The following is a 72089-nucleotide window of genomic DNA, read 5'->3' as shown; positions in this document are numbered from 1 at the left end:
TAGAGATTTCCTATTCTATTTTTGAAGATTTTATTTATTTATTTGAGAGAGTGAGTGAGTGAGCAAGAGAGAGAATATAAGCCAGGGGAGGGGCAGTGGGAGAGGGAGTAGCAAACTTCCTGCTGAGCAGGGAGCCCGATGTGGGACTCCATCCCAGGACCCTGATATCGTGACCTGAGCTGAAGACAGATGCTTAACCAACTGAGCCACCCACTTGCCCCTAGAAATTTCCTATTTTATAAACAGGGATTTCAAACATAAATATATTTCTCAAACTGCGAGAAATGTTTGATTAAAATTTGAGAAATGCCCTTATTTCACTCTGGGGAGTAAAAAAGAAAGAAAGAGATGATCTCAGTCGTGATGGCAACAAAGCTGTTTCTCATTAGTGAATGTAACATAATATGAAGACACCGACTTTCAAGCCTGTCCCTCAGGCAACACTTTGCAGTTTATTGATTGTAGCAATATATGCTTAACTCTGCATGGCAGTAAAGTATATTAAATTAAATTCCATTAGCCTATGGTTTGAGATGCCTACATCAAAAGATTGCCAGTCTAACCACTTGAGCATTTCGCATTTCCCCAGCATTGGATGTTTTATGGGTGTCTGTGTTTACAGCAGTCATTTGCACCTATGTTTTATTTATGATAACTCACTCAGGATGGATGGTCACTTGGTAAGCTTATCTCATTGAAAAAAAAACACTGATATTAATAACCTGATGCAATGCAGAGGGAAACAGTGTCATTGTAAACAAATATTGGCAGTCCTTTTTGTCACTGAGTTTTGAATTCCTAACTCTCTATATGGCTCGGACCCCAGATTTAAAAAGGAGAAAAACTCTCACGTATGACAGTTTTTTCAAAAACTAATTTCCAGCATTTCTTTCTTCAAACCAGCCTAAAATATTTTCATCATTTTGAAGAAGATTTAAATTCCTACTCACATAGAAAATTCTATACTCTGTTCTTTTTCTTCCCAGAGGTTTGACCTCTTATATTAATAAAATGACAAAATGCAGTATTTTGTCATAGGAAAATAATGATAGCAGTAGTAATGGAATAAGGGAAGAATCTGAAATGTTCAATTTCAAATAACCGACTCTAATCTTCTCTATGACAGTTTTTCTTACAAGAATTTCGTTACCCCTAAGACAGAGATAGTGTGTGTGTGTGTGTGTGTGTGTGTCTGTGTATGTTTAGATTAATTTTGAGTTTTTGATGTTTAATCTGCAGCTTTGATCTTTTTTTTTTTTAATCTGACAGGGTAATAATAGAACTGTTTGATGTCCACAGTATAAATTCAGACCATAAACATTATGCTAATATATGAATGATTAAATAAACATACTGTTTGTATTAGATTTTACACTAATTAAAATAATTGAGTGTTAGATCAAAATTAACTTTTTCCTCGTTTAAATTCCTGCAGCATTTAGATGTCCGTCTAGAATATATGACAGATGGTATCATTTCCTGGTAACCTGGAGAGTCATGGGAAAGATGGGGAACTTTGCTGGTAAGTAAGCCAACTTGAACAACCTCTCAGACCAGACAGAGCTATGCTGGATGGAGGTTTGATGAGAACTAGGTTAAAATCTGTCTTAATAAAGAAAAGGAGAAGACATAGTGGAGAGAAATTTTAACCCAGCCCCAGTAGCTGACAGGGACTGTGCCAACCAGATCATGTAAGTAAAGGGAAAGACCAGAGGAGGGGCGCCAATGTTCACCAGAAAGTTCAGCGAAGATATTACGAAGAGAATGGGTAGAGGACAGACAATGAGAAGAGGACCCAGAGAAGGCCGTTCTTTGCACTTATGTGCAAAGGGTGTGCATTAACTTTGCCAGGGCCAAGTGATACATGAATCAGCTCATGTCAGTTTTATCAATAAGATGCAAATGATTAAAGAATGAAAAAAGAATTCCTGAGCAGTTATGAGTACCTTTGGCCATTTAGATCTTTTTAATTTTGTGTGATTTTAAACTTCCATGTAGGCATACATTTGTAGTCTTAGGAGAACCAAATAAGAAAACTCCTGTGTTTAACCCATGTAAAACCTGATCTTTATGGTCCTGGCTGAGTGCAGCTGAGAACCCTTAATTCATAAGATTGTTATTTGATGTCCTCAGTGGAAAGTATTGTTGTGGAAGTATTCACCACAGCCTGGGGTGAATCTGCTGTTAAGTATCAAGGTTTTCGATCTTCTAAATTACTATGCCTGGGTTTCATCTATTTTGTCTACTTAGGGAGAGTCCCACAGGGCCCCCATTACTGATCTTTGTTCTCCCACCTAAACTTAATTAATAGAGCGAACACCTTCTGCCTAGTAAACTCTATATTCCTCATAGCAAAAACCTAATTCAGTTTCTCCTAATGAAAGTTTCATGTATATTCTGCTACATCCTGTGACCCAATGGGACAGAAAAACTAAGAGTAGCAGATGGGATAGAATGAGAGATACTGCTAGATGGAAATTCAGGAGTCAAGCTGCAAAAAGGGAAGCAGATCCAACTTCAAGTGGCAGGAAACTCAGCCATGTGCCAGGGCACTGTAGCCAGAGAATACAGTCCTGGCAGGCACTAGTTATCATCAGGAAAAAGAAGAAATGGGGAAGAAAGAGGGGGAGGTCATCAACTGAATCTAGAACATTTAATTTCTTACTAAAAAAAGGAGAGAGAGGGAGATCTAAAGAAAACACAGCAAAATAAGAACATTTGTCAAATCTGGGTGTTGGATGCCTGTGTATATAATAAACCAGTGGTTCTTAAAGTATGGTCCCCAGACCAGCAGCTTTGACATCACCTGGAAATGTATTAGAAATGCAAATTCTTGGGCTCCACCCAAGACCTACTGAACCAGAACCTCTAGAAACAAAACTCAACAATATATGTTTCAATAAGTCCTCAGGTGATCCTGGGTGACCACTAAGGTCTGAGAATCATTGTGTTAAGAGTATTCTCTGTGCTTGTCTGTATGTTGTTTTAAAATGTCACAGAGGTGACAGGGAAGCCCTGACAAGGACATTGGTGGAGGGCAGCTCTGGGGAAAGGTCGAATTATTCTGGTCTTACAACAGAGTTTTAGGACTAGGCCCTAGGGCCCTGCAGGGTAAGGGATGGGGTAGGCATGGGCTTGTTTAGAGCAGAAGTGAACGGAAAATTAAGCAAGACAAAGTCCTAGGTGCAGGACAAAAAGACTAGAACCATTGTTAGCAGAGAACATGAATGGAGACTTAGACCAAGAAACACGGCAGGTCTGCCGTGGCTAAGCAAGGCTCACTTCAGTACTGGACTGCTTAGCTACAACAGGGCTGACTTGGGACTGAAATGCCTGGGTTACTGAACGCCCTTTCCTCTCACACCTCCTTTGTTGCTGCTCACCTTCCTACCAAGGGCAGACCACAGGCAGTCCTGCTGGGCGAGGCTGGCTAAGAGTAGGGCCGGTTGATGCCTTTGGGCCCAACTTCTCCCTGGTAACGAAACTCCTTGCCTGTTCCAGATCTGAGCAAAAGGAGCAAAGTTCATTGAAAACAATTTTTAAACTATATTCTCAACTCTATAAAAGGTAACACATTTTAAAATGTACAAAATACAAGTCCGCCAACAATCATGACCCGGAATGAAATATTCACAAGGCTCCAAGTCTTCAGATTTGGCCTGAATTGACCTAGATGTTTTTCTCATCTTTTTCGTTTCTCTTATGTTGCTCCACTCCTACGTACTTTCTCTTTCATCTCAGAAAGTTCTTAAGGCCCCTGGAGTTTAAATGTGCTGACCCGAAGCTCCCTGCCAAGATATTAGTACTAATGGGCCAGTCTGAAGAGGCTGCTGTATTAAGACATCAGTGCTTCACGCTTTGGTCACACTTAACCTTGGTGAAGGACCCCTCATCATTTTACCTCATACAGTGGATGCTGAGAAGGAAAAAAATGCAAGGAGCCTCAATTCTAAACTTTTTAATATTGCTTTTGAATTTAGTATAAATGGCACATCATAGATAACCCATTATTCCAGTACCCACACATACACACTGGAGTTTATAGAAATATGTGTTGAATTCCTTTGCAGAGTTTTATTTAGCACACTTTGGAAATGTTTGTGTTGAGTTCTGTCACTTATCAAAGGGGGTGAATAACATCCTGTTTCCTCACAGGGATGTCTAAAGCTACAAGATCTCCTACAGGCAAACTGCTATCATTATCCTGTTTCAGTTAGAATCAAGAACTGGTATTCATTTCAGCGTCTTCCCTTCCATTCAGTAGTAAAAATTTCCAGGAAGCATGTCACATGAGCTTAGAAGATCCAAAGGAAGTAAAAACTTTCCAAAATGAAAATTCTGATTTTGTAGTAATAAAAATTTTTCTGAACATGAAATTAATGTTCATAGGTGTAGCAGGCAGAATGCCCGGTAAAGACAGACGTCCACATTCTAAATCCCTAGAACTTATGAATATGTTAGTTTGCATGAAAGGGGGAATGAAGGGTCGCCTGGATGGCTCTGTTGTTAAGTGTCTGCCTTCAGCTCGGGTCATGATCTCAGGGTTCTTGGATTGAGCCAGGCATTGGTCTCCCTGCTCTGCTCCCACTCCCCCTGCTGGTGTTCCTGCTCTCACTGTGTCTCTCTCTGTCAAATAAATAATAAATAATAAAATCTTTAAAAAAAAAAAAAAAGAAAGAAAGAGAAAGGGGAAATGAAGGACTTTAAATGGACTTTAAAATAGGGAAAGTACCATAGGTTATCCAGGTGATCCTAATGTAATCACAAGAGTCCTTAAAAGGGGGAAATAGGAGTAGGGAGAGGAAGTGGAGAACCACAGCCAGTGATGGAGCAGCTTGAGGACTTAGACTGAGGTTGCTGGCTTCGAAGTCAGAAAAGAGCCACAAGCCAACAAAAGCAAGTAGTCTCTAGAAGCTAGAAAAGGCAGGGATATGGATCCTCCCTTGAGCTTCCAGAAGGAGCAGTCTTAGGAATACCTTGATTTTAGCCCAGTGAGATGTACTTCAGACTTCTGACCTACAGAACTATGAGGTAATAAACTTGTGTTGTTTTAAGCCAGTGAGTTTATGGGAGTTGGTTATAGCAGCAATAGTTGGTTTCTGGGAGGTATGGTGGAAAAGTCAGAATCCCTATTTTCCAGGACTTACTTGGGAATCTCACACTGCTGACGTGGAGCAGGAGCGGGAAGGTGAGGAGGAGGGAGGAGGTTTCCTGAGGCAGGTTCTCCTCTCCAGTCTCTCTCATCACGAATCTTCTTTTTCAAGAGAATTCTACGAAAGACTAGAGCTGCTTTGTTAGTTGAAGTCTGAATCCTGACTTCTTAATTTGTAAGTGAGGAGATTAGATTGGATCATTTCAAGTCCATCTTAGAGATGCCCTAATTCTGTCAATGAGGAGATAGGAATATGTACTACATGTGTAGAACTATTTCATCACTTCAAGTATTAAAAAGGCTCAAAACTTAAAATTCATGTGTGGTATGACTATAAAGAATGAGGATTTGGGGTAATCTGTTTTATTTTATTACATTTTAAAAGACCCATCTTTTCCATTATTAGAAAACACCTTCTGAGGCGCCTGGGTGGCTCAGTGGGTTAAAGCCTCTACCTTCAGCTCAGGTCATGATCCGAGGGTCCTGGGATCGAGCCCCACATCGGGCTCTCTGCTCAGTGGGAAGTCCGCTTCCCTCTCTCTCCACCTGCCTCTCTGCCTACTTGTGGTCTCTGTCAAATAAATAGATAAAATCTTAAAAAAAGAAAGAAAGAAAGAAAGAAAGAAAGTAAACACCTTCTGAGTTTGGTTTGTAATTCCTCAAGCATGGGATTCAGCTACAACCAAAGAGAAGCTCAGCAGGATGAGATTGTGTGACTATATCATGTGCCAGGGATGAGATAGTTCTCTGCAGATGGAGTACTGCTCTCTAGCTGCCACTCAAGGGATTCTGCATCTGCAAATGTCCCAATGTCACAGCTACTGTTCTTACTGAAAAAAAAAAATGAATGAATATGCGTGCATGAATGAGTATGCCGGCTCCTTGCAGTTTGTCTTCATTTATGCTACTTTTTATACAACCCAGCTGGGAAATGAGAAAATACAGTAGCTGCCTCTGGCCCAGGACACACCTGATTTGCATTCCTCCATCCATACTTTTCCTGTCATATAAAGAAGATCAAGTTGTTATTTTGGAAAAACTTGAATATTGCTTTAACAGGAATCTTTCTCATACTAATGAGATGAAGTAGAAAGAATATATATTCCTTCAGAGTTTTACATCCAAAATACATTGGCATTTCTAAGAAATAATAAGGGTTAACAAATATCAACCAATCAAAAGAAATTGAATTTTTGCCACAGACTGAGTTGTAACAGCATGAAGAACTGGCTTAAATGATCTGCATGCCTCGTCCTTGCATTGTCTCTCTTCTCTCACTAACTCATTTTCCACTTACTCTTCTGTTCATACAATTATCGACATTCTCTATATTGACTTCTGTGTCATGAGTTTTTTACAGTGGTCTTTTGTTTGAATGAATTAGGATTGGCTGTCTAAACAGCACTAACTCCGTAAAGCATGAGTTAATTAATCTGTTTGATTTTATTTTTCCCCCACTACGTGAAATCAATGTTACATCAGAGGTTGACCTTGACAGATAATCAGAAATAGTGAGAGAAGAAAGCAGAGAACTGATTTTCAGATATTTATTACTGTTTAATTTTTCCCCCAACAGAAAAAGGAATCTTAAATTTTCATATAAAACATTTCTTAAACGGAATGTAAGGTATTCGCGGAATATCCCTGACAATATATAGTATAAAAATAATACTTCTTAAGCCAGTTGAAGTTCACTTGACTATCTTACCAAAGTGGCATATCGGCTTAGGAAGAACTTATTCTTTATTTTCCTGTTCTGAAAGTTATAACCACATTGAACAAAGTCCTACATTTCCTCCTTCCCATTTCCCAAGATGCTGGAATATTACCCAGGAAATAAACATGATTGAATCTGTTTGTTTCCTAAAACCATGAGAAAAATGTGAACTGCTTGAAAAGTTACACCCAAGGGAAAAGACTCATGCTGAGATCATTGACGTTGTGAACGTGTTTGGTTACTTTTCTCAAGAGTCCACTTCTCATCACTGGATTGGGAAGCTTGCAGCCCTGGAGAAATAGCCTCTTGTCCAAGGTCAACAGAGTTGGGGAAAAGGACTAAGCTAAATGGACCTCTTGAATGTTCAGTGATGTTGATGGTGGCAGAAATATTGCACTCAGCCTTCCACCTCTGTCAGCATCTTGGCAGGGCATGCATTTGATATTTTAAGTATAATTTACTAGATGCCTTCAAACTGAATCAAAGATTTGGATTCAATTTATTATACTCTCTGAGCTGCCCTTTTTTACATCTGTGGCCTCAGCTCTTGTAGAGTTAATTCTTTGTTTAGCTTGCTTGCAGTCAAATGTATAAATACAGTGGCAGGCTGTAAAGGATTTTTTGGACAACTGCCATTGTGAGAATAGGGAAATGACAAAGAGAAAGAGAGGAGTAAGCAGCTCTGCTGTGTACTGGGCAGAACAGGAAGATATAAGGGGGAGGAGAAAGGAAACAGGAGAGCTCTGTGTTTGAGATGTGTCACGAGAGAGCACACGAGAGCATAGAAGGCACGAGATGGGTAAAGGAAATCAACAACCAGAACAGTCAAATATAGAACTCTTGCAAGGCAAAGCAGAAGAGGAGAACATCTAGTTGGATTATTTTGTTAAAACAAAACAAAACGAAAAAAACCTCTCATAAATAAAGGTTGGGAATTAGCTGAAAAGTTAACTGGCTGAGAGGCAGAATCTATGGAGGATAATGAATATTTAAATGAGACCTTTTTTACCCTATAATTCAGCCTGGAGGCCACATATTTTGAAATAAAAAAATTAGTGACAATAAGAAAGGGCTAAACAGAATACTTGAAATGTCTCAAAAAGAGAACTCTCAAATCTTTTTCCTTCTCTTGAGAAAACTTTCCTGGCTCCTTCATTGCAGTTTCCTTGTTACTGCTTTCTGAGTTTGGTTTTACTTATTAATAGCTTTCTACCTTGTGGCTGATACGGTTTTATTCTCTGGAGTCCATGTCCCTTTCTCTTGAACATTAATAACTCTTCTTCTCTCTGTCTTCTTGATCAGGCATATACTGCCTATCATGGCATGGCTTTTTTATCAATGGAAACTTACATAGAATAAAGGCAGAATCATGGCATGACATGTTCACTTAGCCACTAGTATTGTTGCAACAGCTCTAGAATACAATTTAGAGATCATCTAGTGACTAGTTAACTTTTCATATTAACTGCTGAAAATGTTAAAGCTCTTAGTTTTCTTTTTTTATCATTATCTAGAGGTTTTTTTTTTTTAAACTGTTTTCTTTTTCCTTTTTTTTTTTTTTCAAAGATTTTATTTATTTATTTGACACACAGAGATCACAAGTAGGCAGAGAGGCTGGCAGAGACAGAGAGAGGAGGAAGCAGACCCCCCACTGAGCAGAGAGCCCCATGCGGGGTTTGATCCCGGGACCCTGGGATCATGACCTAAGCCCAAGGCAGAGGCTTTAATCCACTGAGCCACCCAGGCGCCCCTAAAAAATGTTTTCTTCATAAAATGTAAGTGAAGTGGTCTAGAATATGTCATTGTGACATAAAAATTATTTTGTGCAGAAGGTACTTGAAATAGGCTTTTTTTCTCAATTTCTTTACCTGCCTAAAAGCAGAGTTTCCCAAAGGAACACAATTGTTCTAAATCCCCTTCCTAGTAGCTTCCCAGGCTAAGGGAAAACTGACTCTTTAAACTAGAGAGAAGTCACACACCACATCTAAATACACATTACCTTAAAACTATTACTATCTCCTATCTATTCTTCTAATGGTCCATTCATTATTCCTAAATATCATTTGGTTTCTCTTCTCTCTTCTTTCTTCTTACTTGGCCCAACCCTCACTCCTCCTCTCTGACAAGCATCAGTTTGTTCTCTGTATTTATGGATCTATTTTTGCTTTTTGTTTATTTTTTAGATTCTAGATATAAATCAAATCATGTGGTATTTATCTTTCTCTATCTGACCATTTTACTTAACATTATATACTCTAGTTCTATCCAGGTTATTGCAAATGGCAACAGGTCATGATGACCTTTAAGCCCCCAAATTCTAATCATCCCCTTGATACACATTTTTCTGTGAATCTGTGAACTTCCATACATAGGTGATTAAATTTTGTCTTTCATTAATTATTTGCCAGTTTAATTTACATCCCCCCAATATAAACCAAAGAAGGTAAAATAAAATATTTTTCCTAATTGACATGGGTCATTCAATATGAGTTTTTCAGTGTCCTACCACCATATGAGCTCTGATAACCCTGCCTGTTTGCCTACCCACTTCTCCATTCTGCATGGATCCTAGCCTCCTCCTTGCCACTTCATTTTTTTTTGAAGATTTTATTAATTTATTTGCCAGAGAGAGAAAGAGAGAAAGAGAGCATGAGAATATAAGCAAGGAGAGCAGTAGGCAAAGGGAGAAGCATGCTGAGCATGAGGCGGGACTTGATCCAGGACCCTGTGATCATGACCTAGGCTGATGGCAGATGCTTAACTGACTGAGCCACCCATGTGTCCCCTCCTTGTCTCTCTGTCTGTTTGTCAACCTCTATTGTCAAAAAAAAATAACAAGTCTTGGTGAGAATGTGGAGAAAAAGGAACACTTGTACACTGTTGGTGGGAAAGTAAATTGGTGCAGCAACTGTGGAAAACAGTATGGAGTTTCCTCATATGGAGTTATCATATGATCCAATAATTCCACTATTGAGTATTTACCCAAAGAAAAAAAGACACTGATTTGAAAAGATATATGCACCACTATGTTTCTTGTAGTATTAATTATTATAGTCGAGATATGGAAGCAACCAGATGAATGGATAAAGAAGTGGTGTGTGTGTGAGTGTGAGTGTGTGTGTGTGTGTGTGTGTGTGTGTGTGATAGAATATTATCCAGCTATAAAAAGAACAAGACCTTCCCATCAAGCATAATAACATCCACATTATAGGGTTGTCCGAAGAAGAAGAAAGAAATAAGTGGGCAGAAAATGTATTTGAAGAAATAATAGTTGAAACTTCCCTAATCTGGGGCAGGAAACAGATATCCAGATCCAGGCTTCAGAAGTCCCACCAAAATCTCAACCCAAGGAGATCCAAATCAAGATGCATTTTAATTAAAATGGCAAAAGTTACTGATAAAGAAAAAATTTTAAAAGTAGCTAAAGAAGATAGTTACATATAAGGGAAAACGCATAAAGCTATCAGTGGATTTTTCAGAAGAAACTTTGCAGACCAGAAGAGAGTACATGACATATTCAAAGTACAGAAAGGGAAAAAATCTGCAGCCAAGAATACTCTATCCAACAAGCTTATCATTCAGAATAGAAGGAGATACAAGGATTTTCTCAGACAAACAAAATCTGAAGGAGTTCATGATCACTAAACCAGTCCTACAAGAAATGTTAAAGGGTATTCTGTGAGTGGAAAGGAAGGCCAAAAGTGAGAGTATGAAAAGGGAAAAGAAAAACCACACAAGCAGTAAAAATATTTCTGTAAAAATCATTCAAGGAATTCATAAGATGAAAGAATATGCCTAAAACATGGGAGGGAGAAAAGTAAAGAATGGCTTAAACTTAAATCATCAACTTAATGTGTACTGTTACATGCAGAAGATGTTCTATACAAACCTAATGGGAGCCACAAATACAAAACAGATATGCAAAAAATAAAGAGAAAGGGATCCAAGTAAAGGAGGCCAACAATCCATGAAAGAGAGCAAACAAAGCAAGCAAAGGAAAAAGAGAGAGAGACACCAAGAAACAGACTCTTAACTATAGAAAACAAACTGATGGTTTTTAGAAAGGGAACTTTCTAGAAAGGGATAGGTCAGGGGATGGGAAAAATAGGAGATGGAGATTAAAGAGCACACTTATCATAATAAAAATAAAATAAAATATGAAAAAAAATGAGATCTTATCATTTGCAACAACATGGATAGACCTAAAGGATATAATTCTAAGTAAAATGATCCGATAGAGAAAGATATATACTACATGATTTCATTTATATCTAGAATCTAAAAAATAAACAAAAAGCAAAAATAGATCCATAAATACAGAGAACAAACTGATGCTTTTCAGAGGGGAGGGGTGAGGGTTGGGCCAAATGGGTGAAGGAGAGTGGGAAGTACAGGCTTCCAATTATGGAATGAATAAATCATGGTGATAAATGGTACATAGGGAATATAGTAAACAAGAAAAAAATATCCAAGATTCCCTTCCTTGATTTGTGGAACAAACTTTAAAAGTGAGAAGAGCTAATATCTCATTGAGCACTTACTATGAGCCAGGCAAGTGTTCCTAGTACCTTCCCTTAGAAGTTAAATAACAGGGCACCTGGCTGGCTCAGTTAGTAGAGCATGCTACTCTTGATCTCAGAGTCATGAGTTCAAGCTCCACTTTGGGCATGGAGCCTACTTTTAAAATAGGTTAAATAACTTACAGGAGGTCATACTGTTCCTGATGACTGGGTAGAGATTCCAGGGCACATAATCTGGGGCCAGAGCTCACTCTCTTAACCAATACACTTGATTATACTTTCTCCCTTGTTTTCAGAAACCAGTGTTTTAATAGAACCAGGTATAAGATAACCTGTGTCCTGGGACCTACTATAAAGGTCATGTCCTACAAAAACCATTAAAACTCAAAATTCAAAAACACTTTTTAATTTTTTTAAGATTTTATTTATTTATTTGACATACAGAGACCACAAGTAGGCAGAGAGGCAGGCAAAGAGAGAGAGGTAGAAGAGGCTCCCTGCTGAGCAGAGAGCCCAATGCGGGGCTTGATCCCATGACCCTGGGATCATGACCTTTGCCAAAGGTAGAGGCTTTAACCCACTGAGTAACCCAGGCACCCCTATTTTTTAAATTTTTTTAATTTTTAATTTAATTTGATGTTTTTTGCCAAAAAACCCTCCACTGTCCTTTGAATTAAGACTACTGGGGCAAGCTGCTAGTTTGCAGTCTTTGCCCCATAGTCAACTACCACCTTAGTAAATAGCGAAGCTTCATACTCCATTTCTCTCTAGAGACCAAATACCAAAAATGGATGGATGTTCCACTGGCATTTCAAACTCATAATGGTTAAATAAAACTGAAATCCTGCACTACCTCCTCACAGTGAATTGTCTTTTTGGTGTTTCTGATTCTGTTATTCTGTAGTTATCTGTGTTCAAATCACTAACAAATCATTGACTCCTTTCTTTCTATGTATCCAAATCCCAGTATGTGTGAAACCAAATTTCTTTTTAGCATATCTAATCATTTCCTCTCTAAGTCATAATAGGTAAAGACCTAGTTTAGGTCTCAGTCTTCACACCTAAGCTAAACTTTTAAATGGTGTCTACACTTCCAGTCTCTCTGTTATCCAACCCATTCAGTTGGGTATAATGAGTTAATGATAATATAATGATTAATCCCACAAACAACTACTTGTGCTGCTTTGAAGCTTCAGTTGTTCCTCTGCTAAATAATGTACCAATATTTTGGTAATAAAGGCTAAAAGGAATGTGCATATAGGAATCTGGAAAGAGTCCATGAGCTAAGACTCTTAGAAGTGAGTTAAGGTATCTCTCAAATTGAGCTGCTCTCCTATTTTTCTCTCCCTCCTGGTTTCCCTCCTTGTCTTTATGCATCAGCCACAGTGTCTCCCAAACCACCCCCACCACCTGGTTTCCTTTGCTTATTCTATTGCTTGTAACTGTACCATGCCAGGACCAATTCTGCCTGACTTCCCAAGTTCAGGGAACCGCACTGTCTGCAACAGAGTCTCAGTTCCACAATTTCAAAGTCCTTGGAAAAAAAAAAAAAAAAAAAAAAGATTACACAACCTATTCATCATTTGTCACTAACTTTTAGAAAGAATATTTTCCTAAATTTCCCCTTCTTGCATTCTTTAGGATAGGTCTCTATTTATCTCCAGAGGTGGGAGAGTATAGGAATCAAGACTTCTAGTTTTCTCTATTCTTTAGCTGTCTTTTGTTGTTGGGTGGGTGTCCAAAGATGTATGACATCAGTGAGACTATAAAGCACTTGGTTTCTTTGGGCCATCTTATCAGTAGGAAGGATCATTTGCTCCCCAAACACTCTGCACCTTGATTCTTTCTCTCCCATCCCTCTTCATCCCCTCCACATCCACTGTCTTTTCTCTAACCCTCCCCTCTTCTGCCTCTTCTTTCCTCTTCTCCTCCCTTTGTCCTCCCCTTCCTTCTTGCCTCTCTTCTCCTCCTTCTCTCCCAACTGCACTTAAGAATCCAGGCTACCTTATATAGACAATATCCATGAAGTAGGTGTAGGGGAGGAAAATAACCTTTTTCATTTTCCTTTCTAAGATCTTGGGTGGGACTCCTGTAACAAAAGACACCATTCACAAGAGAAAAAACATACAAATTTAATATAAGTTTTATATGACACAGTAGTCTTCATAAGAAAATGAAGACACAGGATGCCTGGGTGGCTATTGGTTACGTGTCTGACTTTGGGTCAGGTCATGATCTCATGGTTCTGGAATCAAGCCCCATGTCAGTCTCCCTGCTCAGTGGGGATTCTGCTTCTCCCTCTCTTTCAACACCATCCCCCACCCCTGGCTTGTACTTTCTCTGTCTCTATCTCAAATAAGTAAGTAAAATATGTAAGAAAATAAAGATTTAAAAAAAGAGAATGAAGACCCAAGGAAGTGGTTGAATCTCAGTATATTTGTGCTGGGTATAATGGAAAGTGAAAGTTGTAGAAAGATGTGATAGGACAAGGGTTTGAACAGTGTCATTAACTGGGGAAAGCAGCAAGCCCTGTTCATTTAGATTCTTCTCTGTGTCCCTCTGTGTCTTCAAACATAAAGATGCCCTTTTTTTCTGGGTATAGGAGGGCACCTCTTACACAAAGTTTTTATGACCCACTTTGGGAGAAGGTCAGAAAGTCTTTCCTATATGTGTTATTTCTCAAATTCATTCAGTTTGAAAAGTATTCAATATGCCAAGGTGCCATATTTCAGGGTAATATGTCCTGAACCTCGTCACAAGCAAACCAATGCACCTGGCTAGACCTACACTTTTTCGTTCCAGTTTTTTGCCTGAATCTGAGATAATCAGACCTATCCTTCCTAAACAGTTAATAATCTTCAATCTAGGGGAAAGCTCAGTTTTAGCTTCAGATCCAAGGGAGTACCTAATCTGGTTTTACTAGGGAGCCTTGCACTTTCATAATTACTGGACTTCCACAGTAAAACTTGATCTCCATTATATCTCTTCTTAATTTGTTAGAATACACACACACACACATATGAATATAAAATATATATATAATAGAATGAATATATATACGAATGTATATATTTATATATTTATATATTTATATACATTCGTATATATATTCATTCTATTATATATATATATTCGTATATATAAATGTATACATTCATATATATGAATATATATGAATATATGAATATATATATGGATGCCTAGGTGGCTCAGTTGCTTAAGCTTCTATGTATATATATGTGGGTATATATATATTTTTTAAATATATACATAATACATATATGGATTTTCATTTCATGTATATATACAATTTTCATATGATTTTTCTCCCTTGACCCTCAAACAGAGACCCCAGAACTGCTTATACTTGAGATGGGAGTCAAGTATAGCTAGAGACTGGGTCATGTAGTCTCATTCCTGAGGTAACCCTACCTCCTGGTTTGCCAGGGACAGCCCCAGTTTACAGTTCAAGACCCCACTGATTTATTACTATAGCACTCTCTCTCTTAAAACTTGGTTCTAGTAAGGATAAGTGATAAGAGACAACTCTATCTGTTGTCCACCTAACAAGGGCTATTCATCTGAAGATTCCTACAGGAGAGGGCATATGTTTAGCTATCACTATAAAATATGTCTTTATCAGCTACAAACTTCTTAATTTGACATTTGAGGCCCTCCATAACTCCTTCCTCTATTGACATTTTTAGCTAATGTGTCTGCTATTTTTTGTGGTCACACTATTTGGTTTTCTACCTCTATCCTGCTTTTGTTTTACTCCAGAAATGTCTATCTCTTCTGTTTTTCTTTCTGTTCCTTATAAAGCCCTAGCTTTCTTTCCTTCTTTCCAAAGCTAGCTGAAGTGCTATTTTCACCATGAAATGTATCATAAGAGTTCAGCTAGAAATAACATGGTATTTGAATGTTGATCAAGGACTTGAGCTTATTTTCCATTAAGCTTAATTGTCTTCAGTCCCAGTTTTGTCATAAATCTAATGGGGAAAACGCCTACCTAATGGGGTTGTTATAAGATTAAATTAGATAATTGCTTATGTAAAAACATCTGACATGGAGTAGTTGGTAACTAAACAAGGGTTAATTTCTTTTTATTCTTCTGAATTCATATAGCACTTTTGGTGTACTGCTTTATATTATAGATATTTATATATTGGTTTTACTACTTACCTAGATTTCTTAAAGTCAAGGCTTATGATGTTTATGTGTGTGCATACACATATATACACAAAAATATACATATATATGTATGTATGTGTGTATTTTTTTGTGTATATATATATGCATGCCTGGGTTTATACACATATGTATATGTACATATATGATATACACAGAAAGCATTCCATAAATATCCAGACTTAGACCTGGAGACATTGTGACTCACACCCAGCTAATTCGGTGATGAAGGTTGGCTCCTTTTGTTTCACCCAAGTTTTTATAAAAGGCAGGTATGTATCTGTATATGGACCTACACCTGGGAGAAGTACATATACTGTGTTGATTGAACACCAAAGCCTAGAGGCGGTGCCTTACTGGCCCAAACACTCTCTTCATGTATATGGATACACCATCAAGCACATGCTATGATCTGCCTGTTGACTGCAGATGGGCTGGCTCCATGCCTTTACTGCCCTGAGTCAAATTCAGTGATGTGGACACCAGAGCAGGCATCCAGGTTAAACTGGGAAACTTCCATAGTGGTAAACCGGGTTTGAATACTGGTTCTCCTGTTTCCCAGATTAAGACCTTGACAAGACTATTTAACTCTTCCGTGCTTCAGTTTTGTCATCTGAAAAACAGTATCTATTTCATAGGGTTATTTTGAGGGTTAAATGGATGAGCACTTTAAAGAACTTAATCTGGCATATAATTAGTATTTAGCATTAGCTCTCCTCCTTCTCTAATAGGTGATTCTACTTGAGAAGTGGAAAGTTTGTGGGAGCTCCCCTCTACTTGCTAAATGGGATGCTGCCTGCTTAATAAAGCCCATTCGAGGGGCGCCTGGGTGGCTCAGTGGGTTAAGCCGCTGCCTTCGGCTCAGGTCATGATCTCAGGGTCCTGGGATCGAGTCCCGCATCGGGCTCTCTGCTCGGCAGAAAGCCTGCTTCCCTCTCTCTCTCTCTCTCTGCCTGCCTCTCCTCTCCATCTACTTGTGATTTCTCTCTGTCAAATAAATAAATAAAATCTTTGAAAAAAAAAATAAAGCCCATTCGACCTCTAAAAAAGTGGAGAGAGGGAAAATATTTCATAGGAAATATTATATGACATGTGAAAATGATATGAAATTCAAATTTCAGTGTTTGTTACCAAAGTTTTATTGGAAGACAACCATGCTTATTTATTATTAAATATTGTCCTGTGGCCGCTTTGATACCACAACAGCACAGTTGAGTATTTGCATCAGAATGTGCATCCTACAAAGCTGAAAAGATTTACTAACTGGTTCTTTACAGAAATATTTGTTGATCTCTTCTCTAAAAGGTTAAATGACTTGCCCAAAATTACAGACTTATAGGGCCAATATTTTGCATCTTGAATCCAGATCCTTTTACTATCTCAAAAAAGAAAAAAGAAAGAAAGAAAGAGAAAAGAGGCTTACTGATTAGGTATTTCTTTAATTTTCAGACACAAAAAGTATATATATTTGTGTGTTTTAAATCTTTTGGGGACTCCCAGGCTTCTTAGCTTCAATTCAATTGTAAAAAGCTTCAATTATGGAAGCATGATAAGTGCAAAATCCACAGATGCATCCTCTCAAACACAGCTGACATGAGCACCTCCTCCTCACCACTAATCAGACAGCTTCCACTTCGCTGTCTCAAGCTCTCCTCAAAGCTGAAGTGTGTCACCTGCAGGATACTTGTCTCTTCCAACAGCACCATGAAGAGACTTATTCTTAGCCTGAGTCCAGCCATAATACTTACCAAAAGTATTATACCCCTTGGTGCTCTTGAGACTAAGGAAAATCAAAACAACATCAGCTGGAGAAAAACACCACCCTCCTATTATACCCCTTATAGGTGGTTTCTTCTTAAAATTTTTTTTGAATATTTACTGACAGTATCTGCTCTAATTACCATCTATATAGAGAAAGCTTTAGAAACTCATATGCTAACCTCTTCTGTTTCAGAATAGGTTTGTTAATGGTAGGTAAACTTAAAATAGCCTGGAAGAGAATCCTCTATTCTCAGCGGGAGATAAGTTACCCAGAAGATTTAATCAGGAGCAAGATGGCCAATTTGGGCAGTTTCCCAAATATTACTGGGTTGGCCCATGGTATTCATTATTTTCTGTTTTTGTATTAATTCTAAAAATTAATCATATCTGTATCCAAATATAATTATATAATCATATTCCAAAATCCAGTTAATTTTTGAAACAGCCTAAATTTTGGTGTAAGGCCCATTCTCCCTTCTTTGTGTTAATGCTGAGAGCCAAGAATTAAACTCTTTCAGCAGTTGTAAATAGGGCATTAATTCCTTTCCCAAATATTACATTGAGTACTAAGATAAGTTAGTTATTAGGCTGTGATTTCTTATGTATATTATAGTTATTAACAAATTTATCAAGAGAAAAGGCAAAACACACATTTATACTACAATAAGGAAGTCTTTAAGGTATAGATATAAGGTGACTTATTTCATCATCATCATGACGATCATTACTACACCTACTGGAAATACATTAGGACTGATTCTCTATTAAGCTATCAGTCAGAGAAACCTCTTCCAAGGCAGTAATTACTTAAAAGTAGAGATTGTTTAACTTGTCTTTATTAAAATTTGCACCAGGTCATGGAGACTTCCTAATGCTAACACAAAGCATTTTGTAATTTATCCTGCCCCTGAAGGTTTTAAGTTTTCATTTGAAAGGATTTAAGATTTACAGAAGAGTTGTAATAATACTATAAAAACAAATTTCCCTATATTCTTCACCCAGATTCTTCACAAGTTAACATTTTACATGTGTTTTATCCATTTTTGTACAAATAGATAAATGAATAGATATAATTGTGTTTTTTGAACCACTTGAGAATAAGTTGTAGACATGATGCTCCTTTATCAATAAATACTTCAGTGTCTATTTCCTAAAACCAAGGGCATTCTCCACATAACCACAGCACAGTCATCAAAATCAGGAAATTAACTTTGATACAGTTAAGCCAGGAAATTAACTTTGATTTATGGAGCTCATTCAAATCTACCAGTTGCCTTACAAATACCCTTTATAGGAAAAGAAAAATAAATCTGATTTAAGATTCACTCTAGGAGCATAAATTATCATTTGTTTTTTCTCTCTTTAGTCTCCTTAATCTGGAATCTCCAGTCTAATAACCTTGACACTTTGGAAGAGTCCATGCCATTTATTTTGAAGAACATCAGTTTGTAGATTCTGATTTTCCTCATGATTAGATTCACACTATGTTTTTTGGGGGCAGGAATATTACAGAGTGATGCCTGGCCCTTTCTCAGTGCATTATATCAGGAGATACATGATGTCTACTTATTTGATTGTGGGTAATGCTAACGTTCAACTCTTGGTAAGGTAGTATCTACTGGGTTTTTCCACTATCAATTTTCCCTTTGTTGATACATATCTTATCTGGAGACCATGTAATATCCTCTTTCTCATCAAACTCTCACCAGTAATTTCTCACCTGAAATAGTTATTACTATGAGAGGTGCCATATGGTGAGTTTTCAATTTTATTACTTCTTCTACATTTATTACTGTATGGAAGAGATTTTTCTTCCTTGCACATTTATCTACTTATTTATATTAGAATAAATATGAACTCATTCAATGAATTATAAGTCGTTCATATCATTATTTATTTTGACATATAAATTGTTCCCGTTTTGGCTAGTGGGAGACCCAGTGCAAATTTCTGTGGTGAGCAGTAAGGTTACCTGAACAGTGTTTATGATTCTGGCAGCACTATAAAGAGCGCTTTAGAAATGTGAGATAGGAGGTAGAGAAAAGAGAAGTGAGAGTTTTGGGTATGGGAAAGATAGAATGGGTCTTAAAGTCCCTTGGGAGGAAGAATCACTAGGATTGAGAAATTGGGTGTAGAGTTAAAGGAACAGAGGTTTGGGGGGAGCACCTGGGTGTCTTAATTGGTTAAGTGGCTGCCTTTGGCTCAGGTCATGATTCCAGGGACCTGGGATTGAGCCCCGCATCGGGCCCCTGCTCAGCGGAGAGCCTGCTTCCCTCTCTCCCTCTGCCTGCCACTCTGCTTACTGTGCTTTCTATCTCTCCGTCAAATGAATAAATAAAATCTTAAAAAGGGGGGGAGATGATCCCAGGGTCCTGGGATCAAGCCCCGCATCATGCTCCCTGCTCGGCCGGGAGCCTGCTTCCTCCTCTCTCCCTACCTACTTGTGATCTCTGTCTGTCAGATAAATAAAAATGAAATCTTTAAAAAAAAGTGGGGGGGGGGACAGAGGTTTGGGTCTGGGTAACTAAGAAGATATTGGTACTTCAGGCAGAAGCAGAGATGAGGTTGCAAATGAAGATAAGTTTAGGTTTAGACTCTCTGAGCTCAAGTTTCCAAGAAAATATCCAAGAAAAAGAAATAGAAAATTTTCTGCCATTTTTTTGTCCCCAACCAGGAGTTCTGCATCCTGGGATAATTATATTCTACTACAATAGGCCAGGAAGGAAAGAAAGAGTGAAAGGATGGAATTTCCCGACACTCCTTCCTCCTCCCCTTTCCCCTAGCAGCATTCAGATCAGGTGTTAACGGAGACACTTCTTCTCTGAGGTAGGAGAATGTGTGGTGACTGAGTGGTCTGTGTTCTTATTGCTAGTAGGGTGATGGAGTGGCCTGAAAATCATGCACTCTGGAATTTGTTGTCTATTTTCACTCAGTAAAGCATTTTTTTTTCTTAAGAAAAAAATAGAGACATAGAGTTCAGGAAAGAAACAATTGTAAAGGAATAGACTGGGGAATTGTCAAAGACTGAGGCTTTACAAATAAATGAGCTCGTTTAGCAGGAGTGCAAAACCAAAATAGACGTGGACCAGTTTTAGGGTATGCCTATAATTAAAATGTCAGTGGTAGACCAAGGAAAAGACCCTACAGAAAGTGAGAATATCAAAGACGGCTTTTTGATCCATCATCAAAACCTAGATAAAAGACATTTCAAAAAAGAAGCAGTAGTAAATGGAGTCAAATTCTGAGACTGAATAATATGAAAGATGAGATGAGGCCATAAACTTGACAGTTAGAAAGTGAGTGTCATCTTTAAGAGAATGATCTTAAGAGATCAGTGTGGATAGTATCAGGCTCTCTCAGAGAGCCTGCTTTTCCCTCTGCCCCTCCCTCCCACTCATGCACTCTCTCAATCTCTCTCAGTCTCTCTCTCACTCTCAATTAAATTAAAAAAAAAAAATCTTTAAAAAAAAAGAAGAGATCAGTGTGGATAGGAACCAATATATAGGGAGTAAGATGGGGTAAGAAAGGGACAACAGCGAATATAGTCTGCGCTTAGAACATCTGGAAGTATAAGGAAGATAGCAAGTACTTTGGATGAAGCAGGAGCAAGAGGATTTTCTTAGGATGGAGGACCTGACAATTGCTTTGCTCTAAGGTACATTAAAGAGGGTAAGATCAAGAATGTAAGAGGTCATCTTTGGAAAGCAGAATACTGGAACCTGGAATATAGACGAGAGTAATGGATATAATTCTAGAGAAGTCTTGAAGTGAAGAGGAGGCTGATGTCAAGCTAAATTGCCTGATTCTGTCTGTGTAGTCAGAGTAAAGGGAAGAGAAGGATTCAGAGATTTTTTGAGGAGTGGAAATGATTTTAGACAATGGCCATAAGGAATAAAATGTGCCCAAGGTTAACATAGAAGCCTTGTTGCAGATAGGAGAATCGAATTGTGCATATTCCATGTTAATGATGATTGAACATGTTAACACCTCAAGTCCTTTACAGATCAGAATAAACAAATGGATGGGGATGTTATGAGTGTGTTAGGCTTTTCAGATAACAGATGTTGAGTCAGGATTAGATATGCAAGAAGCTTATTCGGAGGAAATGCCTATGAAAGATAGAAGGGAGGGAGTTGCAGAAGGTGGGGAGAGCCTTCAGATTGTGCAGGTCTGATCTCGGTGAAGTAGAGGGAGGAGAAGGGATTAGCTCTGAAGAGTCTCAAACTTCGGTGCATTTCTCAGAAGTTTTTCCCAAGCCAAGGGGAAATCCTCAAGCAAAGTCCCCTCTTAAAGGAGTTTCTCATCTTGCAAGAATGGGCTGGCTTCAGTTTGCCATGGTCAGTCCCTGACTGGGAGCAGTCTGAAAGCAGGGAGTGGGCCTTGGGGTTGATCCATGGAGAAGGCACCTCAATTTTTTTCTGCAACAGGGGATTTGAGGTTGACATACTGATAGCTGCCACAGTGAACACGTGATGAATATATATTTTTCAAGATCAATTCTCTGAGGGAGAAAGAATCACCTGAAAGAGTTCCCAGCAAAAGCTCCAAAGATGGGCCAGGATCGAAACCTTAGCCTGAGAGGACCTGTCAATCTGTTGTGACATTGGGCTGGAAATTGAACCTAAGTGGATGGATTTAGGAGGCTGTGGAAGGTTTGAACTGCCAGAGCCAAAGTGAGAGGAGTAGAACCTAGATAAAAGTTAGGCAGAGAACCTCCACTCTGAGGACCTTGCATCACCAAATTTGAATAGATAGGTGAGAAGTCAGGATAGAGGGAAGCCATACAAAAAACAAAACAAAACAAAAAAACTGTCCAAAGAGTTGTGGTGATTTAACAGTAGTAAGGGTGGTATTAAGGAAGAAACCAGAGGTGCCTGGGTGGCTCAGTCATTAAGCATCTGCCTTTAGCTCAGTTCATGGTTCCAGGGTCCTGGGATCAAGTCCTGCACACACTCCTTGCTTGGTGAACCTGCTTCTCCCTCTCCCTCTGCCTGCTGCTCCCCCTACTAGTGCTCTGTCTCTGTCAAATAAGTAAATAAAATCTTTAAAAAAAAAAAGAAGAAGAAGAAGAAGAAGAAGAAGAAGAAGAAGAAACAACCATTGGGGATATAAACACTTGGGAGAAGAAACAAAGATGTCATTTTTAATGCTTCCCTGATCAAACTTTGGATGGCTTTGTGCTCTCTATTAATGAGAGAAACTGTTTTCTAATAGGTGAATTTAAAAAAAAAGATTAGGACCAGCTCAGAATGGATAAATTGAATTTTTTATAACCTTAAATAGCATAAGTATAGGAATCTTGGCAGAAAGTTAAAGACTAGCAAGTGCTATGTAGAAAAACCAGTGTGGGTGGGTGGGGATAATCTAGGATGTTGGTCATAGCCAATATCCATCCAACCCTTTTGTTGTTCTGTATAGCCCCTGCTCATCCTTAGCCTAGGACTGGTGTAAAAAAAAAAAAAAATTTTCTCATGTGCTCCTGAAGAATTCTGACCCAGATATATATATATATATACTGGTGCCTAGAACATTGCCTGGAACATAGTAAGCATGCTCTAAGTATTTGTTGAATGAATGAAGGCAAGTTTACTGCAATTTTATATGGGACATCAAAGGTCATTCTGGAGGACAAACCAGAAAACCAGGAAGTCAGAACTTTTTCTCCCGGCTATCCCAGCCCAGCTAAAGAAAGTCATCAGTTCATTTTCATTATTTCATCACCTCTAGTATGTATCTTTCTTACCTCCAAGTATCCTGTTGCTTCTATTATAGATAATACTTAATAAATGTCTCTACTTCAAAAGTTGCTATATTAGTCTGGGTCCTCCAGAGAAATAGGATCAATAGGAGGTGAGTAAATAGGTAGGTACGTAGAGAGAGAAAGAGAGAGTGAGAAAGAGAGAGATAGATAAAATGGATTTATTTTAAGGAATTGGCTCACATGATTATGGAGACTGAGAAATCAAAGATCTGTAGTCAACAAACTGGAGACCAAAAAGAGCTTATGGTATAAGTTCTAGTCCAAGTCCAAAAGCAAAAGAAGATGGATCTCCCAGCTTGAAGAGAGGAAGAAAGAAAGAATTCTTTCTTTTTCAGCATTTTATTCTGTTCTGTCCTTCTACAGATTGGATGAGGCCTGTCCACATTGAAGAGGGCAATCTACTTTACCAGGTCTACTGATTCAAATGCGAATCTCATTCAGAAACACCCTCACTTAAACACAGAAATAAAGTTTAACCAAGTATCTGAGCATTCCACAGCACATTCAAGCTGACATAAAATTAACCATCATGGTTGCTAATAGAGGGGGAGATGAACCATGAGAGACTGTGGACTCTGAAAAACAATCTGAGGGTTTTGGAGGGTCGGGGGGTGGAAGGTTGGGTGAGCCTGGTGGTGGGTATTATGGAGGGCACGTATTGCATGGAACACTGAGTGTGTTGCATAAACAATGAATTCTGCAACACTGAAAAGAAGTTTAAAAAAAAAATAAAATTTTTTTAAAAAAAGAAAATCTAAAAACAAAATTCTGTGAATAATTATTTAAATAAGTGACTCCTCCTTAAACTATTCCAACGAAGTTAACATCCCCTGGGGTGGATTCAATGCAGATGGAAATAAAAACTAGACTTGGCTAATTCCCAAGTTTTTAGAATCACAAGTGTGCCTAAATGAGACCATTAATAAAGGTAAGATGTGAAAAAAGAGAGCGCTTTCCATTTTAATACTAACTGTCCTTAATGTATGTAAAAGACATAAAGACATAAAGAGTTCAGGGGTGGGCAGCAATCTCCTGGGTCAGGAGAACAATCTCAGTTCTGATTATGTGTCGTCATCCTTCACGGTATGAGGGCAGAGCCAAGAAACCTCCATTTTTAGCTAAAGGGTTATGTCATTTTAGAATAAATTTAATTATTTTTCTAACTCAGTGTCAAACTTTTAAACTTAACTGCTCTGAAATCAGTTCTCTTTTGCAATGTTTACGTGTTCAACAGCTTTTGAGTAATAGACAAGTAGAAACTATAGCTTGTCCACACCCTATAGGGAGGGTCAGGTTCAAAGAAACTCAATTTTTGGGTTTGTGTGTGTATGTGTTTGTTTTTAAGTAAGTTCTATGCCCAAAATGGGGCTTAAACTCATGACCCCAAGATCAAGAGTTCCATGCTCCATGAACTGAGCCAGCCCCGAAGTAGCTCAGTTTTAATAATCCTTCCTCTGATCATTTCCCAGCTTTCCAATTTTTATATCTTTAAGAAGTAGTACAAAACTCATTGAAAAACTATTCATTTGGAAAATATTTAAGCTTCACTTAGAAGGTTTTGTTTTCAAGTTTTTTAAGTGGTCAGTTATAAGATTTTTAAGGAGGAGACACAGTCATACCATTTTTGGTTATAAAGATGATATAAAAATGACAACACTTCTTCATATGTTTTCAAAATTCTCACTTGAAAAGAATCATTTTCTCATTCAGTCTTTTCAAACATCACCTTTTCTTTGCAAGACGGATAAAAAAATTTTTAAGTAAATGATAGTCAGGTATGATTAGATGTAATAATTTAACCTCTTAAAGTGGCCCAAGAAAGCTTGTGCTATGAATAAAAGATTTATCTGTGCCATTTTCCTTTCATTTAGTTGTATTAGTGTATTGTTTCTACCTTTGCTCTGAGATTTTTTTACAGGAATATTCTTGAGGACACCTGTCTGTTTTATGAAGACAAGTTAAAGCTAGATGATACAATCTATAAAGCCATTTCATTTGTGCACACACAAACTGAACTTTGCACATGCTGAAAGCATGTGAACACAAAGTTAACATGACTTCCTACCAACCCCCTAATAATCCTACCCTCTCCTCAGGATCCATCCTGTACCAGACCTGACATGTGACTATCTGACAGGCAGACAAAATCAGAATGTTAGAGCCAATCTCCATATTTAATAGTAGCGTCACTTACTGCTTTCACCCTCCTCCCCCCAGAATCCATCTTCATCCTGAAGTCATTTGATCTCTCCCGCTGATATTCCTTGATTCTATGAGTCTGTCCTGGATGAGAACTGCCTACACTGGTTGACAGAGCTGTTACTGAGTGACGTGCACAGGTCTGAGTCCTCACTTGCCCTCATGTCTCACTCCATTTTTGCCAGAATGCAACAAGGGCTTCAAAAGATGGGACTGAAAATGGATATTCCTGAGAATTAGAAACAAATCACAGCAGGGAACTAACAACATAAAAATACTTCAAACTGTGAGGAATTGAAGCAACAGTTCCTGTTGTGATGTACACAATGGACACAGCATGTGAACGGCTATTAAAAACTGGAAGAAAAAAGGATGTCTTTGAGAAACAACTTTTTAAAAACCACAGAAAACGCAAACGTCTCATGAGCAGAGCGCTTAACTGCCACAGAAAAACCTCTGGGGCTGAAATAGTGAACCCATGGAAGAAGTTTGAAGTTTGAATCCCGAAGTAAGTTTTGCCACAACTTGCCCCATCTCCTGGTGCTCACAAATCCCTCTCAGTGCAACCAAAAGTCCTCCTACTTCTATCAGTCCCCAAGAACTACTCGGCCAAGGTTACCAAGTCCACCTCAAAATCACTTAAGTATGTAAAACTGGATGAGGAAGGTGAGTAATCCTAATTCAGTCCCCAATCTAAAAATAAGGCATTTATTTCTAGACTAACATTTTAAATTCAGAGTAATTTGTGACTTGGTATGTCTATGGGTGATTAACAAATCATATTATATCATCATTATATTACTTTTCAAGTGTAGAGCCACTAAGGCAAGATTACTCTGAATTGAACAAAGAATGAAAATAAAAAGTGTAAGCCTATAAGTAGCACTTAATATTATGTATGCTCAAAAGAGACTATTTTACATAAGGATCAGATTCCTCTGGGGGGAAATTTTTTTTAAAGTCATATTTAACAAATTCAATAGTGACCCAGAACTCCCTTTTGATATTGAAGGAATAACTTCTAATTGAGTAACTAATGAGTAATTTATTACACTCAATCTGTTTTATAATCATAATGTCTAGATTGTAAAGTCCTAGAGGGCAATGACTACACATTTTGTTCACTGACTTAAAGACCTTCTCCAGCTGGTAACATATTAAATAATCAGAAAATTTTTGTATCATTTGGGATGCTTTCAGCTGGAATTAATGGGAAACTCATTTCAACCTGCTCAAGCCTTAGAGATATGTATTATCTTATACAACCAATAGTCCAGAGTTAAGGGAAGTTATCAAATGGTTCAATCATGGGGTTCTTGGGTGGCTCAGTCATCTGGGTGTCTGACTTTTGGTTTTGGCTCAGGTCATGATCTCAGCATCGTGATCTCAGGGTTGTGAGACTGAGCCCCGTGGTAGGCTCTGTACTCAGTGGGGAGTCTGCTCCAGATTCTCTCTCTCCCTCTCCCTCTGTCCCTCCCCTGCTCATGCTCTCTCTCTTTCTCTAAAATAAATAAATATTTTTAAAAAGTGGCTCAATCACATTATCAAAGACCCCAAATCTTTCCATTATACTATCCTCAGAATATCAGCTTTTGCTTAGAAGCCAGCTCCCCTCAAGTTTGTAAGATGGCTACCATGTCCCAGGAATCATGAGTAGATATGTCAAACTCTGCTGGATAATGTGGCCATCTCTTTCCATGCATCTCTTTCTAAGAGGAGGAAACATTTCCCAGGAGCCCCCTACATTCCTTTCTTTAGGAACTGGATCATATGACTACTGTTAAACCAATCACTGGCAAGACAAATATAACCCAATGATTAATTTAGAACTAATCATAATTTATGATTATGGCATGACTTTGGCTCATGCTGGAAATATGGACAACTATATCAGTTAATAATAGGTTTGGTTGTATGGAGATCCCAAATAACTGAGAATTAAATAAGAAAGGAAATCACTCCCATATAAACTGAAAGGTGAGCAATCCTAGAATAGGTACAAAATATTTATTCCCACACTGTGTCGTAAAACAAAAAACATTTGGCAATGATTCTGAGGGTCATCTGATTTTTTCTGTGGTCTCAGCTGGACTTTAGGATCTCCTGTTACTGGGTATGCAGCCACAGGTAGGATTTGTTGTTGGCAGGATGATTTCCCCATATGTCTGGGACCTCAGCTGTGCCAATTAGGTAGGCTGCCTCAGATCTGTTTCACATTGTCTCTCAGCCTGAAGTAAAGTAGTCCAGGACTGTTCCCATGCACAGGCAAGAGCAACCAGAAATATGTGTATCTTCCTAGAATAGCATAAGCTCCCCAGAATGTAATGGTTTAAAACAGCCATTTCTTTAGTTTAAGAGCCTGCAAACAGCACTTCAGGCTGGTTTCACCTGGGCTCCTTCATCTGTTTACATGCAGCTGTGTGATGGCTAGGTCACTCGGCTTCTGGAGTTTGGAAGGCTATTGGCTAGACCCCCTCAGCTTTCCTCCTCGTAGTCTCCCTTCTCCAGCAGGCTAGCCTGAGTTTGTGCTCATGGTGGAAGCAGGGGCCCAAGGGAGAAAGTAGAAGCATGCAAGGGTGTTTGAGATTCAGGCATGAAACTGGCACGGAGTCACTTCTGCATTCTATTGACCAGAGCTACTCAGAAGGCCAGCCCAGATATAAGGTATGTGGAAAATATACTCCACTTCTTCTTTTTATTTTTAAATTTAATTTTACTTCAAATTCCAGTATAGTTAACATACAGTGTTATATTAGTTTCAGATGCACAGTAGCAACTCAACAATTTTATACATTACCCAGTGCTCATCACAAGTGCACTCCTAACCCCATCGCCTATTGTGCCCATCTCCCCACCCACCTCCCTTCTGGTAAACATCTGTTTCTTCTCTGTATTTAAGAGTCTGTTTCTTGGTTTACCTATTTTCCCTTGGTCTTTTGTTTGTTTGTTTCTTAAATTCCACATTAGAAAATCACAAGGTATTTGTCTTTCTCTGCTGGCTGATTTCATTTAGAATTACATATACTCTCTAGCTCTATCCATGTCATTGCAAATAGCAACATTTCATTCTTTTTAATGGCTGAGTAAAATTCTATTACATATATAATTATTATCATAATATTTAATAATTATATATTATTATATAAGGATTATGTAATCTTTATCCACACGTCTCTCGATGGATACTTGGGATGCTTCTATAATTTGGCTATTGTAGATAATGTTGCTATAAACAAAGGGGTGCACATATCCCTTTGAATTCATGTTTTTGTATTCTTTGGGTAAATACCCAGTAGTGCAATTATTGGATCATATGATAATTCTATTTCTAACTCTTTGAGGAACCTCCATACTGTTTCCCCCACTGGCTGCACCAATTTGCATTCCCATCAACCATGTAACAGGGTTCCCCTTTCTCTACATTCTCATCAGCACTTACTGTTTCTTGTGTTGCTGATTTTACCCATTCCAACATGTGTGAGTTTCTATCATTTTAGGGTTTTTTTTATGTTTTATTTACTTATTTTACAGAGAGCAGCGGGCAGAGGGAGAGGGAGAAGCAGGCTCTCAGAGCCCAACATGGGGCTCCACCTGAGGAACCCAAGTTCCTGACCTGACCAAAGGCAGACGCTTAATGACAGGGCCACCCAAGGCGCCTTCTTCTGCCCATTTTTAATTGGATTATTTATTTGGGGGGGGGTTGAGTTTTATAAGTTATTTATATATTTTGGATACTAACTCTTTGTTGGATATGTCATTTGTAATTATCTTCTCCCATTCCATCAGTGGCTTTTTAGTTTTGTTGATTGTTTCCTTCACTGAGCAGAAGCTTTTTATTTTGATGTCCCAATAGCTTATTTTTGCTTTTATTTCCCTTGCCTCAGGAGGCAGATCTAGAAAAATGTTGCTATGGCCAATGTTAGATTAATTACTGCTTGTGTTCTGTTCTAGGATTTTTATGGTTTTAGGTCTCACATTTAGGTCTTTAATCCATTTTAAATTTGTTTTTGTGTATGGTGAAAGAAAATGGCTCAGTTCCATTTTTTGCATGTTGCTGTCCAGTTTTCCCAGCACCATTTGTTGAAGAGACATTTTCCCATTAGATACTCTTTCCCACTTTGTCAAAGAGTGACTGACCATTTAAATGTGGGTTTATTTCTGGTTTTCCTATTTCTGTTCTATTGATCTATGTGTCGATTTTTGTGCTAGTACCATACTGTTTTGATTACTACAGCTTTGTAATATAACATGAAGTCTGGAATTGTGGTGCCTTGAGGTTTTTCTTTTTCAAGATTGCTTTGGTTATTCGAGATCTTTTGTGGTTCCATATAAATTTTAGGATTTTTTTTTGTTCTAGTTCTGTGAAAAATGCTATTGGTATTTTGATAGGAATTGTATTAATCTGTAGGTAGCGTTAGGAAAATAGACATTTTAACAATATCTGTTTTTCTAATCTGTAAACATGGAATTCTTTGCATTTCTTTGAGTCATCTTCAATTTCTTTCATCAGTGTTTTATAGTTTTCAGAGTATAGGTCTTTCATTTCTTTGGTTAGATTTATTACTAGGTATCTTACTCTGTTCAGTACAATTGTAAAAGGGATTGTTTTCTTTTTTTAAATCTTTATCTATTTTTATTTTTTTATAAACATATAATGTATTTTTATCCCCAGGGGTACAGGTCTGTGAATCGCCAGGTTTACACACTTCACAGCACTCTCCATAGAACATACCCTCCCCAATGTCAATAACCCCACCCTCCCCCCAGCAACCCTCAGTTTGTTTTGTGAGATTAAGTGGTTTATCTCCCTCCCGATCCCATCTTGTTTCATTTATTCTTCTCCTACCCTCCTAACCCCCCACATTGCATCTCCACTTCCTCATATCCGGGAGATCATATGATAGTTGTCTTTCTCTGATTGACTTATTTCACTAAGCATGATACCCTCTAGTTTCATCCTCGTCGTCACAAATGGCAAGATTTCATTTCTTTTGATGGCTGCATAGTATTCCATTGTATATATATACCACATCTTCTTTATCCATTCATCTGTTGTTGGACATCTAGGTTCTTTCCATAGTTTGGCTATTGTAGACATTGCTGCTATAAACATTCGGGTGCATGTGCCCTAAAAGGGATTGTTTTCTTAATTTCTCTTTCTGATGCTTCATTATTAGTGTGTAGAAATGCAGCAGATTACTGCACATTGATTTTGTATCCTGTGATTTTACTGAATTCATTCACCAGTTCTAGTAGTTTTTTGGTGGAGTCTTTCAGGTTTTCTATATAGAGAGTATCATGTCACCTGCAAATAGTGAAAGTTTTATTCTTTCTTACCAATTTGGATACCTATTATTTCTTTCTTGTCTGATTGCTGCAGCTATGACTTCCAGTACTCTTTTGAATAAAAGTGGTGAGAGTGAACATCCTTGTCCTCTTCCTGACCTTAGCGGAAAAGCTTTCAGTTTTCCTCATTGAATATGATGTTCATGTGGGTTTTTCATATATGGCTTTATTATGTTGAGTCATGTTCCATTTAAGCCTACTTTGTTGAGGGTTTTTGTCATGAATTGATGTTGTACTTTGTCAAATGATTTGCATCTATCAAGATGATCATACAGTTTTTTTCCTTTCTCTTATTGATGCGATATGATGTGTCATGTTGATTTACCTACAAATATTGAACCACCCTTGCATCCTGGGAATAAGTCCCACTTGATTGTGGTAAATTATTTTTTTAACATATAGTTGGATTCTGCTTGCTAGTATTTTGTTGAAGATTTTTACATCTATGTTTATCAGAGATATTGGCCTATAGTTCTCGTTTTCACTGGTGTCTTTATCTGGTTTTGCTATCAGGGTAATGCTGACCTCATAGAATGAATTTGGAGGCTTTCCTTCTATTTTTTGAAATAGTTTAGTAGAATGGGTATTAACTCTTCTTTAAATGATTGGTAGAATTTGCCTGTGCAGCCATCTGGTTCTGGACTTTTGTTTGTTGGAAGTTTTTAAATTACCAATTCAATATCGTTGTTGGTAATTGGCTTGTTCAAATTTACCATTTCTTCCTGCCTCAGTTTGGGAAGTTATATGTTTCTAGGAATTTATCCATTTCTTCTAGGTTGTCTAATTTGTTGGCATATAATTTTCATAACATTTTCTTACAATTGCTTATATTTTTGTGGTGTTGGTTATTCTCTTTCATTGGTGATTTTGTTTATTTGAGTCTTCTCTCTCTCTCTCTCTCTCTCTCTCTTTTATAAGTCTGGTTAGAGGTTTATCAATTTTGTCAATCTTTTCTTTTTCTTTTATTTGTTCATTTTTTTTAAACAGGGGACTTACATTCACTACCCAGAGATCAAGACCTGAGCTGAGATCAACAGTCGGATGTTTAACTGACTGAGCCACCAGGTGCCCCCAATTTTGTTATCTTTTCAAAGAACCAGCATCTGTGTCATTGGCATGGTCTCTTGTTTGTGTTTTGTTTTATTTTGTTCATATATCATCAATTTCTGTTCTAATCTTTACTATTTCCTTTCTTCTGCTGGTTTTACATTTTGTTTGTTGTTTTTTTTCTAACTCCTTTAGGTAATACACTCCACTTATTGATGAGTATAGCTGCAGTCACATTGCAAGGCTAATAGATTCAAGGAGAGAATAGTAGGGTTCACTTTTGCAGACCAATCTACCACAGCAGTGGTTCTGTTCCTTTCAGCTGACCAGGATGCTATTTTCAGGGTATGATCCTTGTCCTCCTGGTCCAAGATGTCAACTACCACATCTACATTCCAGGCTGCAGACTGAAAAAAGAAATAAAGAAGTTGAGGTGAACAGCAGGCCAGCTGTCCTTTAAGGAACATTCTTGGAAGATTCTAAGTAACTCTTTGTTTATATCCAGTTGGCCAGAACCTAGTCACATGGCCATACAGGGGAGTCTGGGAAATGCAGTCTTTATTCTGGGTGGCCAAGGGCACTGATGAATTCTATCCATTTGGAAGGAGGAAATAAACATTATTGTAGGATAACTGTTAATCAGCCACAACACCCAAAATATATCAATCAAAGAGGAAGAAGTTGTTATATAGATAGATAGATATCCCAACCAAAGGTATGTGAGACAGTATTTCATGGTTGCAATATATAAAAGTCATTTCAGGGGCCACCTGGGTGGCTCAGTTGGTTAAGCAACTGCCTTGGGCTCAGGTCATGATCCCAGAGTCCCAGAATCAAGTCTCACATCGGGCTCCCAGCTCCCTGGGGAGTCTGCTTCTCCCTCTGACCTTCTCCCCTCTCATGCTCTCTCTCTCTCTCTCTCTCTCTCTCAAATAAATAAGTAAAATCTTTTAAAAAATCATTTCAATCCAGTTTTTATTTTAACAAACTACCACTATGGTTAGGAAAAAAAAAATCCACATTAATTTTATAACTTTATTTTCCTTTTTCTCCAGAAGTGGGAGCTGCCGTGCACTAACACAGAAAAGATTCTCTTTCTATTCTGATGCCAGTTTAGTTTGCACCTGGATGGACTGCAGAATGTCCCAGATATCACTTGTATCTTAGGAGAAGAGTTTTGTTACATTATTTCTACACCAGTGTGATAGAAATCTTGTCAAGAATATCTTCTTGCACTCAATTATTCTTCACAGGCTTTTGAACCACAATATCTCTGTGGGGATTGAGAGAAGTTCTAAAATTAGAAACATACTTAAAATTTTCATTGCATCAGAAATGAACTCCAGTTAACTTAAACAGTAAAAATAAATTATTGAAACAGGTAAGAGATGCTAATAGTGTCATGAGAAAGCTGAACAACAGGATCGGACTGGTCCTAAACATGGTAAGACAAGGCCAAGATCAGCTTCAGTCATGGCTACTTGGGACTTCACCTCTGACACCACTGCCTCTCAGTACCTTCCACCAGACACTGGCTTCTAGACTCCACAACAGCCACCCGGAACTCTTTTACTGACCCTCAACCTTCAGGTCAATTCTTTGAGATCCAGAGTTCTAGACAGAAGCATCCAATTAGACACTTTCAAGTCAGCTGTCCAGGCTCCGGCTGCCAGGACAATGAAGAGAGAAATATCTACCCCTCCTTTGGGTAGATTTTTTATAAAAAGAAATTATAAACATTCTCCACTTTTTTATAAAAAGAAATTTTTTATAAAAAAAGTTTTTATAGAAAGTTTTTATAAAAAGAAATTAGGCAGTTTCTCACCTGCCATTGGGTTCCTTCTAAATAAGAATGATTTTAGGAAGCTGGTCAACCAAAACAACAAAACTACAGAGGCCATGGGTGGGTGCTACAGAGGAATAGGGTCACTTCACTCAGCTAAACAGGACATTAAGATGAAGGGGTTAGAGAATCAGTGAGTTTACATGGGGTAGGGAAAATGAAATTTATGTGTATTGGAATATATTCTCCTTATCAGAATTCCAGGAGGGAATACATGATTTAGTTCAAATAATTTAATTTTTAAATTTTTTAATATTGGAAACAAACATTCAGTTAAATGAACAATGTGAACATAACATAAAATCTCATGAAATATAGCATCTGGAAATCCTGTATTTGGAAATATTATCTATATTATGGAGAAGTAAGAGAAACTTTAGATTGAATTAATTTAAAAATTTAATTAAAAAAATTAAATCTTGCCAATAGAAAAAAGTAACTATGAAATTAAAATGGCAATTTTCAGAAATGTGCAATCTCAAAAAGTATTCACTTGTTATACCTTTTTAAGGAAGACTCTATGGCATATACTATACTATACTATACATACTATACTATACCAAAAAAGAAAATAAACCAAGCACGTGGAAAGCATAGGGATTAGAAAACAATGTATCCGGTATAGGAGAACACTGGGATGAATTCCCAGGATAAGGATAAAAGAAGATCCCAGGATAAAGCCATGCAGCAGACCTAGACAGCCATCAGCTCATGGAGAATAGGGTAGGAGGATGGAGGATTCCAGGAGTGAGGACTCCAAAGAGTGGAGAATGTTTATACATATGGATATATGTATAGAGATTTGGGGGGATAAATTGGTGATAGACACATAAAAAAGCAAGTGGAAATTAAGTTAATTATTAACCAGGTAACATAAAATTATATAAGGTGGCTGGGTGGCTCAGTCGGTTAAGCATCAGCATTCAGCTCAGGTCATGATCTCAGAGTCCTGGGATCAAGTCCTACATCAGACCCCCCACTAAGTGGGGAGTCTGCTTCTTCCTCTCTCTCTGCCTCTCCCCCCTCATACTTCCCTCTCTCTTGCTCTCTCAAATAAATAAATAAGTAAATTAAAATATTTAAAAAAGATATAAAATTACAAAAGAAAGGTAATCATAGTCTACCATATAGTTCAATTGCAAATATCATGGTTAAAATAATTTTAACACTGGGGGCACCTCGGTGTTTCACTGGGTTAAAGCCTCTGCCTTCAGTTCAGGTCATGATCTCGGGGTCCTGGGATGGAGCCCCGTGTTGGGCTCTCTGCTCAGCAGGGAGCCTGCCTCCCCATCTCTCTCTGCCTACTTGTGGTCTCTGTCAAATAAATAAATAAATAAAATCTTTAAAAAAATAATGTTAACACTGAATATTGATCTAGTAAGAAACAGTGATAAAACTAGATCCTTGGATTTGCTTCAAAATAGTATGAGATTGTGGGGGAAGTAGGTGGTGAATGGATGAAGCAGGACTAGCCATAGGTTAATGGTTGGTGGTGGGTCATGGGTACACCAGGGTTCATTTAGTAATATCCTTTTTGTGGATATGTTTGAAATTTTCCATAATAAAATGCTTTTTTAAATGATGTAACTATATTAGAAAGATAGTAGTGAGTGGCATAGATATAAGAGAACTGATCCTCATTTCCATAATCAGAAGCCCATAGACAGTATCTAAAACTAAAAACTCACATAGCAGCTGAATATGCATGTTATTTAGAAATATGGGTACAAACAACCGGATACTATAGCTAAGACACAAAATCAAGTACACTGAGGAGAAGGAATCAAGATTAAGGAGAGTGATGCTGCTATTTTCCATTTTTGGCCTTATAAAGAAACTTGACTTTTAAAGTCATGTGTCTATAAATCTTTTAAACAGAATTAAATTATTGGAGTGCCTGGTCACTCAGTTGCTTAAGCATCTGACTTTGGCTCAGGACACGATCTCAGGGTTCTGGGATCGAGCCCCACATCTCAGCCCCTGCTCAGTGGAGAGTCTGCTTCTCTCTCTCCCTCTGACCCTCTCCCTGCTCATGCTTTCTCCCTCTCTCTCTAATAAAATCTTTAAAAAATCAAGTTATTAACATTCAAATAAAATAACTTTTTAAAAGAGAAAGAAAGCTGAGGAACTAGCCTGAAAAGGTTACACTTGACATAAACCACTGAAAAATCTCTGTACTGAATAACCAGGACTCCTGTAGGAGTAGAGCGCAAGGATGAAATCAGGCATGAGCTAGACTCCATCTGCAGGTGAGTTTCCCAGTGGCTACCCAAAGTGTCCCTTAAAGTTATCAACAAGAAAGGCAATTAAGTAATTACAAATATACCCTCAGTATGCCAATTACTTAATATCTCATACTGGTCAGCTACTTACAAGCTAAATTTATAGCTCTGAGAAGATGAGAGCCTCTAAATACTCCTGAGGTCCTCTTGATGCTTTTTCTCCTGACCAGAAGGAGGTTCACAGCAAAGCTGTCATTCCTTCAACACATTTTTGGACTTTAGCCTATCCTTTTCCCTGTGGCCTCCATTGACATATAATTTTGTTTTGAGGTGATATTAAATATATTTGATGGTTAATATGGCATACAACTTGATCAGTTAGCAGGGACTCCAGCCCAACTGCAGAAGTGGGGGCATCTAGGCTGCCTGACAAACCAGGTATTAATCATTTGGTCACTGGACTGTGGGGAGACCCCTGAGGATTGCAGGAGGCTCAGGACATTAGCTAGCTATTTACCAACTTTTTATGAACATTTTTCAACATATTTAACAATCCTTCACCACACGAGTACAAACCAACCAGTATCAGCTCTATCTCAGGATTCTCGGCACTTAGCAGTTGGGCCAAGATGGGAATGGCCTTATTTAGGGCAGGTCTGAATCACCGACAGTTCATAACGGCTTCAGACCAGCACCATGGATTGTAGTACTTTTATCGGAGCATAGCCTGGGAGATAAGAGCAATGAATACTCTTTGTGTATCACAGATGTTCACTAGTCTGCAGAGTGCCATAGTATCCTTTTGGTTTTCCCTTGTTTGCTGGTTTTCACCATTCTGCTTATCTCCTTAATGCCTACCTTCCACCTGTTACCAGAGGCATTTTTGGTTGTTCAGTGATGAATCCCCATTGTCTAGAATTGTTCCAGGCACGTAGGAGGCACTCAGTGAATGAATCACTGTGGCTTCTAGGTAACAGGAAAGGTATCTTGTGCAGAGAAAAGATGTGAAGGGAAATCTAGAGAGAGTTCCTGGAATTCTGATACTATTTGGAGGGAGGGCACTCCGTGTATGGAAATTGTAGCTGGATGATGGCACTCTGGGGTTCCAGTCTCTTCTCAAATGGCAAGACTGTGCAAATCCAAGAGAATCTTAGATACCCTGGTGTGTTAAGAAAAGGGCAGTGTGTGATTAATGCATTCTCTTCAGTCCGATCTGCCAAAACAGTAGGTTCATTTGGAAAGAGAAAGGACATTGCTCTGTTCTTAGATAAGCCTGACTGCCTTCCTCCCACTCCCAACTTCTTCCTGATCCTTATGCAATCCGAATGAGAACCTGTCCCATAGGACCCTAACATGTATTCTTATTCCATCCTCCTAAAAGACACCTATCTTTGGATGGATGACTTACTGATTCATGCATTGCTTTAATGACCTTATTCTGTTCTATGTCCATGTCCAACTGTCTTATGTTCTAAATTCCAGGAAATCAGGGACTGAGTCTATGTAACTGTCACATCAGTCATGCAAAACACTAGATACAATTAGGTACTTCATAAATTAAAAAAAAATAATGATGGTGAGGGACCCCAAAATCTGAAGCATAAACTCATAATAATGATTGTTTTGCAAACTGGGATTCTTAATTTGGGATTCATCTACATGGATGGGAAAATACATTTTATTTTAGTATCTCTAACTGGAACTATTAATTTATTTAGTTATTAATATAGACAACAAGCCAGAAAAGCATCAGCTGTGCATATGAATTTATCTCCAATAGAAATCACAGATATGAGTGTCTGGTTAGCTCACTTGGTTGAGTGTCTGCCTTTGGTTCAGGTCATGATCCCAGGGTCCTGGGATCGAGTCCTGTATCAGGTTCTCTGCTTAGTGCAGAGTCTACTTCTCCCTCTCCTTCTACTTCCTCCCCAGTGCTCATGCTCTCTCCCTCTCACTCTCTCTCTCTCAAATAAATAAGTAAAATCTTAAAGAAGTCACAGGTACTTTTATATTTTATTATAGTTGCTGTAGATAACTCAAAATAATGTTTACCCATCACTACTTCAAAATTACAATAGAAAAAAACCAAAATATTCCTAGAACTGACAATGTACTTTGTGGTAAGGCTATGTGAAAACAAGGACTTACAAATATCTCTGGTGCTTGATCAAGCAGCCCCAATTCAAGGAATTTACCCCAAAGTTGTACCTTTATAAATATAAAAAACACAAAGAATTTTCCTTTGTAGCATTATTTGTAATAGGAAAATGTTAGAAGCAAAAAAAAAAAAAAGCTTATCCATAGGATAAGTTAGGACACTCCAGTACATGCACACAGTAGAGTTCTGAGCAGCTTTTTTTTTTTTTTAAAGGAAGATTTCCTTATACTGATATGGAATGATTTATAGGATATTTTGTTAAATGAAAAGCAAGGGGAAAATAATATAAATAAACTGCTAATTTCTAAGTAAGAAGGAAGGGGAAATAAGAGTGTGTTTGTGTGTGTGTGCATGAGTGAGCACACACACATTTGCTTGTTTTTGCAAAAAAAATGCAGGCAAAAAAATAGCAGGAACTAGAAAAATGTTTTCCTATGGAGTGGAAGAGATTACGATAGGATTGAGATAGGATTGAGATAGGAATGAGACTTCCTTTCATATAGCTTGTCACATAACTTTGACACTTATGCTATTTAAATATTTTTCAATAATTCCAAACATAAAATTAAAACAATGGGATAGATATTGAAATCTGCTACACAGATCCTCTGTTAAGGGCTGCCCTGCACTGAGAAATGCAGACAGCAGCCAGACTGCCACGGTCAGCTCCCTGAGGGCTTGCCTCAGCTGCAGATGAACCTCCTCAGGCAAAGTCACACCCTTCCTGGGCCAACCACATCCTGTGACTGAGCAAAGCAGGGGCAGAAAGGCGCAATGCTGGATAATATTCCAGAACTCCTGCCAGGTTGGCTGAAGCTTTGTTTGGCCTATCTCACAGTTTGTCTTCTCCCTTTTCCCAAACCCTGTTTCTCTTCTCTTGCAGATATTGATCTCTAACAAACACCTTGCACCCCAAACTCCAGCTCGGCATGTTTCTAAAGAACCCTGCCTGCCATAGCTGCAGCCAAGAGCTGGATTACTCATAACCTGGCTGCTAATAAGGACCCCTTCACTGGTGGCAGGTGGAGCACAGCAGCTGCTGGCACAAGGTGATGGTCCAATTGCTCACTGGTGGTGAGTTGGAAGGGTAAACCAGTGGAGGGAAATGCACTAATTGGTGCTCTGTAACTCCTGTCTGAGAAGTACACAGGAAATGACAGCATTGCCAAACTGCACTGATGCCTTGCAAAAAGACAGTGAGCAGCTGAGGGCCAGTAAGTAGACAATTAAAAAGGCGTTGAAAGACCCACGGATCCCCTTACCCAAGAATCCAACACTGCCACTGGATGCAATCAGCAAGAGGTTCTTTATTGTTATGCAGGCGCCTGCGGGGAAGGGTCGAGCAGTTAATTAGTTAACGACGGGGGGGGGGGGGGGGGGGGGGAGGTGTCTTTCAGTGTCTTGGGGTGCCTCGGTGGCTCAGTGGGTTAGGCATCGGACTCTTGATTTCAGCTCATGTCATGATCTCATGGGTGGTAGGATCAAGCCTCACATGGGGCCCTGAGCTGAGTGTAGAGCCTGCTAGAGATTCTCTCCCTCTGCCCCCATCCTTTCATTCCCTTGCTGGGGTAAATAAATAAATCTTTTTAAAAGGGGGGGGGGTTCTGGAAATCAAAAGGCCTCTCTCTTTGTTTATATACAAATAAACTCATCCCCTTTACTAGGAGGCAGAGGAAGTTGAAGATCAAGTTAAAGTGCAACAATATCAGGTCAGTTATGCTAAGCTCAGTACGCTGGGGGAGAAAAACTGGGCAGCTGATTCAGGGATGGAAATGCTGGATGGATGCATCTGAAGATTTTGACTCCCCAGAGTCTCCTGAACCTTCTGAGCCTGTAGAAGTGCTCCACTCCTCCCTACTGAAAGTGAGTACTCCAGCCAGTCTAGACGGTAATCACAGAGGCCCCTTTCCTATAAGGCAACAAATGCCTGCCTCAAAATTTGCCTCCATATTTCCCTTCTCCTTTCTTCCCTTCTATTTGGGTTAAATAGTCAGAGTTCCAGAAAAAACAAACAAATAAAACCAAAAACCAAAACCCAAACACACAGCTAGGAAGGAGCTGGGCCTAATAAGGGAGAAAAGAAACCATATCCTAGAGCAACCTCAAGATTGTGCTAACAGGTATTGGGAGCTGAGGAAGTCTGCGCTGACGGGGTCAAGGGAAGAGTTTACTGACTGTATAAAGTTACAATATTTATTAGCCTTGCATAGACTCCAGAAGATGGTGTGACCTTCTTCCTGGAATGAATCTTCGAACATTGGAAATGGACATGATACCCACATCATGGCACTCACTGAGCAAAATTAGAATGCTGATGTTGCTGGGGTAGACAGCAGAGCAAGGGATTAAAAAGCTCAGGAAAGGGAGTATGCTTGAATGGATATACTACTACAATGAGAAGATCCCACAGAAGATTATGTTCCACAGGGAGGCCCAGAAGATGTACCATTTACAGGCTATGAGAACAAACTGGTAAGAGGAACACCAGCATCAATAAAAATTTCTAATGGGGTCAGGGCTGATAGAGGAGAGTCTGTTACAGAACTTGGCTTACTGAGAGAAAGGGGGATGATAGAATCCCAAAATAATAGAAGGTTTGGGGTGGCGTGTAAGTGCCAGAAGCCAGGAGATAGTAATTATTATAATGACCCCCAAGGTCAGAGGGGAAGCCAGTGGAGTCAGAACCACACAAAGTTACAGAGATTATTAGTGATATACAACTTCCCCAGGGGTAAAGTGGATTGGCAGCCAACATGGGAACTATTTAGCTTATACTGGCAGAAGGAATGAGATAGATGACCGAGGGGTGAGTGGTGTGATCTCTTACCCAGTTCTGTACCTGAGACAACTTTCAAAGGAAAAATTCTTTGACTTAAAAAGTGGCAGGATCCCTGAAAGGAAGAACTCTGCAACACCATGATAAGTAAACAGGGTTGGTGATTTTCCTAGTCCTTTCACAAGAAGACTTATGGCCGTTTATATGGGTAATTATGCACCGAGGTAAAGGAAATATCTAGACATTTAAGTAGTGATGGATCCAGTGTCTAGGTGAGTCAAGACCGGGCTTACACTGGGTTCTCTAAGTCCATGTTAATACCCATTGTTCATATCTCCCATCCCTGAACTGAGATTGATATCTTCATGGTTGGTATAACCTTCACATTGGCTTCTTGGTCAGTAAAGTAACAGTAGACAAGACCAAATGGAAGCCTCTAGACTACCTCCCCAGAAGCCCCTACCAAGATAATGCCTCCTCAGGGCAGCAGAAATTAGTGCTGTTTTTAAGACTCTAAAAGATGAGGCAGTGGTAGGCTCCAGCCATTTAATTCACTAGTCTGGCACCTGAAGAAACTGGGTGAATCCTAAAGAATAACAATTAACTCAACCAACTAGCACTCCTGCTCACAGCCACCAGGTCAGATGCACTATCTTTGCTAGAAAAGATTAATATGGCCTCATATATGTGGGATGCAGTCACTGAGTTAATGAATATATTCCTTTCTATGCCAGTCAGGAAAAAGAATGGCATGGAGCAATTTTGTCCCAGATCTCTGTTAGCTTTCTTATCCTCTGTCATAATATAGCCTGAAGCCATCCAGACCATCTAGACAGTCCACAGAATATCACACTAATTCATTACATTGATGACCTTATATTGATAAAGCCACATAAACAAGAACTGGTTCGTATGTTGGAGGCCTTAGTAAGACACCTGTGTGTTGCAGAGGGTGGAAGATAAACCCTATAGAACAGGGTTTATGAACATGTTACATGTTCAGGAACATGTTACATCTGTAAAATATTTGAAGTTTCAGTAGTCAGGGTTGTGTTGGGATAGCCCCTCCAAAGGAAAAGACAAATTACTGTATCTTATATACCCTATTATGGGAAAGGAAGTATATTTCATGTGAACTCACAGACTTCTTGTAAGATTGAATAGCCAGCAATAATCTCTCATAAGACAGAAGTGGTACATCCAGGTTTGGGCACGATGAGGGCCAGAGGGCACAAAGCAAGCTGCAGGTAACTCCCATGATACACACTCCTGTTACACTCATGCCCTCTCTTAGGTGAAGGAGGAGGAAAAAGTCTGACCTTGGTTTGTAGATGAGTCAGCTCTATATTGTGGGAGCAATGTGACAAGTAAGTCAGCTGCACTATAGCCTCATTCAGGAGTGGCCTTGGCAGTAATCAGGAAAAGCTTATCTCAATGGGGAAAGGTCTCATGGGCAATGGCTTGGCCAAGATCAGTGACAAGGAGGTCTGGGATAGAGGCATGTGGATGGACCTATGGAGGTGCACACAGGTGTGAGGATTTTCATATCATATCTTAATCCCAACAGAGAGCTCCCACTATGTCCTCCATAGGAGTCTGCATGTTCCTGGCAGAGGGGTCGCGTTCCCACTGGAGTTACAGGGGCCTCATCAAACTCAGCACTTGTCCCTAGTCAGTCTAGTGACCTCTGTGCATATTTACATTCTGTTGTATTGCTGACTTTTACCTTGATTTCAGTATTGTGATTTTTAATGGTAAAATAATAGGAAAAATAATATCATTTTGAGGACAACCAAGTAGACCAAATGATTTCACCATTTAATGTCTACCAGTCTTTGTCAGTACCCACCTAAGTACTGGCACAACAGGCACGAGTGTCAGTATGATATGTTAATTTCCAATCGCTAGCCACTGCACTCACCTGGAAGCAATAGTACTTCAGTAGCAATGAGTACATCTCGTTCCTAAATCTTTGTTTTTAAAATACTGAACTCCATTAAAAGAAAGTAGGGCTCCTTAGGGAGATGGATTCCAGATCTGGGACAGGAAAAGTACAAGGCAAGCCTAGAATATATTTTCATTACTAGCAAAGCAAAAAGTGCTCAAAAGCTCACAGGATCCCACTTAAAGGAGTTCCCACCAAAAACTTGGGATTCTCTGGGCATCAAGTTAAATAATGATGTTAATGAATTATGACACATCAAATAAAAAGACAGTTATAAGTCTGTAAAGTTCTTTTTTAAAAAAAAGTAGGAGGGAGGAGAGAGAAGGGATATCCCTTATCTACAAGAGAATAAGAGATGCAGTAGAAATGATAAGAAAATCACCATTTGCAACCATTTGACACATAGGTGGAGATCATTCATGAATGCAACAACCTATAGAAAACAGGATATTCACTGAGTTTTCAAATGTCATACCACAGATTAATTATTCATTACAAGGAGAAAAGATAGAGTTTTATAATGGACAAATGTGGTGGACACTATATAACCAAGAGATGAAACTTGGCTTCATAACAAATGCAACAGGTATTTTTTTGCTTCTATTTGTGATGTACTTAGAAAGATATGACAGTACCTAGGCTAGGCTCTTGCATAGCTTGCATAGATTCTTGTTGAAACTAAACCCAAGGAGGGACTCCTGAGTGGCTCAGTCTGTTAACCGTCTGCCATCTTCTCAAGTCATGACCCCAGGGCTGTGGGCTTGAGCCCTGCATCAGTCTCCTTGCTCAGCCAGGAGACTGCTTCTCCTCCCTCTGTCTCTCAGCTTGTGTTCTCACTCTTGGTCAAATAAATAAATAAAATGTAAAAACAAAAACAAAAAGCCCACAAGGAAATAGTCAGATTATGGGACAAACCACAATAAAACAATCTTTCCAAAATGCCAGTCATTGAAAGCAAACTAAAAAGTCAGGGAGCTCTTCTATATTAAAGATATTTGAAGAGTTATGACAACCAAGTGCAATATGTGACCCTTGATTGGACATTGGAGCAAAAACAAAACAAAAAACAAGTAGAAGGCACATTTTGGGTACAATTGGAGAAAACTGAGTATTGGATGGCATACTAGATAAAAATACTATGTTAGTGTTATGCCTCTTAGGTATAATAATGGTATTGTGATTATGTAGCAGAATGTACTTATTCATTAGGACTTACTGAAGTATTTACGAATGAAGTATCCTGTGAGAAAAAGGGCCATAATGTTAATGATGGGTAAATCAGGTTGCAAGATAAAGGAGTACTAATTTTACTATTCAACTTCTCTATAAGTTTGGATTTATTTAAAAATAGACCTTTTGGGGGGGCACAAAGTTTTCAAAAGTAATGTGGTATATTCAAACACACTGCAAAACTGATTTTTTTGCAAAACTGATTGTTACTGATACACAAAATAAAGTGGTTTTAAAAGACAGAAAAAAATTAGGAACAGCAGTGCATAATATAGACAAGGCTGCAAAACATATGTTTGACATGGAGGAAAAGCTTATGACTGTCCCAGTGAATGTTGAGAAGATAAAGAGATAGACTTGGAGAAGCTGCATATGTGGTACAATAGAACTTTCCGTAGCTAGAAGGAAAATGTTGTGCAGAAATGATTTTATGAAGGTTCTCCCCCAAACTTAAACCATCTTCTCAGGCAGAATGTGAAGTTTAGGTCAGGAGAATGGGGATAATGGAGGGAAGAGGGAAAGAAAAGAGAGTGAAGAAGTTTTATGCTGTCATCGCTGTTAGTATTTTCTGCTCTGCTACCTGTTTATGTGATTGCAGGGAAATGATACACAGACACTTTCAAACATATAAACCTGCTGCATGTCCCTGGGAAAGAGCCCTGAACTGAGGTCACCTTGGGACTTCAGTTTGCCTCTTGACTTTTCTCTAAGAAAGTCACAGTTCCAATCATAATGCCACCAGAAGATCTGGTAGCAAGTTCTTTCTCTCATGAACCCCAAAGATAAGCCCTGATGATGTGGGAAACAAAACCAGAAGAAAAGTTATTAAATTTCCTTACTACCTAGAGCCCACTGACAAGTCCTTGAGACAGGCAGAGTGACATTCCTCTAGGGACTCGACTGTCCACCTTAATTCTTTGTGAAGGGCAAAAGGCAATCCTAGCCTGACCCCCTTCCCCCACCCCCCAACCAGGATCCTGTAAGTCTACTTTGACATACAAAAATTCCTTTGGAAACTTCCTTTATCTCTGAACCCTCCAAGATTCATGCTGGCAATCATCCCCAAGCATATGCCCCACCGATATACATCTGAAGAGTCTCCTGACTAAGGCTTTATTAGATCATAATAAATGACCTTTTTCCCAACAACAGCTAGCCCCTCAAGGTCCTGGAAACCTTGCTTCCAAAATTCCTTAGAGACTTAACGCTATCCCTGACCTCCTCCCAACTTGCAAGTATATAATGGACCACTCCTCACAACCCCAGAGCAGCAGCTCTTTCTACCCACGGGTCCTGTCCCCATGCTTTAATAAACCACCATTTTGTTCTTTGGGTGTTGAGTTTGCTAAGTTCTTTATAGATTTTGGACACTAGTCCTTTATCTGATATGTCGTTTGCAAATATCTTCTCCCATTCTATCAGTTGTCTTTTGATTTTGTTAACTGTTTCCTTTGCTGTGCAAAAAGCTTTTGATCTTGATAAAATCCCAATAGTTCATTTTTGCCCTTGCTTCCCTTGCCTTTGGCGATGTTCCTAGGAAGATGTTGCTGTGGCTGAGGTCGAAGAGGTTGCTGCCTGTGTTCTCCTCAAGGATTTTGATGGATTCCTTTCGCACATTGAGGTCCTTCATCCATTTTGAGTCTATTTTCATGTGTGGTGTAAGGAAATGGTCCAATTTCATTTTTCTGCATGTGGCTGTCCAGTTTTCCCAACACCATTTATTGAAGAGGCTGTCTTTTTTCCATTAAAAAAAAAAAAAGAAATAGAAATAAACCACCATTTTGCACCAAAGACGTCTCAAGAATTATTTCTTGGTTGTCAGCTTGGGACTTCACCCCACTGAATCTCACTTACATTCTAAAACTTCATCACTGAGATATGGGCAGTGCATGAACTGGATATTGGAGATAAGTTATTGAAAAGCCAGCATTTACTAAGCCTTTGTTAACTATAGAACTAAGTTTTGTAAACATGTAAAGCTTTCTCCAAACAGGAAAGAAAGTATGGAACATTTAGCATCTATATTACTTTCTTCCTGTTGAATCAACATTTTCTCATTATCATCATCTCTTTCTCAGCAAACCATTGTGTAGTCAACAAGGTAAGTCTCTCTGTTTGCCAATTCTGGGGACAGCCATGGACTCCACTCTTTGTATTGCTGTCATCGCTGTTAGTATTTTCTGCTCCCGGTTTATGAAGAGATAGACTCCTTTTTAGGAAAATGAAAAACTCACCCCAGCAACTATCTCATTTGTTTTCTGCGCTTTTCTTGGGAGAAATATTCTTACATATTTACACACTGGCTCTGTTAAGACCAACCGTATTCCTTTGGTGTTGTACGGAATAACTTTCCATACCAATGCAGAGAAAAAAGATCTATCAGCCAGGTCTTTGGGATATACGTAGCACATACCAATAGCTCAGCGTTCCTTGTTCTTGATGAGTTTCCTTTCAAATTTGAGCTGGGACCCTATCTTGAGATACTTTTCCTAACGTTCATATTTATAGGTGAGATGACAAAGGATGCCAGAGTTCTCCTCGTTAAAATGAGAAAAGAGATCCACCGGTCTTCTGCGCTCTGGATTGCAGAGTTCTAACATCATATGCTCTTCCTCTTTTTCTTTTGCTTTACTGTTTCTGCTTCCCCTCCTTTCACCTCTGGCATCACATTGCTAATCAGAGATGAGGCAGACCTTTGCAAGGCAAATGTTTCCACATTGTATATTATAGTTCTCTATGTAATCGTTCTTGAAACACATGGTTCTAAGTGGAATCATAGTTTGTCATGCTAGTGAAGGTATTAAAAATAAAACGAGAGGGATAAAAGTTGTATTTTTTTCTTTAACAAGAATAGGCCACCATTAGGCAGGAGGAGATTTTGAAAATAAGAGCTCCACTTGTTCTCAGGACTGAAAAAATTCATCACTTTTGTCTCACACCCATGTATCTTAATTATGTTTTTTGCAAACTCTTTCACTGCTGTCTAAAGAATGTCTGATTTAAATAATTTTAGTTTTATTCAGAGGAAAACATCCAATTGAGTTGTTTCTTTTAATTTATTATTTTTCTCACTGGAGCATAAATCAATACAGTAGAGTCAGAAACTCACAGGAGGAAGAGCAAAACCGTGGGATGGTTAGAGTTGGAAGGAGCTTTGCAGGTCATTCAGTACAATCCTTATCTAGCTCATGTAACCCACATACAATACCCTCAGCTAGGTCAAGAACTGGATTTAGATTCCCTCTACCAAACATGGTACTAGAGCAGCTTGTTTTTCAGAGATCTTGAGCAAAAAACTGGGGATTCTCTTTTGAAAACTGTGCAACTCAGTGTGAGAAGAATCACCCAGGATAGTATTTACAAAAATGGTACTAGGAAGCCAAGTTGCATTTTTTTAAACAAAGTAATTTTCTTACGTGGTTGTCCATATAGGCCTGCTGGAGCTCACAGAACAACCCAAAAGCATTTTTATTAGATGAGCAGTGTAACTCTTATACATAAGAATGAACTATGCTTGGGGCGCCTGGGTGGCTCAGTGGGTTAAAGCCTCTGCCATTGCACTCCTGGGTATTTACCCCAAAGATACAGTGAAAAGAAGGGCCATCTCTACCCCAATGTTTATAGCAACACAGTTGCCAAACTGTGGAAAGAACCAAGATGCCCTTCAACGGACAAATGGATAAGGAAGATGTGGTCCATATACACTATGAAGTATTACACCTCCATCAGAAAGGATGAATACCCAACTTTTGTAGCAACATGGATGGGACTGGAAGAGATTATGCTGAGTGAAATAAGTCAAGCAGAGAGAGTCAATTATCATATGGTTTCACTTATTTGTGGAGCATAACAAATAGTATGGAGGACATAGGGAGTTAGAGAGGAGAAGGGAGTTGGGGGAAATTGGAAGGGGGGTAAATCATGAGAGACTATGGACTCTGAAAAACAATCTGAGGGGTTTGAAGTGGCAGGGGTGGTGGGAGGTTGGGGTACCAGGTGGTGGGTATTATAGAGGGCATGGATTGCATGGAGCACTGGGTGTGGTGAAAAAATAATGAATACTGTTATGCTGAAAATAAATAAATTTAATTAAAAAAAAAAAAAGCCTCTGCCTTCGGCTCAGGTTGGGATCCCAGGATGCTGGGATGGAGCCCCGCATCGGGCTCTCTGCTCAGCAGGGAGCCTGCTTCCTCCTTTCTCTCTCTGCCTGCTTCTCTGCCTATTTGTGATCTCCGCCTGTCAAATAAATAAATAAATAAACCTTAAAAAACAATTAAAAAAGAATAAACTATGCCTGATGCGCCTGGGTAGCTCAGTAGGTTGAGCCTCTGCCTTCAGCGCAGGTCTTGGTCTCAGGGTCCCTGCTCAGCAGGGAGCCTTCTTCCCCCTCTCTCTGTCTGCCTCTCTGCCTATTTGTGCTCTCTCTCTCTGTCATAGAAAAAAAAAAATCTTAAAAAAAAAAAACCCAGAAAGAATGAACTATTCCTATGTCTACTTGTGCTTTTGTAGTATTTATTGAATTTTCTTCCCTTTTCAGGTGCCAAGAGGAGAGTTGGTTTAGTCTTACTCCTCAGCTCTTAGTGCATTATCAATATCTGTCCATATCCTTACTCATACTCTTCTCTTACCTTAGGTTCCCTTTCTAGTTAAAAACAAATACAAGGATAAATGTTCCTAACTATGCATTTATCATTGTAAAGTATGTGGTACTAGATGCAGTGTTATGCATTTGGTATAAATCCCCTTCTTTCCTTAACTTTTTCTTATTTTTGATACCTATCAAGTTACTGTACATAAACGTAACCTCTATTTGGTGTGAATTAGTACAAGGTACACATCATATTTTATACACCCGTTTCTCTAGCCTCCAGCTCCCCCTGATCCCTGACAATGTCACTGTATCTTCCAAAATAGCTCATCAAGAACTGTAAAAAGATTTCTCTGGGATATATCAGGATAGGGTCAGTGGGTCTTAGTGGTCTAAGCGATCTAAATCTAACTATTTTGAGCATGCTCATAGTTTCCAGAATGGAACCCCCACCAACAGTATACCATTACTTACCAAACTTTGGATTTATTCATTTTTATAATTTAAGTAACATGAGAGATTAACATGACATTGTTAAAATTTCTACTTCTCTGGTTGCTAGTGAATTTGGGAAACTTTTAGTATGTATTGGGTTTTTTCTTCTGAGAATGCTTATTTGTGTCCTATACCCATTTTTCAATTATGTCCCCCCCTTATTAAAAGATTTTTTATTTATTTGACACACACACACACACACACACACAGAGCACAAGTAGGGGGAGCAGCAGGCAGAGGGAGAGAGGGAAAAGCAGGCTTACCACTGAGTAGGGAGCCCAAAGTGGGGCTCGATCCCAGGACCCTGGGATCATGACCTGAGCCGAAAGCAGATGCTTAACCAACAGAGCCACTTGGGTGCCCTCCTATCCCCCATTTCAGTTATACCTTCACTTTGTTTTTTCATCCCTTTGTTTTGTTTTTGGTATTAATGTTTCATTGGTTTTAAATAAGCAAATACTTTTCTTAGTCACCTGTCTACTAATACTACTTGTTGTGTCTTACCGTAAATGTTAATTTTTTCTTTAATTTTAATGCAGTCACCATCTATTTTTCACCTTACTGTTTGCCTTTAGGATCCTGTTTAGGAAGATTGTCTGCAACCGTATACCACAAATATATTCCCCTATATTTTCTTCCATTAGTGCTATTGCTTACTTATAGTCTATTATTTATAAGGATAAGGTAAGGATACAGTTGTATATTTCTTTATCTACTAAATTAATTATTCTAATGCCCCTGATAATAAGTGCTTTCACTTTTCCATTGTTTTGGGGTTTTGATATGAGTTTCACATATCAATTTACACACACACACACACACACACACACAATCTGTTCTGTTTCACTGGCTTATTTACTCCTGCTCTGCCTCATACTGTTTTTACTAGTAAAGCTTTAGTTTAGTCTTAATAGCTAGTAAGACATGCCCCAGTGCTTTCCTTTTGTTTATTTAAATTTATTTAGGTATTTAGGCTTCTAGCATCAGTATGAAATTTATGAGTTTGTCCAGTTATTTATATTTGAATTTAATTTATTGGGAGGGATTGCACTGAATATTTATATATTCACTAAAATTCATATGGCTAAACTGAATTGTGAGCATAGCTATCTCTTCACTTACTCAGATAATTTATATTCTTAAATTTTTTATTCATTAAGGTTCATACATTCTTTACTTATTTCCTAGTTCTTGCTGGTTTTGTTAATGGTGTCCTATTTTCTGTTACAGTTCTAGCTGAAATTGGTTACTGAAGGTATAGAATAGCATTTACACACTGTAAAAAAAAAAAAAAAGAAATCTACATCACTAATTTTTATAGTAGGTTCCTGTTTGTAAAACACTTTAAAACCACTGTGTGTGGAGTGCCTGGGTGGCTCAGTCTATACGGTTGCCTTCGGCTCAGGTCATGATCCCAGAGTCCTGGGATCAAGGCCCACATCGGGCTCCCTGCTCATCAGAGAGCCTGCTTCTCCCTCTCACTCTTCCTGCTGCTTTGCTTACTTGTGCTCTCTATCTCTCTGTCAAATAAATAAATAAAATCTTAAAAAAAAAAAAAAAACCAGTGTGTGTGGGGGTGCCTGGGTGACTCAGTTGGTTGAGCCTCTGACTCTTGGTTTCTGCTCAGGTCATGATCTCACAGTTGTGGGATGGAGCCCTGTGTAGGGCTCTGAGCTGAGTGTGGAGCCTGCTTTTCTCCTCCCTCAGCTCCTCTCCCCTCCCATTTGTGTGCTTCACCGCCCCCCCCCATCCCCAGTGTCTCAAATAAATAAATAAATAAAGTCTTTAAAAAAAAATACAACCACACCAACTGTGTGTGTCTGTTGCATGGGAAATTCCATACCCAATTCTGTTCTTCATGTCTACACTGTTCGGGGTCACCACTCTAGCTTTCTTTTTCTGAATATTAAAAACATGCTCTTCAAAGACACTAAAATCATGTATAACCTCCATATTTACATACTTTTAAAGTTTTTCTTTCATTCAAATTCTTCTCAAATCTGATACCTTTCTTAACACAAAAGAGAGGGACTTTCAAGGCATTTTTGGACCTGAGAGCACATAACCTGATTTCAGTATCAACCAATATTTGTGTCCGCTGCTAGGGACACAATTAGCTTATATAATCTGAGATGAGTCATGTTATAATTGGTGGGTTTTTTTATAAGAGTTACCATTATAGCTTGGAGAAAAATGTAGCAGTGGGCTGCTTGTAACAGCTGTGTGAATGGGGAATAATTCAGTTACATGTTATTGAAGTGGGAATTTGTGGAAAAGAAAATATGATTATAGTTTAACAAAAGTGTTTATATTGGAGAATTATATCCTTGGCATAAAGTAATAGGTAAATAAATTACAATATTTTGTCCTAATGAAAATGCTGATACTTTGATTTGTGACCTTGACATTATTAAGGAGGTATCATAAAAATTGCTATTGAGTATTATACTTACTGCTGAGAAATTTAAGCAATTTTAGAACAGTAATTCAAAGGCAGAATGTCCAACATTTAAACTTGATTGGAACAGAGAAAAATTTTAGCCCCAGAATAATAACATTGACTATATGTACATTAGCTGAAATATATTTTTCCTATGACATTTAAGTGAAGAGGTTGGGCATCTTTTACTGTTGCTCACCTTTATGGTCAGTCAGAATTTGAATTCTTATAAAAAGAAATCATAGAAGGGGCGCCTGGGTGGCTCAGTGGGTTAAGCCTCTGCCTTCGGCTCAGTCATGGTCCCAGGGGCCTGGGATCGAGTCCCGCATGGGGCTCTCTGCTCAGCAGGGAGCCTGCTTCTCCTCATCTCTCTCTCTGTCTGTCTCTCTGCCTATTTGTGATCTCTCTCTCTGTCAAATAAATAAAATCTTTAAAAAAAAAAAAAGAAATCATAGAAAACTTATGTCAAATTTAGGAGATTTATAATTTTAGTTTGCATATTTACTCACCAAAAATGAGTCTGTTTCTGTTTTGGGGTTTTTTGTTTGTTCCTTTTGTTGTTTAGATTCCATATATGAGTGAAATCATATAGTATTTGTCTTTCTCTGTCAGATTTATTTCACTTAGCATAGTACCCTCTAGCTCCAACCATATTGTTGCAAGATTTGATTCTTTTTTATGGCTAAGTAATATATGTGTATATACATATATATGTACACACACACACATATTATATATATTTATTATATATTATATATTTTATATAATATATAAATAATAATATTTATATAATATTTTATTTATATTATTTATATATTATACAAATATATTATTTATATATATTTGTATTGTTTATAATATAATATAATTTATATTGTAATATAAATTATAAATATAATTTATAAATTATAATTTTATATCTATATATATTTATATTTATAAATATATTTAAATATTTATAAATTATAAATGTAAATATTTATAATATAATAAATTTATATTATTTATATATTATATAAATAATATAAATAAAATATAAATATATATTAAATATACATTTATTATATATACTACTCATAAATATATATTGTGTATATTTGTGTGTGTATATGTGTACATATATACACATGTTATATGTAATGTATAATATATTTCTCTGTGTGTGTATATATATATATATATATATATATGCACACATATATCCCATATTTCACGGTTTCTGTATCCACTTATCTATTGATTAACACTTGGGTTGCTTACATATTTTAGCTATTATAAATTACATAAATTAGCTATTTTAAGTAATGCTGCCATAATTGTTCCACAGTTCTTGGATGTTTTGTTTTATTTGCCTGTTTTTACTTTTTTTTCTCTTTGCATTTCAATTTGCGAAGTTTGTATTTATATATCTTTAAGCTCACTGATTCTTTCTTTGGTTACCTGTACTTTACTAATGAACCATGAAAGGCTTTCTTCATTTCTGAATTTTGGATTTCTTGAGTTTCCTTTTGATTCTTTCTTAGACTTCACATTCTCTTTTTATAGACCCACATTTTCTTTAATGTTGTCTACTGTTTCCATTAGACCCCTTGAGATGTTAATCACAGTTAATTCCAGCATCTGTATCAACTCTGTGTTGATAAGCTGTGTGCAACTTGGAGAATGATTTCAAGTCTGCCCCATGTCTTGCTTTGGTTGCTTCTCAGTAGTTGCAGCCTAGCATATGTACACACCTTTCTGACCCCAGAGATGTCTTTGATCTCAAGCAGGCTTTCTTGACTGCCTCTTTCCCTGGTTCTTTCCATTAAATTCCTGCCTGCTATCCAATTGTGTATGAGAACAATAGCCTTTTCTTAATTGTTCTCCACCAAGATCTCAGTTATGTTATGTTATGTTATGTTATGTTATGTTATGTTATGTTCAATAACATTCTTAAGCATAGAGTCCTCCACTCTATGTTCCAAATAAAGGCAGGCCTTTTAGGCATTGCTGGAGCCCTTTGTCCTTGTGGCTGCCGTTCGTCCTGGATAGAACCCATGTGCCACTATACTAGATCTCTGGCAAGAAACTGCTCGTCCTTTACCCACTGCCAGTGGCTACTCACTGGGGTCAGGGTAGACCCTGGTCTTCGCAGCTTGCTTCTCCCAGCCTGGAACCTCCTCCCTTCCAGCTAGGTGGGGATGGGGATGGAACCTTAGTTTTTTCAGCTTGCCATACCTAGGGTTTCTGTCTTGAGGAGAAGCTGTGTATAAGAAGAGAGACCCCATCTGCTACTATTTCAGTAATAGAGCTCCTGTAACATGGACCTGAAGAAGATGAAACACCACCAGCCTACCCTTCTTGTTGTTATCATAGCCCCAGACTGGGAGCTGGGTGGGGAGAGGAAGCTCATTCTTGGTTGCAAATTCCAACCAAGAGGTAGAACTTCCATAATGTGGAACTGAAGGAGTATGTAAAAGAGTGGATCATGGTTCAGGTGTCCCAGTTGCTCACTGTTCTTACCCATGATTTACCATAACTTCTTGAAAGAATATTTACTCATTTGGTCTGTGTCCTTAGTACAATTTCCAGACTTTGAATGATTGACTTTCATAATTTTCACCAATTAAAACATTGTTTGACTGAGGAGAGGGTCTGCTCAGCGCCTTACTTCATCACTTCACCATTCTGAAAATCCTGCCCCCAGGCACTTACTTACTTGTGGCAAACTGGAATTTAGAACCTGGAAGATCCACAATAAAATCTTAGTTTTCACTACCTGGCAAGAAAGAAAAATTATTCCCCATTTCTCCTCCAGATGGATGGTCCCTAAGAGCATTTCTTTCTTTCTTTTCTTCTTCCTTTTTTTTTTTTTTCAAGTTTTTATTTAAATTCCAGTCAGGTAACATACTGTGTCCTATTAGTTTCAGGTGTAGAATTTAGTGATTCAACAATTACATACAACACTGGTGTTCATTACAAGTGCCCTCCTTAATCCCCATCACTTATTTCACTCATCCCCCAACTGACCTCCCCTCTGGTAACCATCAGTTTGTTCACTATAGGTAAGAGTCTGTTCCTTGGTTTTCCTCTCTTCTTTTCCTCCATGTTTATTTGTTTTGTTTCTTAAATTCCACATATGTGTGATATCATATGGTATTTGTGTTTCTCTGCTTGACTTATTTCACTTAGCTTAATACTCTTTAGCTGCATCCACATCATTGTAAATGGCAAAATTTCATTATTTTTTATGGCTGAGTAATATTCCATTACATATTACTTATATATATCACATCTTTATCCATTCAACAGTCAGTGGACATTTGGGTTTTATCCATATTTTGGTTATTGTAGATAATGCTGCTATAAACCCTAAGGGTCAAGGCACATTTCTTACAGCAACTGATCAGAGCTAGCCAACTTTTGTAACATCTTCATTTCCATCTCTGCTTTTCTTCTCCTTTATTTCCAGACCCAGCATTTGCTCTTAAGCCTCTGCCTTTGGTTCTGCTTTCTGGGAGCCCAGTATAGAACATATGCCATGTTTCTCTCTCTTTTTCTAATTTTGCTCCATGATTTATATAATATAAATAACTTATAATTTGGGTTAACCACTACGTTATATTATTCTAAGTTTAATATTGAAAGTTAGCATAAAACTTATTCCTTGGCTTTAGCTTATTATGAAAATGAAAAAAATTATATTAGACTATATGACTTTAATCTTAATGTCTTTACTTTTTAATACTTTTTAAAAAAATTTTTAAATTTATTTGACAGACAGAGATCACAAGTAGACAGAGAGGCAGACAGAGAGAGGGGGAAGCAGGCTCCCTGCTGAGCAGAGAGCCCGATGCGGGGCTCAATCCCAGGACCCTGGGATCATGACCGGAGCCGAAGGCAGGGGCTTTAACTTACTGAGCCACCCAGGTGCCCCTACTTTTTAGTACTTCTTTATGGTCTATTTTTCAGTGGTGTTACCCCTCAATATGCATTTGAACACATTCATTTGAATTAAAAAAATGTAAGACTTGTTATTTCTTTAACAGAAAATCAATCTGATTTGGCTAACTTGGGGTAACAATGAAACATAACCTTGTAATCAGGTTCAAAGCGGACATTTTCTATAAGCAAGTTTAACCTGCAGCTCTAAGATTTTGATGAAACGTTTATTATTATTTTTTCATTAATTAATTTATTATTATTATTTTTTTAATTTTTTATTTTTTATAAACATATATTTTTATCCCCAGGGGTACAGGTCTGTGAATCACCAGGTTTACACACTTCACAGCACTTACCAAAGCTCAAAATCAATAAGAATAGGCCCACATCTCGTCACCTAATAGTAAAATTTACAAGTCTCAGTGACAAAGAGAAAATCCTGAAAGCAGCCTGGGAAAACAAGTCTGTAACATACAATGGCAAAAATATTAGATTGGCAGCTGACTTATCCACAGAGACCTGGCAGGCCAGAAAGAGCTGGCATGATATTTTCAGAGCACTAAATGAGAAAAACATGCAGCCAAGAATACTATATCCAGCTAGGCTATCATTTATTATTTTTTTTAAAGATTTTATTTATTTGACAGACAGAGATGACAGGTAGGCAGAAAGGCAGGCAGAGAGAGAGAGGGGGAAGCAGGCTCCCTGCTGAGCAGAGAGCCGGATGTGGGGCTCGATCTCAGGACCCCAAGATCATGACCTGGGCATAAGACAGAGGCTTATACTGAGCCACCCAGGTGCCCCTTGAAGAAACATTTAAAACAAGTGACATGACAAAACATTTTATCAAACATATTGTATAGAAAATATGCTAAAATTAGGAATATTTTAATTTTCCCTTTGTGACTGGAACAGGTGGCTTCAAGTGAAAAAATACACGGTTAATGCTTCCCCAAGATGGTGGCCGCCAAGGATAGCCATGGCTCAGGAGAAGTGGCGGCAGGGAACCGAAAGCAGCTCCACCTAGGGACTGCTGAGGCCATGTTTGTGGAAGATGTGGATTCCTTCATGAAACAGCCTGAGAATGAGACTGCAGAAGCAGTACAAAAGAAGCTGGATGAACAATACCAGAAGTATAAGTTTATGGAACTCAAACTTGCTCAAAAGAAAAGGAGGCTGAAAGGTCAGATTCCTGAAATTAAGCAGACTTTGAAATTCTAAAATATGTGTAGGAGGAAAAAAAAGAGCCCACCAGTGCACTGGAGACCAGATTCTTACTAGTGGATAACTTGTATTGCAAACCTCCTACTCATAAAATGTGTCTGTGGTTGGGGGTTAATGTAATGCTTGAATGTGATATTGTGATATTGATGAAGATGAGACATTGTTGGGAAAGAATTTATTGACTACCATGAAGAATCTTGATTCTCTTGAGGAAGACCTTGACTTTCTTCAATATCAATTAACTACCACAGAAGTAAGTATGGCCGGGGTTTATAATTGGGATATTAAAAGAAGAAACAAAGATGATTCTACAAAGAACAAAGCATAATGCTGGCAATTAAAAATGTTCAGTTTTCCAAACATTATTTTAAATAGCCCAAAGGTTATCCCTAAAGGTTGATATCACTTTGATTTTTTTTAACAGCAAGAATGATAATTAGAACTTTAAAAAAGGTAAACATCATTTAATTATGAAAACAAAATTAGTTTCAAATATTTTATAAAATTAGCAGATTTTAATTTTTTTTATTTCCAACAAAGTAAATGCTACTTTCATCATCTTTTTTGATTTGTCATTTAAAAAGTCTTAGCTGAAATGGCTGAGGTATTCTATGGATGCTGAATTCTAGACACTTTTCTTTACTGGCTCATGTTACTCTCACTTGATGTGGTTAAACCAGAGTAGAGGTGGGAAAAACAGTTAGTTTAAATATTTCCAAACTTGCTTTCTTTAGTATATGTAGGGACTTACGGCTCTCTGTTGCTGTTATTTGTCTTATATAACTGGATTTTCATGAATGACTGTTTAGCCAATAACTATTAAAATATTCTGTACATTTCAAGAAATGGTAATTTGCCTTCTTAAACAGTAACAGAACCATTGAGACAATGCTTTTTCTTACCCCATTGAAGGGCACAGTGTCTTCGCAATGATGACGTAAGGGAGATTTTGGCCAACATGAAATATCAACATACTTTAGCTACTCAGTTGGCTATGGCAATTTTGTATTTCTTAACAGTTTTCCAAAGCATCTGAACAAGAATATTAACAAATAGAAATCTACAGTGGTTGAAAAGATTTGTGAGCTTTTTTTCTTCATGATAAAACCTTACAGGAAGAATAGAAAAATTCCTGTGGAAAGCTGTTGGTACAGTGGCTAGCACTGGGTGATACAGAGTTTATAAAAACACAAATGTATTATTCCAACTTCATGTAATACAACACACACTCGTACAATGTTTCGTACTTGTATTTCATGACATTAAAACATTGAAGTTAAAAGAATATATAGCTAATATCACTTGAGAAGTTTTGGTAAATTTCCTCTAACAACAAATGAATAATAATTAGGTAATAAATTATTTCGTGACTCAGATTTCTGATTGGTTTCTAATTCTTAGTATTATAGGGACCTAATCAAAGAAATAATTTTTGATAATAAATCACAATATAAATTTTGGCATGTAACTCTAAAGGAATTAAAAGAATTAAGAGATACTGATGTAATAAAACTCCTTTCATCCCTATCTCCTTGTTTATTTGACCAAAGTTTAGTTTCTCAAAGTCTATGTCAATACACATGAACAAATAGAAATAGGCCCTTTTCAAGCAATCAGTAGGATTCATCCACAGATACATTATTAACTAATTGGTTAAAAAAGACCACATTTTTTTCACAATAAGAGATAGATTTCCAGTACATTTTACTTATTACATGATAATTATCACATTTTATAAAATAAATATTTTGGTTAATTGATTTTCATTAATACCTGCAGTTGTAACTCAATGGGGGAATTCAAGAGAGGAGAAAGTTAATTATTAAAACTTTATGGTTACATAAAATTTTAGGAATTAAATTTATATTTATTTATGTAATTTGTTGCAGGTAAGAAAGAGAAGCACTCCATAAAAGGCTTTTAAACATTAAATATAAAGTAACATTCTGCAGGGGAAATATGATGAAATTGCAAATTCAGAAAGAAAAAGAAATCATAATTTGCAGCTATTAAAGAAAAATCTGTCCATTATTAATTTTATTATTTGTCCATTATTATTTTTATTTGTCCAGTATTAATTTATCCATTAATGATAGTCGATATAAGTAACTATAGTATTTAGGTCCCATTAGATACATTTAAAAGAGTGTTACTAAAGTTTTATTTAAAAAATATTTGTGATAGTATAGAAAATTGCATCCTTTACAATGATTTAAATTTATTATGAAAAATTTAAGATATTTGGGGGCGCCTGGGTGGCTCAGTGGGTTAAGCCGCTGCCTTCGGCTCGGGTCATGATCTCAGGGTCCTGGGATCGAGTCCCGCATGGGGCTCTCTGCTCAGCAGGGAGCCTGCTTCCCTTCCTCTCTCTCTGCCTGCCTCTCCGTCTACTTGTGATTTCTCTCTGTCAAATAAATAAAAATTTAAGATATTAATGTGTGTAGGGGTGTATTGCTTACAAAACCTTTTAGGAACACATGAGCAAGAGTCTTTGAAGGCCACTGACCTGGACCTGGCCTGACCTACCTAGTTCACTAACTGGATTTAAGCCCCAAAGAGAATAATACATAGAAGAAACCCAAAACGTGCAGGTGACTTGGAACTTTGAAACAGCCTTCTTACTAAATATCGGCTGGAGAGAGAGAAGAGCCTGAGCCAACAATATAATGAGTCTTATGGAAGTACAGTATAAAGCAAATTGGGTTATGTGTCGTTTAAAGTCCTTCAATGGCTTCCCACTGAATTTAGCATATATTCCAAACTCCTTATCACACTACAACCTAGATACCCAAGTCTGTTGCATGAAACAACAGCAGCAGCAGCAATATCATCTGGCATTTTGTTGAAAATGCAGAATCTCAGATCCTACCTCATACCCTGAATCAGAATCTTTTTTTAAAAAAAAGATTCCTAGGTACTTTGTATGTATGTTAAAGTATGTAGAGAACTGGTATTTGTGATCATAAATGAATAATTTACGTAGTAGAATAGATAATGTAGTGATAGCCAAGGTATTTGTTTTAGCTTAGAATAAATATTTGTTCTAACAACATACATTGGTTGTATGGTAGATTTGAGGCTTGAAAATGAAAGAACAAAATCCAGCTAGTACAAAACACCCAAGGGCTTCTACTTCATCAACCATATTCTCCTGTCTCAGTCTCTCCCTTTTTTGCCATGCCTCCTTCCAAATGTATCTTCTATCAATTCCTTTCCCATGCCAACTTTTTCTTGCCTTGGGGCCTCTCTGCAGGCTATAGGAATTCTGCTGGAAATGCTACTCCTCTCCTTCTCAATAGACTATTCTGATGTTTCTGATCTCTGCTCAAAATCACCTCCTCAGCGCTATCTTTCATGATTACCCTTCCTAAAGTCTTAACTGTCACCTTTCTTTCCTTTATAGTTGTTTGCACAATGTGTAAGTTATTTATTAGTTTTAAATTTTTATATTGAAATAGTCTGACAGGCAAGAAGTTGCAAAAATAATACAGAGTACTGTGTACCTCTTACCCAACTTCCCCTTTAACAACATCTTACAGGACCATATTATACTGTTAAAACCAGAAAATTGGTATTGATGCAGCAACCTGTAAGTTTTTGTTTGCTTAGTTCTTCTCTCTGATCACCCCATTTAAAGTTAAATCCAATCATTTTCTACCACATTCCCTTATTTGATTTCCTTCTTTGTACTCGTATCTTATATACACTATTTGAAACTAGTTTGTTTACTTGGATGTGGTTTGTCTCCACTTCCTGGATATAATTTCCCTGAAGGCAAACGATTTGTGCAGCATTGTATAACCAGCACTTACAATAGTGCTTTAATTGTTAAATAAAAATACAGTAATGCTTAATAAATATTAATTCGATAAATGAATGAATGTAGGTAGAGATCCAATTCCAAATATCACAGTTAATTTACATATTGTAGTTGGGGAGAATGTTGCAACAATTAATTATGTGCAACTAGTAGTTAAATAAGTTCTCAATATCTAATGTAGATAGGGATTATAGTCAATGATATTGTATTATGTACTTCCAAATAGCTATGAGAACAGATCTTAAATGTTCTCACTACAAAAAAGAAATAATAAATCTATAACAGGATAGAGATGTGAGCTAAAGCTACAGGGGTAATCATGTTGCAATATGTATATGTATCAATAAGTTGTACACTTTAAATGTACAGAATGTTACGTGTCAATTGAAAATGCCATAAAAAGTAGCTGTAGAATTCAATATTTCTGATGACCACATTTTATTATTGTCATATGTTAAGTGGTGGGAAGGAAATGTGCAGCTTCCATTTCCTTGTCTATAAGAAAATACTCAGGAACTACAGTAATCCATACTTTGAGAATTCTTTTCTCTAATCCTTAGCATTATTTTTAGTTAGGCTATTGATTTAAATATGTGCAAAAGGTCGTTAGAATGAAAGTAGTATATACCATATTTCTGTAAGATAATTTTTTCAGGAAGATAATTTTTAGTTCAACTTCTTTTTAGTCAGATACAGGTAGCTACTTTTTGAAACCATATCAGAAAGTTACTGTGTTCAGACAAGAAGGAAATGACACTGAAAGGGAAGAAAAAACATTTCAAGGAAATGAAAGTGATAAACAGTTTGCATTGAAAATAGTGTGTCTCTTTGGTTTTGAGGTTTGTTTGTTTTAAGATTTATTTATTTGAGAGAGAGAGCATGAAAGGGCGGTGCAGAGGGAGGAAGAGAGAATATCTCAAGCAGACTCCATGCTGAACTGACCCTGAGATCAGGACCTGAGCCTAAACCAAGAGTCAAATGCTTACTTGACTGCATCACTCAGGTATCCCTCTGGCTTTGAGTTTTATTTCTACCAGTAGATTCCAAAGTCTCTGCAAAGATGGATATTTTCATTTCCATCTTTATTCTCATAAATTTTGATGCAATGTCAACACTTTGGATTTCTTAATAAATTTGTATCACTACAACATTTCATATGAAAACTTCTTGACTCAATCAGTTTTCAACAGATAAATACCAAGGCATATTTAGGTGTTAGTTTGGCATCGCTTTTTATATTATACATTTTTAGATTAGGAAAGATTTTAATTTGGACCAAACAAATTTATATACATTAGAAGGAAACTCTGGCTCCTAGTCCCACGTTTGTCTGAAGGACGTCTGCTTTTTTTTTTTTAATCTGATTTTAGATGGCCATATATTTTGTGCATGTGAGAGAAACAAATGATTTTATATATATATGATGTTTAGGAAAGATATATTGGGATATGCTAAGTGCTCAGCATGTATAACTATAACAACTATGATGATGTCACTCAGCAAATTTGAATATGTAGTGTTAGTAGAAAATGTATTGTCCTTCAAATTTAGTAGCTGTTTGATCTTTGCATCATATTTCAAATTGAGAAGTATCAACAACCTGGAACACTAGGTAATGGTACCTTTATTTTTAAAGTATTGTTCAGTAAATAGAATTTTGATATAATGTGTGTGGAATTTCACATTCAGATGAAGGGTGTGATATTTACTGATTTTTAAATACTTTTTAGCATGTCTACTTTTATCTAGATTTCTGTTATCCTAAACTAATTATTCTTTCCTTCATTTATTTAATAAGCATTTATTGATTGATTACCTTATGCCAGACACAATGCTAGGCCTGACTATAAAACTATGGAAGACATTCCTGAGGAAATTCACAATCTAGTAGTAGGGCAAAAAGGTATTTAGAAACATAAAAAATGGAAAATATTGTGAACAGTGTGAAAAGTCTTTTTGTGTGGGTTGCGGGTGGCTTATACAACAAATATTTATTTCTCAATGTTCTGGAGGCTAACAAAACCAAGATCTAGATTGGAAGATTCAGTGTCTGTTGAGGGCTGCTCCTTCATTCATAGTTGGCTGTCTTCTCACTGAGTTTTGTGATACATCTTTATTAATCAAGTAATAGTAGCTTGAAGTTAGCAGTAGCTCTGATTCTAGGGTAGAGTGTATGGCCAAGGCCAGCCAACAGTACCACAATCCCCATTGCCTTTAGAGGTAAGTGTGGGACCCAAGAACAGTGAATGAGGTACAAGGAAACTTTGGTTGAGATTTCTTGAGCCTCTTGCTCTTTCTTGCTGAATCAAAAAATGAGGAGGATATAGGACCAAGAACTCTGCCATTGTCTTGCTACCATGGGAATCATGAGATTAAAGTTAACATGGTGAATGGCTTCTCTGAGAGAGTCGGACTGGTCCTGGAGATAAACATGGCTTGGAATTTCATGCCTGACCTGAAGTTAATCTAATTCTGGTGTCTAAAGCATATGAGGACCAGTACATTTCCTTTACTTAGGCCAACTTACATCAGTTTTCTGTCATGTACAATTAAAAGGATTGAGCTTAATATGGGTTAGAGGAAGAAAAATATAACCAGGAATTATTAGACTGCAGTGATAGATTAGAATTTAGCTTTTGAATTATTCTCTATCTTTACCACTGACTATCAGCTCCTCAAGGACAAGGACTGTGTCTGCCTTGATTAGGCATGTATATCCAGGGCTTAGTCCAGTGTCTGGTATATAGATACTAAATATTTCTTGACTTAAGTAAAGAAGAAAAATAGAGACATGAAAAGTCAAATTAAAGAAGACTTCGAAATAATTTTTTCACATTGACCTGATGAACTGAGATATGGTGATAAATGATTAATGAATTGCAGAAAGACTATAGCTACAAAGGCAATAAAAAGAGTTTATTAGAGAGATAAGATTGTCACTTAGGCAAGCAGACATGCCAAGAGAGGGTTTGAACAATACAAAGGGATGAGGGAAAAAATCTCTACTCTTTGGCCTTTTTGGGAGCACACACAAGATCAAATGTAATTTATAAAAATTTTTAAATTTTATACTTTTAAAAAAAGAATAAGAAAAAATGAACAAGATACTAAAATATAAAATAAAGGCAGTAAGAGTTTTTTTTTTTTTTTAAGATTTTATTTATTTGAAAGAAAGAGAGATACCACAAGCTAGGGCAGGTGGGAAGGGGCAGAGGGAGAGGAGCAAAAGGAGAGCAAGAAGTAGACTCCCCTCTGACCAGAGAGCCTGATGCAAGACCCGATCCCGGGACCTGAGATCATGACCTGAGCCAAAAGCAGGCACTCAACCAAATGAACCACCCAGGTGCCCCAACCAGAGTTTTAAAGTAAGGTATGTGGAATGTGTATTTCAAAGAACTGTAGAAGAATGAAAAAGAGATTAGTTCAAGGAAAAGGTCATGTTTGTCAAATATTATGGATTGAATTGTATCCCCTCATAATTCATATGTTGAAGCCTTAACTTCCCCCTTCCCCCACAGTGCCTCGGAGTGTGACTATATATTTGGAGATAAGTACTTTAAAGAGGTGATTAAGGTAAAATGACGTTATTAAGGTGGGCCCTGATATGTGACTGTTGTCCTTGACACTCCTAGAGCCACCAGGGTCATGCTTGCACAGAGAAAGAACTATGTGAGGACACAGCAAGAAGGCATTTATCTACCTGCTGATGTCTTGATCTTGGACTTAAAGTCTCCATAATTGTTAGAAGATGAATTTCTGCTGGTTAAGTCACCCACTCTGTGATATTTTGTTATGGCAGTCTTAGCAAACTAATATAAAAAATGTAAATTCATCTTGGGTCTAGGGGAAGAAAGCAAAAATTGATGGGAGAACCCAAGAAAAAGATAGTCATATTTCACCGAAATGTTTTATTTTATGTTGGGTAACACATGCACCCATTACAAAATTTAGATATTATAAAAAATATATACAATAAAAAAGAAATCCTTCTACAAACTCAAACTGGGCCAGGATATTCACTTAATTCCCCTTTGCAATGGTATTCTATACCAGTTTTTCTTTCTTTCTTTCTTTCTTTCTTTCTTTCTTTCTTTCTTTCTTTCTAAAGACATTTATTTATTTGAGAGAGATAGAGAGAGAGAGAGCAGCAGCAGAGGGAGAGGGAGAAGTATGCTCCCAGCTGAGTAATGAGCCCAATATGGGGCTTGACCCAGGACACAACCTGAGCTGAAGGCAGACACTTAACCGACTGAGCCACCCAGTTTTTCTTCATCATTTTTTCATATATAACCTATGCCTAAAAACAATACTATATATATGCATACAAAGGCTATTTTATACTATGTGCTATTGACTGGAAATTTTAACTTTTGTCCAGTTTAGTCTTTTGAGCAGTGTGTTTATAAAGTGAAATCTGCAGGTTTGAACCTGTTATTAGTTTCCACAGGTACACATACATGTTTTGCTCTTCACTTTTCTACAGTATACATTGTAGATCATCTCCTATCAGTGCTTTTATAGCTACCATATTTTTTTGCAGCTCTATGGATGTTCCATGATTTTTAAACTAATCTTCTGAATTGAACTTTATTAGGTTGCTAACAATCTTTTATTTTTATGAACAGTGTAACAATGGATAGCCTATACATTTTGGTCATGTATTAAGATATCCATACAATTCATTTCTGGAAGTGGAATTGCTTGGTCAAAACATATGAGCACTGACAGCTTTAAGATGATAGATATTACAGTATTGCTCTCCTTTGAAGCCAAATCAATTCAAACGCCCTCCAGCAATGTACACGTCGGGGGTGGTGGTGGTGGTGGTGGTTCTGTTTCCCCAAGCCTTTTCTAATATTGTGTTATCAAATGTTTTTGAACTTTGTTGCCTGAAAAAGAAAAGCAATGGTACCTCAACTGCAGCTTTAACTGGTCTTTATCTTTTAATGAGAACGAAGAACATCTTTTCTATGGTTTTAGCCCACTTGTATTTATTTTTAGGTGAGCTGTCTGTTCATATCTTTTGCTCATGGGTTGGTGGTTTTACTTGTTGATTTGTAAGCCATTACATGTTATTTTAAAGTTCAAATCATTATTAGAATACTGGGTTCTTCTAGTATAACCAAAAATGTACAAATTTCCTCTTTCCAAATGCATGTTCAGCTCCTTTTACTTTTTATCAGCTTTAAAGTGGGTAATTGTGGTTTTCCTAAAATATATTTAACTAACTCCCATTGGTTTGTTTTAACATTGGTGCCTCCTGGGAGACTAGTGGCATGACAGAAGGTTGAATTGTGGCCTGTGCTGGCTAGTGGTAAGTGAAAAGAAAAATAATTTCAGTTGGCAGGTATCTTTTGAAATAATACAGGAATCTATATATTTTTTTTTGTTTTTCTGGACTTAAGAATATTATTGATGATGATGACAATTTAGTGTGAGAAATGACTTCAGACTTGGTATCCTGGTATTATAAAAAGTATATAACAACTTGAGGAACAGTCAAGTTTATACATCGAGACATTGAGGTTTTAAGAAATTATTAGATGATAAAGAAATAAAAACCTGAATTAAGCATTCAAAAACCTTTAACATCTTGAATTTGGTGGCAGTAAATTCCTTTATGCATTTAAAATACAGATAGTATGCTGTTTTAATATTTTTAAAAAATTATCTATAAAGTAGTTGTGGTTTTACATTTTTATGTGTTATAGTTCTATAATTTGAGAATTTTTTTAAACTTGGATCTACTGTGGAGTAGTGAAAGATAATAGGTGTTGGAGTTAGACTCACTTGAGTTTCAAGCTCTGGTTCCATTTTCTTGCTTGTGTGACCTTGGGCAAGTTATTTAACTTTTATAAACTTCCTCATCCACAACTGGTATTTACATTATGGGTTTGTGCAAGTTAAATGAAATAGTATCCATAAGGCATTAGCCAAGTGCCCAGAACTTAACATATATTTAATTTTTAAAAAATTTTCTTAGCATAATGATGAGCATTTTTTCATGTGTCTGTTAGCCATTTGTATATTTTATTTGGAGAAATGTCTGTTCATGTCTTCTGCCCATTTTTTGACTTATTTGTTTTTTGGGGTATTGGGTTTGAGAAGTTCTTTATAGATCTTGGATATCAGCCCTTTTGCTGTAGTGTCATTTGCAAATATCTTCTCCCATTCTGTGGGTTGCCTCTTTGTTTTATTGACTGTTTTCTTTGCTGTGCAGAAGGCTTTTATCTTGGTAAAGTCCCAAAAATTCATTTTCACTTTTGTTTCCTTTTCCTTTGGAGACCTGTTTTGAAAGAAGTTGCTGTGGCTGATGTTGAAGAGGTTACTGCCTATGTTCTCCTCTAGGATTTTGATGGATTCGTGTCTCACATTGTGGTCTTTCATCCATTTGAGTTTATCTTTGTGTACGGTGTAAGTGAATGGTTGAGTTTCATTCTAATGTATATAGCTGTCCAATTTCTCCAGCACCATTTATTGAAGAGACAGTCTTTTTTCCATTGGATATTTTTTCTGCTTTGTCAAAGATCCTTTGACCATAGAGTTGAGGGTCCATTTCTGGACTCTCTATTCCATTAGTCTATGTGTCTGTTTTTGTGCCAGTACCATGCTGTCTTGGTGATCACAGCAAGTTGAAATCAAGCAACATGATGCCTTCAGTTTTGTTTTTCTTTTTCAACATTTCCTTGGTGATTCGGGGTCTTTTCTGGTTCCATGCAAATTTTAGGATTGTTTGTTCCAGCGCTTTGAAAAATGCTGATGGCATTTTGATTGGGAGGATGTTAAAAGTATAGATTATATGAGAACAATGAATCTTAGAACACTACATCATAAACTAATGACTCACTATATGGTGCCTAACTAACATAATAATATTTGTATTCTTGTAGAGTAAAATAAACTGTTACTTCTGAAAAAATTTTCTTAGTATATATTTAGTTTTTGAAGGGCATTTCATTTTACTCTGCTGTAAAATATTTTCATGGTGAAAATATCAATGTAAATTTGGTTAAATTGGTAGCTACCTTTGTTGATTATTTTGAAAGTAACCCCTGTTATTCTTAAATAATTGTTTCATTGCGACGAAAATTATGCCATTAGAGATCTACTCCTTTTATTTTATTTTTAAAAAGATTTTATTTATTTATTTGAGAAAGAGCTCGCATGAGAGGTGAGAAAGTCAGAGGGAGAAGCAGACTCCCCATGGAGGTGCAAGTCCCATGGGGGACTCAATCCTGGGACTCTGAGATCATGACTTAAACCAAAGGCAGCTGCTTAATCAACTGAGCCACCCAGGCCCCCAGAGATCTATTCCTTTTAATCTCTTCCTTTCCTTTCTTCTGTCCTTCCCTTAGCTCCAGGGCAATTTAGTTCAGTTCAGTTTTCTATCTGAGGATTCTGAACCACATCTAGGTAATTTCTAGATTCCTAGAGAATTCATACTGGGACAGTTTTTCTCTTGGGCAAAATTGGTAGTTTGGCTGTGGCAAACCTGAATTCATATGGGGTCCTGGAGTCTTATTAGGGAACAAAGATTGAGAATGACTGGGATTCTTCCAGATTTCGAAAAAGACTATTGAAATTAATTTCTTTGCAGAGATGGAGAAATAAACTCTAAGGAGGTAATTCAAGTAAGGGTGGTAGGAGTGTCCTGGTAGAAGGTGGAAGTAACTAAAATAGGTGCATGTTTTTCTCTTTTTGGCTTTTATCCAGTCCTTTCATAACTCACTTCTGCTAGGGCCTCTATTTCCTTATATGCAATAAAGGTTAATATGGTATGTCATATGTTTAATCTTTTCTGGCTTTATTTTATATTTGGTTTCACATCTGTTTAAAGATAAGAGTAAAACTCCCACTTGAAAATGTTAGGAGATATGGTACGGTACTTCAGCTCAGGAAGGAAGTCAGAAGGGAGGATAAGGTATACAGTAATGCTAAAGAGCGTGAACTTTGGTGCCACATTTCTTGGGTTCAACCCTAGCCTTCCAAGTTATTTAACCTCTCTGTACCTTAGTATTTAAGATGCAGTTTGGCAAGGTATTTGACCTTCCTTTACCTTAGTTTTTAATTTATGAAATGGGAATAGCAGAGATAATGAGAGTACCTATCTCCCAGGATTTGGGGAGGGTTAAAATGAATCAATAAAAAGTGCTTGAAACAGTGTCTGGGCCATGCTTAACACTCTCTTTGCTATTGCTTCCATATCACTGTGTGCATTTCTAGTTGTCCACATCTGTCCCGAGCAATCCCAAATCTTCCATAGAGCTAAGACTGTTATCCACTTTCCTCTTCTTATTACAAATTGTACATAAAAAATGCACAATATATCTGAGATAATTCTCGAACTCCAGAAAGTCGTTTGCCTTGGTTCACCCGCTAAAAAATATGAAGTCTTTCTCTTTAAAAATGGTGAGCATCAAGCCACTTTTCATTAAAACAATAACAGACTCGATTGATTCAATATAGTTTCATTTCATTCAATACATACAATGTATTGATAAGGTCATAAAAGTATTACTCTCTATTCCTAGCGGATTCATTTCATTTCATAGCATAGCATTAGTCGGATTCTCCTTTTTGTCTGCGTTCTGTTCTTTTCTGTGCGTCTCTGTCTCCTGGCCTCAGGAAGGCGTTCATTGACGTTCCCTTCGCATGAGAAGCGGGTGATTTTTTTCAAGCCAGCCCCAGACCTGAGCCTCAGGGCCCAGACTCCACCCCCAGCCCGGGAAGGTCTGGGGGAGGGAAGGAGAGAAAAGGAAAGGGGTGGGACGCCGCAGATTCTTGGGTGGGGCTTGGATGGCGTGCCGGCGTCGTGACGTGTGACGCCACCAGTTGGCGCAGTCGCAGTGGCGCCTGGCCGTGGCTGGGACCCCTCCCATCCTTCTCCGCCCCTCTGCGTCAGTGGCTAGGGGCCCCTGGCAGCACCTGTGGCAGCTGGCCGGGGTGGCGGGGTTAGAGGGTCGTGGGCCCCGGCAGAGCTTCGCGGGCCGGGTCCGGCTCGGCGCTGCTGCCACTGCGCGAGGCCTTTGGCGTCGCTCGGAGAGAGGCCGGAGCGGTTCCAGGCCGCCCCGGCGCTCGCCCAGGTGAGGGGACAGGGTCGGACTGGACAAGGGTTGGGGTGAGCAGCAGTTTTCCGTCATCTCTGGAACTCAGCCTTGTGGGAGACTGGAGGTTTGGCATCATCGCTGCTGTCTGTTGCGGTGTCGACTCATTTCTTAGTTTCTGATACAGCACCGGGACCTGTAGACCTGGTGCCGGAGGTCAATGGGAAGGCCCGGAAGGGCCATCGTAGTCGGATTGCTGGGGGCGCGGACACCGGAGCGGCCTCTGTAGATGGTGATAAGGCGGGTGGGCGGCGCCCACTTGCTTGTGTGTGGACTCGGCGGGCGGGAAGGTCAGTGCACCTGCAGGCTCCGGCTTTAGCCCTTGGAGCGGCTCTGGGATGCTTCAGACCCGAGCTGCTTAACGTAGTTTCGATTGACCAAAGGCGGTGGAGCCTTAGAACTCCCCTTTCCAATTAAGGCGTGGGGTGTTTTGTACTCAGAATTGGCGCTTGCCGAGTCTGCAGTATGGAAGAGTACATTTCAGCGGAAACATCTTTGGTCAAAGGAAGGTGAAGGGAAGTTGATTTTCCTTCCGCAGAGTATCGTGTCCCACCCACTCTCCCACACCTAACTCCCATTCCTATTGGCCTTAGTTTTGACAGTAGAAAGTTGGGGACGCTTGTTAAATGGAAAGAGTTTTTGTAAATTTCCACAGTTTTTTTAAACTGTCCAGTTGTGTGAGTTAAGTTTCAACTGGTTTCATGTTGCTGCTTTCCCTCTCTGCATGGCATTGAAACCTATTTATTCCAAATTAACCATAAATATTAAATATAAAAATAGATGAATTAACCAGAATATTTATCTTATATAGTTGTTGAGTGGTACATATTTCATATGCATGATATCTCATTTAATCATCGTAACATTCCTATCATGTAAAGCCTATTATAATTTCTTCACAGATAAACGCACAGGCCTAAAAATCAACTTGTTCAAAGTTAAGAGATGTGATTTAAACCAGCACTCTGACTCCAGTTTACAGTCCCTTAATCAGTATGCCTATCATCTCCCAAGTATCTTAAGAGTTTGCAAAGTAGTTTTCATTTGATGAAAAGTGTGCCAGTTGCTTGGAATAGGAAGGGAACTGAGGCATCATTCTTGACAGCAAGGACCCAACAGTTTGAGAGAACAACCTTTTCAAAGCCACACTTAGAGAGAGACAGAGAGAGAGAGAGTGTGTGTGCGTGTGTGTGTTTGTTTTAGTATTTTATTTATTTAGAGAGCACATCTGGGGGTGTGGCAGAAGAGAGAACATCTCAAGCAGACTGAGTGTGGAGCCCAATGGTGGGGCTGATCTCATGAGACTGAGATCGTGACCTGAGCCACAACCAAGAGTCAGATGGTTAACTGACTGAGCTACGCAGGTGCCCCTTGAGTATGTTTTAAAGGTAAGATTTAACCTCAACAACCCTCTAACTGCCCAAATCATGCTGTTTCCATGGGTGTGATGGTTTGGAAATCTTTAGAATGGTGTAGTTTGGAAACTGTGTTCTTATTCTAGATTTAAAAGTATTTCTTGTTTGGAAACTTTAAAGTAGGAAATGCAATTTTGGAGTAACATTAACAACTTTCCACATGTGTGCATTCTCACGCATGTAATCAAATAATTTAATCTGAAATGGTGGAAATGCTGGTAAAGCTAGACTACCTTGTATATTGGTTAAATATTTTTTTCAGGTTTGTTAAGATGAAATGCTGCAGGTGGACCTTCTGAAGATCAGGAAGAAAGAAGAACAACATTGCAGACTCTGAAAAAAAATTGGGTAAATATCTTTGCTAAGTTTTAATTTTTTTTTTATTTTTTAAAAGATTTTATTTATTTATTTGTCAGAGAGAGAGAGGGAGAGCACAGGCAGGCAGAGTGGCAGGCAGAGGCAGAGGGAGAAGCAGGCTCCCTGTGGAGCAAGAAGCTGGTTGTGGGACTCCATCCCAAGATGCTGGGATCATGACCTGAGCCAAAGGCCGCTGCTTAACTGACTGAGCCACCCAGGCATTTCTTGGCTAAGTTTTTAAAAATCTAATTTTCAATTAAAGCTGTGATAGAAGAAATCTGACTTTGTGCTTCAGTTGTGTTTTAATTGGCTTAATTAATGGTGAAGGAGTGGGGGTTTGGGGGATGTATAACACGACTTGCCATTCATTTTACCTGGCTTTTGAATTGTTGATACCTGACTGACAATTAAAGCAGCTGGTTTTCCCTGGAGCAGATGATCTAAGAGAGAGCAAGGAGGAGGCTGTGATGCCATTTTTGACTTAGTTACACACCGTTACTTCTGTCATACTCTTTTAGAACCATATCACTAAGTCCAGCCCACACTTGAGAGGGGAATTAATTAAGTTCAACCTCTTGAAGGGAAGAATATTAAAGAATTTTTGGACATTATAAAACTACCGTACATCTTTTATCAATTGTCAAATTCTTTAGGGTCAAATAAGCTCTTTCAGAGTACAAAAATATAGCCTTTATGACCAGGTGAGAGAAAGTTCTAGAAAAGTGGGGAGATGGTTAAGTCAGATTTGGCTTACTTTATAATTTGCCCTTCTTTGCTGCTAATCAGGCTCCATATCTTGATGTGTTATCTCCTAAGGTTATTTTTTTTTTTAAAGTGCTTGTTGACCTTTGATTTAA

At 37.9% G+C, this 72089-nt stretch overlaps 1 protein-coding gene, 1 long non-coding RNA gene and 1 pseudogene across 18 annotated transcripts in view; all 3 read left to right on the top strand.

Moving 5' to 3' along the window:
• The first annotated feature begins 25584 nt into the window (after positions 1 to 25584).
• Positions 25585 to 45656, top strand: LOC309862659. Its single transcript, XR_014310644.1, has 3 exons — positions 25585 to 25964; positions 38798 to 38963; positions 45403 to 45656. It is a non-coding gene; the product is annotated as an uncharacterized lncRNA (long non-coding RNA).
• A 10613-nt stretch (positions 45657 to 56269) lies between these two features.
• Positions 56270 to 56901, top strand: LOC309863179 (prefoldin subunit 3 pseudogene; annotated as a pseudogene). The gene has a single exon. The product of its transcript is annotated as a prefoldin subunit 3 pseudogene (transcript).
• Positions 56902 to 69139: 12238 nt separating this feature from the next.
• BLTP1 (bridge-like lipid transfer protein family member 1) overlaps positions 69140 to 72089 on the top strand; it is a 217015-nt gene continuing 214065 nt past the window's right edge. For 13 of the 16 annotated variants that reach the window (XM_082726767.1, XM_082726764.1, XM_082726765.1 and 10 more), the window contains exons 1-2: positions 69140 to 69439; positions 71138 to 71223. The gene's annotated coding sequence lies outside the window, so the exon portion shown is untranslated. The remainder of the gene's footprint in view (positions 69440 to 71137; positions 71224 to 72089) is intronic. The other 3 variants (XM_082726768.1, XM_082726771.1, XM_082726769.1) reach the window with 1 other exon arrangement.

The sequence above is a fragment of the Mustela nivalis genome, assembly GCF_964662115.1.
Source record: "Mustela nivalis genome assembly, chromosome: 4".
In the NCBI taxonomy this organism is placed as follows: domain Eukaryota; kingdom Metazoa; phylum Chordata; class Mammalia; order Carnivora; family Mustelidae; genus Mustela; species Mustela nivalis.
Note: the sequence above shows the minus strand (reverse complement) of the source record. Positions and strands in the feature narration are given on the sequence as shown.